The 72089-nt window shown below is 35.0% G+C and overlaps 5 protein-coding genes and 1 long non-coding RNA gene across 7 annotated transcripts in view; 3 read left to right on the top strand and 3 right to left on the bottom strand.

The window, feature by feature from the left end:
• LOC147544808 (putative 6-phosphogluconolactonase 4, chloroplastic) overlaps positions 1-1693 on the bottom strand; it is a 2488-nt gene extending 795 nt beyond the window's left edge. Inside the window, exons 1-2 of the mRNA XM_086633196.1 lie at positions 1426-1693; positions 1002-1137 (exon numbers count right to left, since the gene is read on the bottom strand). Of these exons, the coding sequence (XP_086489322.1) occupies positions 1002-1137; positions 1426-1598 (309 nt within the window). The 5' untranslated portion in view covers positions 1599-1693. The remainder of the gene's footprint in view (positions 1-1001; positions 1138-1425) is intronic.
• Positions 1694-7015: 5322 nt separating this feature from the next.
• On the bottom strand, positions 7016-10444 carry LOC147544807 (6-phosphogluconolactonase 3, chloroplastic-like). The gene is made up of 3 exons (XM_086633194.1): positions 9809-10444; positions 7836-7971; positions 7016-7683 (listed from the first exon to the last, which is right to left on the bottom strand). The coding sequence occupies exons 1-3, from the start codon at positions 10222-10224 to the stop codon at positions 7219-7221; spliced, it is 1017 nt and encodes a 338-aa protein (XP_086489320.1). The 5' UTR covers positions 10225-10444; the 3' UTR covers positions 7016-7218.
• A 27402-nt stretch (positions 10445-37846) lies between these two features.
• On the top strand, positions 37847-43217 carry LOC147544806 (embryogenesis-associated protein EMB8-like). The gene is made up of 8 exons (XM_086633646.1): positions 37847-38417; positions 40262-40390; positions 40761-40892; positions 41076-41218; positions 41765-41862; positions 41947-42041; positions 42391-42444; positions 42825-43217. Exons 1-8 carry the CDS (start codon positions 37947-37949, stop codon positions 43020-43022), a joined length of 1320 nt encoding a protein of 439 aa, XP_086489772.1. The 5' UTR covers positions 37847-37946; the 3' UTR covers positions 43023-43217.
• A 222-nt stretch (positions 43218-43439) lies between these two features.
• Positions 43440-45589, top strand: LOC147544805 (ubiquitin-ribosomal protein eL40 fusion protein). The gene is made up of 5 exons (XM_086633647.1): positions 43440-43642; positions 43729-43815; positions 43905-44007; positions 45234-45300; positions 45395-45589. The coding sequence occupies exons 1-5, from the start codon at positions 43540-43542 to the stop codon at positions 45419-45421; spliced, it is 387 nt and encodes a 128-aa protein (XP_086489773.1). The 5' UTR covers positions 43440-43539; the 3' UTR covers positions 45422-45589.
• A 6871-nt stretch (positions 45590-52460) lies between these two features.
• On the bottom strand, positions 52461-54501 carry LOC147544804 (uncharacterized). Its single transcript, XR_015223637.1, has 2 exons — positions 54117-54501; positions 52461-53033 (listed from the first exon to the last, which is right to left on the bottom strand). It is a non-coding gene; the product is annotated as an uncharacterized LOC147544804 (long non-coding RNA).
• Positions 54502-64998: 10497 nt separating this feature from the next.
• LOC147544803 (pyridoxal reductase, chloroplastic-like) overlaps positions 64999-72089 on the top strand; it is a 12007-nt gene continuing 4916 nt past the window's right edge. Inside the window, exons 1-6 of one of the 2 annotated variants that reach the window (XM_086636098.1) lie at positions 64999-65215; positions 66012-66212; positions 66287-66515; positions 66863-66956; positions 67191-67314; positions 67483-67584. In XM_086636098.1, coding sequence (XP_086492224.1) covers positions 66075-66212; positions 66287-66515; positions 66863-66956; positions 67191-67314; positions 67483-67584 — 687 coding nt within the window. In that variant the 5' untranslated portion in view covers positions 64999-65215; positions 66012-66074. The remainder of the gene's footprint in view (positions 65216-66011; positions 66213-66286; positions 66516-66862; positions 66957-67190; positions 67315-67482; positions 67585-72089) is intronic. The other variant, XM_086636099.1, reaches the window with a different exon arrangement.

Below are 72089 nucleotides of genomic sequence, written 5' to 3'. Positions count from 1 at the left end.
GTTATGGATCCGACTTAGACATCCAGGTGAATCTAGACTCATGGGAAAAACTAGGAATTTCTAGACAGGAGCTGGCTTATATAAGCTAGACTCATTGACAGATTCGCATGGGTTGATTAGTATAAACTCGAGACGAGTTTTAGTTATTAGGCCGTGTAAAGGAATCATTTCAGGAAACTACCCTTACTAGAGACTAGAGAGTGCCTGCAAGGACCGAAGCCTTCACCTTCCCTAAGGGAATCAAGCCTCTGACAACTATTAGACGATCTTATGCAATAGTTATCACTGGAAATCTTTAACACCAAACCCTATCCCCCAAAGGGCCCACCGTCAGAGCTATGGTAGTATGTTTTGATACAGGCCCCATCCTCCCTTGCATCAACATCCCCCCTCATTATGCCCCGGTACTAAAGGACATCTAGAGTACCCCTTGGGTGTTTCCGAAGCTGTCTGGTAACTCATTTGGTCGATAACTCCGCCTCAACAAGGGTTATTCGAGAAGGAAAATTATATTTTACCGCCCAACTTATGCATACAAAATCAAATCTACGTCTAGAATGACACAAGAAATGATATCATTTCCCTTATCAAGGTTTTTTTAATACATTGGAACTTCCACTAAAACAGCACTACCAAGACAAAGATAACACATGGAAAATGCTTCTAAATTAGAGTTGCTTAAAGAACTGCATTCGCAACATCTTATATTCTTAAGCCTTAAAGTATCACACAGAACACGGGCTTTCAAGTATATGAGTTGCATCTACCCGAACAGCTGAATAACAAAATCTGTCTTAAGGGCATTTTATCAAACACAAAAACCGGTAGACGGTTTTATCTTATAATGTTTTGATGCATTTATTATTTTGTTTATTTGCATCCAATCTCTCCAATTTAAGCAAATTACTAAGAGCATATGAACTTAGATACAAAATTATGCAAATAAGACATGTAAAATGATCAACTAAAGAAACGTCGAAAAGTGGTATAGAAGTTTTCACCTTTGAGAGAAACCCATCATAAGCAAGCTTATAATTACTGTCAGGATGATCCTTTGGAACAACTCTCTCATCAAGCCAGAAAATATGCCATTTGAACCAATCTACTGAATTAACAAATGGTGCTTCCACTAATTTCCTGAAATCCCAATTCAACCAAAACCCATAACTATATAAGATAAACTAAAATAAAATTATTTTTTTTCTTGATTCTCAACCACACCAATTGTCCATTTCTAGTCTGATATAGTGGTAGGGTTTATCAGACTAGCAAAAAGGGGTAAGTAACCCTAATATTCTTAAATATTATCTATCCACCAAATTTTTTACCCATATCAGAAAATGTTCAATTAAAGAAAAGGGTAGGAATTTTTTACTTCAGATTAGCAAATGAACAAGAAACTGTGAAGAAATTTTTTATTTTTACCTGAGACAATTGATGAGATAACCACCAGATAAAACAACAGTAAAAGACCCTTTCTCTTTCACATATTTATCAGATAAATCAGCTGTGTATTTAGCTAAAGCAAGAGATAGAATTTCTTCAGTTTTAAAAATTTCTAACTTACTTTCTTTTCTTTCTCTAACAATATGCGCCATTGATGAAAATTTTGGTCTCCAATTTGATCTGTTTGTGGTTTTTTATAGGAGGCTAAAAGAATAATTTTTCTGGGCAAAAGGGTAATTTGGGAGATAAATACTTTTCCCATTTGTGGCAAGGTTTATATGTTCCTCGTGTATTTCATGGGTATTCGACCAGGAGTGAAATTTTCTGTTAGATTGTAAATAATGTATTAATGCTTTTAACAAAAAAGAAAATAATGGATTAATGACTCCATCCCTAAGAATATTTTGAAATAGGGATTCTTTAGGCATAAAATCTTCTAGTTTTTTACATATAAATATTCAAATCAATAAAACGATTATAACCATTCTATGTTTCCCAATTAAAACTACCTAAAACTGTGTATAGGAGTCACGTCTCAAAAGAGTGATACCACATCAGTAGTTTTAATTAAATAGGTCAAAATAATATTGAAAATAAATAAAAGAAAAAAAAAAGTAGAAAATATTACTAATTATTATTTACGTAGAAAATGTCTAAAGATTAAAATATTTTTTTGACATTTTGTGTAATTAATTTTTTTATCTTTTTTTTTTAAATTTTAAATCTATATAAATTTTTCTTGAGATGTCAGACTTCTATAAAATTTATATATCTTTCTAACAAGATCTGACTTTCGATATTTTTTAAAAATAAAAAATTTCTTCAAACTGAGTTTGCAATATTTCTTCTGCAAACGGAGTTTGTATTTATTATATATTGCAAACATAATTTGAATTTTTGTTTTGCAAACTGAATTGTACAAGTTTAAAACTGCAAACTCAGAAGCTTTGGATCTGATTTTAGGTTTCTTTAAAAATAAGAAGAAAAAAAATCGAATAAGATGAAGATTCGAATAAGACTAAGAAGTAGATCTAAGTAATGAAACGTCTTTAACCAACGTCACCAAGTATAGTACTTCTGGCCAGTTGTTACGGCAAAACCGTTTGGCACTGCCTTTGTGTTCTTCTAAAACCCATACTTTAGATTAATTATACACAGGTAATGCTAAATTAAAATTAGTTAAAAAATCCAGATCTAAAAAACTAAATCTATAAATTTCATTCATGTTTCAATCAAATAAGATAGCTCCAAAATCAAAACATGAAAGAAAAAATAATGGAAGGTTTAAATCTTTTTCTAACCTCTTCTTCCAGAAGAAGTATATTGCGAAGGAATATATAGTGTTAGGGTAAAAAAAACTACCGACATGAGCACTTGGATCAAGAGTTTGTCTACTATGGGGTACGAGTCCCAGAGCTTTCCACCCTTTTCCGCCTGACTCATTAGTCTGGAGAAGCTGGTTTAAGAAGGAGTGATTGTCCTTCTCCAACCCTTACTGTCCAATCTGAGAGTGGACATCTAATGCGTTCCACTTATTGATCAGGGTTCTATGGTCAGTCCAACTAACCGTTGACTAGAGACGGTCGTTAACAACCGCTAGTCTATGACTCAAATGCTAATGTCGGTACTTTACATTGAACCTAATACTAAATATCTCAGAAGTAAATTGTAATGCTAAAATAAAAACATATTGACTGTAGAGGGAACATGTTTTATTCTGCACTTAATGCGCATACTCAAATCGTTGCGTCTTTCCGATGCGAAAATTGTTGAAGTAGTGCCTCGAAATATAAGATTTTTTTCCTACATATTCTCTAGATCACTTTCTCTTTGTTCTCATGGCACTCGTTTTTCTTATGGTGGAACTCTCTATACTTTCCAAAATATTTTTGATATCACATGGACTTAATTTTCCCGATCGTTTGATACAGTTGCCCTCTGACAATCTCATCGGACGAGTTCTTACGATTATTTATTTGATACATTGAAGAGACCTATACTAAGCAGTAGATCCATATTGGAGTGACATATGCTAACACAACTTGTCCTTCTATCAAACGGTGGGTCGTCGGTTTCCTTGACTCTATACTGGCGGGTTCGTCGGTCAGGTTCGTGTTTCGTGGCGCTAAATAGTGGAAGAGCTAGCTTAGGACTTGGCTCCGCTCCGTCTGACAAGTTCTCAAATCTGATAAGTTCTCCATCGAAATGTATACACCCCTGAAACCCAAACATCTTTCACCAATTTCCCTTAAGACGTCCATGTTCAAAAGATTAAAAGGTAAAGTTAGGGTCAATGAAAATGTACGGGCATTAGCATTTGGGTTACAAACTAACGGTTGTTAACGATCGTCTCTAGTTAACTGGGTCAACGATTAGTCTGTGACCCAGACTCTATAACTGACAAACTCTTGATTCAAATGTTGATGTCTGTACTTTTCTTTGACTCTAACGCTAAATGCACCTATTAAGAATTCCTTTACTAACAGAAAACTTTCTTGTTTCAAGGCAAATTAGGGCACCTTCTTCAAGGTGAAGTTCCAATAGAGCAAGATGAAATTATTCATATTATTTTAACCCTTATCTACTATTATCATAATATTCTGACAACTTCGAATTAATAGAACGTGATACTAATTTTATGGTTATTATGAATAATTGACCCAAATAAACACTTTCTAATGAAGTTATGAACATCAGTCCGAGGACACATGTTATCTTATTTTATTTTTCTTATTTTGAGCTAAAAAGACATTTTTTTTTTTTGTTGAAACTAAGCTAAAAAGACATTGAAAATGGAAACATTTAATGGGTTACTGTAGGGGTGGTGTAACCCTTGATTCAAACATTTAAATTCTTGGATAGTCATGATGAATGTGGATCACCTCATTTCCTCATTCTGGTCTTCTACTTCCAAAGCATACGGCTTTCTAGATGTATATGATGTTTTCCCGGATAAAATGAAACATTTGATTCATGTAACGGGAGAAAGATTTCCCATTCCTTAGCCGGAAAGATATGTGGCCATGAAAGAAGGTTTAAGTGGAACAGAGTTGACCGGGTGGTAGAGTCATGGAAAGACTTGTTTCTTCCATATTTTTTACCTTAGCTACATGGAACAGTATGCTACTGCTGAAACATGGAAGAACTGAAATCTTGGATCAAAACGCTATGTATGAACTACCTAAACAAGAATTCTTGAACGGCGAACAACCAGAGCCTATCACTCACTACATCAAAAAATTTCCATTACGTTAAAGTTAAAAAAAAATTATTCTGCCCCTTAAGTCAAACATTTGGATTTGATTTAAGAATATCAATTGTTTTAAAGATACAAAGTAATTGTGCATAGTCAGGGTCAGTTCTCAGATTTCAAAGGTTCGAAGCGAATTTTAAGGATGTGGCAACATGCGTTTCACAAATTTTTTTCTTACATCCGAATAGTCTATATTTATTTACACCTAATGTGTGGTTTCAACCTCAAACTTGTGTTCGTAACTATGCATTTAGACTCGGACGATTTTATCGAGGGAATCGGGAATTCACTTAGATACAAAGAAAGCGGTAGGCATAATCTCGGTTTAGTTGTCCAACGAGAATCTTGATGGCCTTGCCAAAGTTAATAGCTTGGTTGGTTTCCTTTTAAGTGAAAAAAAACAAAATTAGAATATGAAAGAAGTAAATAGTTATGATTCACGGAGAAGATGAATTAACAGATTTTCAGCCTTCTTCTTTCTTTCTTTCTTTTTGATGTTGTATTGTGATGGTGATAGTGTTGATGGAGGTATGACGGCGGTGATGGTGGTAGTAATGGTGCTAATGATTGTTTGTGGTAGAGGATGTATGATGGTAGGGGTGTTGTGTGTTTAGTAATCGCGGGGTGGAGTTAGTGGTGCTCGTTTAGTTATAGTGAGGGTGGTGGTAGTAATCGAGGTTTGATGGTCGTATAGAAAAGAGCAGACAAATACCAAAAAGTTAAGTTGTTCAAAATTAAAATTTAGGTTGTCAAACAACACCTAACTAAAATGAGATAAAAAAGAACATATAATTCAAAGAAAATAATGCTTTAAGATTGGATTGAAATCGGGACATTTGGTTTCTTCACCATATTTTCCACCAACTAAGCTGGAATTAACTACAAGTATTAGCCATTTCAATGAGTATAAATGGACAACTAATAGCAATCACAAATTCATTCACAAAGCGACAACCTAAACATTATTAAGCATCTTCAAAACTCGAGCAAACCTATTCAAGGCCAATCCAGGTTCCACGTCTCGAATATAAAGAAATTTCTCAATTCCTCAGCATCAGATTCTCTCACATCCCTCGCAAAGGAAATATGCACGCAGACAATTTATGGTTACAAATTTACTTTGCCTTTTCTCCCTCAAATTTCATATATTTTGTAGGCAGTAACAAATTTAACAAGAAATGGCAATGGCAAGCTATGGACAATTGAAACTAATAGAAAGGGTGAAAGAAACAAAACAAAAAAGAAGACTGAAGATAAAGAAAAGAAAATTCCCACTACTGTCAAATACAAACCCAACTTTAATCCTAAGAGAAAAAGAATTTATTCCACTTCTTATCCTCAGTTCCTCACCCATAAATGCATTGAGCATCTCCTTTACTCACTATTCAGGACCACTGATAGATGCTACACAATTTATCAATTTAACTCGCTACTCAAGAAAAAATGGCCTAACTTTAAATGGTTTTGGTTGAGAAAAGAAAGTGTCGGGTAACTTGTCTCTAGTGTATCGGGACTCAATTAGTAAAAGGATATTGATCCTTTTAGTAACTAGACCTTTTCCGAAATATTCTTAAAATTTCGACCGCTACGACAGAAATATGTCCAATGTTTCGACTACCGTGGCTGAAATATTCATCTTCCCCAACAAAAAGTGTCGGAAATTCAGACAAATAAAAAAAAAAGTAATTGTGACTAAAATTTTCTACTTTTTGAGATAAATTTTCACCATCATTTATCTATTAAGAAATAATTAATGCATTACATAGGAAAGGGATGAGAAGAATTTGAGTGCATAAGAATATAGTGTTTATAGTTCGTGGTTGTGGGTTGTAAAAAATGTTAAAAATAGGATTTTGTGCTAAATATGTGGAGCTAAGGAAGAACATGAAAATAAAAGAAAATCCCAATAATTGTATTATTTTAATTCTTGTTTTTTTACCCTAATAAAAAGTTCAGTCCTTAAAGCAATAACCTTTTTCTAATTGGTAGAGAGATTAAAATCTAAAAAGATGATATTTTGATCATGTGCCGATACCATTTAGTCAAGAAAAAGTTACACTAGTTCCTCCACATGTACATGGTTTTTTTCTCTTGGCATGAGGCCCCACACAACTCCGAGAGTATTTTCACATGACATAACCTAAATAAAGAAGGTTTTGCTGAGCAATGTCTGCCCAACTGAATGCAATGTGCATGAGCCGTTTAGCTCGCATTACCAACTTGCTTTAAGTTCTTTTTCCTCCAAAAACTAGTTCGTCTCTGCTAGTATTATAAGTTGTAAAAAAACACATGATCCCTACTTCATACTATGAAGTATAAGCTTCAAACATTTTAGACTACATAAACTTTAGAAAGTTAAACACAAAAGGGTATCAATTTCAATCAAACCACTCTTCAAACTCAAGATTCATTAGCAAGGATATCAAGCACAAAATCATCTATCAGGAAAGGAAGATGTGATGATAATTTATTAAATGAGAGTCTTATAGAACTTACATGATAATACTTGGACCTGAACTTCAGAGCTTTGAAGCCGCACCTTGATCCAAAAACCATTTCATTTCCTCTTCAGGCGAAACCATTTCTACAGGAAGCAAATTAGAAGTTTTATCCTTCCCTAATGCTTTACCCACTATGTCAGATTTACCAGCTCCAGCCACCACTAGTGCAACATATGCCGATGAGTTTATCACGGGGAAGGTGAAAGTTATTCTCTCTGGAGGAGGTTTTGGGGAATCCTTAATGCTGACAACCCATTTCTGGCTCTCATTGCAAAGCGGATGCCCGGGAAAGAGAGATGCTACGTGACCATCGGGGCCCATCCCCAGTAACATGAGATCGAATTTAGGGAATCCAGTAGTAGTCGATACAGCTAAAGTATTGGTTTTAACCAAATGCTTCAGACAGGTTTCATAATCTTCAGCAGCACCTTCGGCAGGGAGGGCATCATTTATGGAATATACTTGACCAGGAGGAATTGGGACCTGCGATGTTAAGCAGCAGAATTATCAATATCATTTCATTCTTTGGCAGGTGTAGGCGAGTTGATAAAAGGCAAATGAGTACGAAATAATGTATATAGAATTAGTGATACAGTAATCGGGTAGATATAGAAATGGTAAGAAAAAAAATTGACCTTTGAGAGCAACCCATCATAAGCAAGCTTATAATTACTGTCATCATGATCCTTGGGAACGACTCTCTCATCAACCCAGAAAAAGTGCCACTTTGACCAATCGATTGAGTCAACATATGGTGCTTCGGCTAATTTCCTGAAATCGTTATCCAAAATCAACCAAAACCCATAACAGAACCCAACAAAAAAACCTTAGTTGCTTAATCCTTACACTTATTCTTAATAGTAATACCTACCAATAGCTCTAAAAGAAGTTCAACTCATACTTGCAGCATTTTCAATTTAAAAGAGAATGTTAATATAAGCTCTGTTTTCTCTTTTCCGCAATATAGATGGAAGCTATATGTGTCATATATATAAACTACATTTAAGTGTTTCTCCATGTAAAATAGAGCAAACAAGGCCCAGATATATGTCTCATACAATCAAGGCCAATAAGAAAGTGAGCTTAAGATGGCTCAAAACTATCTAGTAGGAAAAAGCATCAGTAAGTTTGATGTATGGGCAAAACACCCAAACACTTCATGATGGAGTGAAGTAGTAGTATATGTATAAGAGTCTACAGAAAGTAAGTTAGGCTCTTGCTCAAGTCAAGCTCTTCTCCATCACTTAGAGAACTAGAGGAAAGAAAGAGAAAAGATTCTACTTCATCTTCAAAAAAGAAAGCTCAAGAGATCAAGAAAGGTGAAATTTAAGGATCAAAAGAAAACATTTCCACCATGGAGAAAGGTACTCAAGAGATAGCTGTCATGAATCCCATTAGTAGCTTACTTACTACATATGGATTGGGATATTTTGTTAAAAACGTGTGTGGGTTTGTTTTCTTAAGCTTAAGCCCTTAATAGTCATTTGTAAATATTTTTTGAAAATAACATTTTAGTTTGTTATTGACTTAGATTATGGGCCAAGTTGGAGAATGTAAGATGGGCTTGTACATTTAAGCGTGCTCCATGTAAAATAGAGCAAGTACAAGGCCCGGATATATGTCCCGTACAATCAAGGCCCATAAGAAACTAAACTTAAGAAGACTCAATTCAATAAGCTATCTAGTAGGAAGAAACATAATCAACTCTGATGTATAGGCTAAACACTCAAAACACTTTATGATGGAATGAAGTAGTAGTATATGTATAGGAGTGTGGAGAAAGTAAGTTAGACTCTCTTTAGCAAGTCAAGTTCTTCTCAGTCACTTAGGGAACTTCAGGAAAGAAAGAGAAAAGAGTCTACTTCATCTTCAACAAAAAAGCTCAAGAGATCAAGAAAAGGGGAAATCTCGACCACGGAGAAAGGTACACATAGAGTAAACTATTTCTTTGTTTATAATCTTGTAACATGCATGAGATGCCAAGATCAATGGGACTAATAGCTTAGTTGGTGGTAACCAACGTACAAATATAACAATCTTTTACCATATATTGTCATACTGATATCTTTATTCTTTACTGTAGTAAATCTAACTGCAATCTTCAACCCCTTACAAGTTACAATACTACAATATAAACAACAAAGTAAAAATATTTGAAGTGCTCTAACTTTTATGTTTCTCAAAAAGATGAAATAATTATTGCATGCTAATTGGCCTTAATCTTATAGCAATATCTCCCACTATATGCAATTTACTTTCGAATTTCAATTCAAGTACAACCCAAACCTACAACATTTTCAACTACAAATTTACAATGAATAACTCATGATATTTAAAGTGCCCTAATTTTGTTTTTCCCTTAGAAAGATGAAATCTTTTACCATATGCTAATTCCTAACTTTGTAGTTTAGGTTGTGCTTGCTTTTTATGAATCTGAAACAGATGCATGAAATTGCCCATGCTTTTACCCATCTCATGGAGTTAGGTTTAATACTAATAAAAACTCAGCTAAATTTAGATTCAAGTTCAATCACAACTTGCAACATTTACAACTAAATTGAAGAACCCTAATTTATGTTTTAAACCCAAAAGGAGAAAAAAATTATACCTTAGAGATTTGATGAGAGAACCACCTGATACAACAACAGTAAAAGCCCCTCTCTCTTTGATAAACTTCTCAGACAGATCAGCAGTGTACTTAGCAAGAGCAACAGAAAGAATTTCTTCAGTTTCAAAGACTTCTGACTTGCTTTCTTTTCTCTCTTTAGAAATATCAGCCATTGATGATGATGATGATGACCTGAATTTCCAATGGAATCTAGTTGTGGGTATTATTTCGTTGGAAGTTAAGAAGGTAAGTTTTTCTGATCTCGACGATGAGGAAGAGCTGAGAGAGTATTTGAAGGAGATTGATGATTGTGGGACTAGAAAGGGTAGATGGAGAGATGATGAATGATTTGGGGACTGGTATTGAAGGGAGAAAGTGCGTAGGTTAGCAGAGTGAGCAGGTGAAGATGAACCCATGCGTATTATTCCCCTTTTTTACGAAATTTTGTTGAGTATCAAATCAGTTTACGAAGAATGCCTTCTTGGGAAGTTTTAATTAGGTCAAGTCTCGAGGTCGAGGACCAGACACCTTGTCATTTGTTTTTTTTTTTTTTTTTATCGCCAATACAAACACTTGTTTTGTCTACTAAAGTTGGAGTTTTCTTGAACAAACTGTTATTCGTCTGAAATAAAATGTTGTTTACCTTTAACAAATTGATGTTTGTCTTGAACAAACTGCTACTTGTTTATTATTTGTTGTCGTTTCTCTTTTCATTCTTTTCTATGTAATCTGTTTGTCTCATTAGGGCAACAATTTGTATCGGACAAACGACAATTTATATCGACCAAACAATGATTTTTATCAAACACATCACAATTCTATCGAAGAAACAGCTGTTTAAAAAACAGCTTTGATTTAAAATATATCACAAATGCATATCAAAACCATCAAATATATATCAAAACAGATTAAACCTACATAAAAAAAATCATCAAATACAGGTCAAAAAAACAGATATAAAAGTGCTAAAACTTAATTAAAGTTAAAAACATATCGAAAAACCTCATCATAACTCAGAACAAACTCCATTAGAAAATGTGAAAGTCATCCGAGTGGGTGGACAAAAATTCTGGCGGAAACTTATCATTTAGGGGCCAAAGTGCGTTGTCATTAGACTACATTATTTTGGTTTTCTCGTCGTATTATTCCACTATTTTTTTTCTTTTTGCCATTAGACCAGACGATGTTGGTCCAAATGGGCAAGAGAGAGAAGATCCAAGCTTACGTCATCAGGGCGATTCTTCTCTCTTCTTTGTCTAGTAACCATAACCTCTCTTTCACCTTCGTCAACCCTTCCCATACCTGATCTGAACCCAATCCCCCTCCATTTGTTGATGCAGAGACATTAATTACACCTCACCTTATAACAATCTTCAACCCTAACCAAATCTAGAAGATAAACAGAGTCACTTGCAGTTTGGAAGTCGAATCGATGAAAATTTGGGGTTCGTCGCAAATCACAACATGAACATCATGCGATCTTGATATGACCATCCACATCTAGCCTCCAACTCTTGGATCTAAGTAGTGAAGCTGACGTACAGCAAAGGAATCCCCTTCATCAAACTCAGGGAAGTTTTTCAAACCACATCTCTTTACTAAATATAAAGTCTTTCTACTATAATCTACGAGGGTGTAACCCGTGCCCATAGGGCACGGATAGTATTTTCAAACGTTATGTGAGATTTGTATTTTTCTCTTTCAGATTGATGGTATAAACTGACAACAAAAATAAATAAAAAGTAGTCGTGTTCTATTACGTCTAACAAAAAAAATAGAATACTTTAATGGTTATAGTCAATACAACAATTAACTCAACACATTAGAAAAATCTAGATTTCAATTTACACAATTCAGTTTTAATAATCCACATAATCACAAAAACTGAGTACCACAAAATACACTCTAATGGAAATTCAAATTGAGAACTACATTTCAAAATAATTTGAAACAAATTAGAATACACGACCCTTTGGAATCTAGTTTGTCGCTTCTACAACCACAACTGTACGATCTTCTGGAAGAGGTTCTTGTGACAAATAAACATTACAAATTAGAATACAGGACCCTTTTGAATCTCGTTTGGCGCTTCCACAACCACAACTGTACGATCTTCTGGAAGAGGTTCTTGTAACAAATCTTTTGTGATTCCTTCCGCTACCATAGTCGTACAATCTTCACTCTTGTAGATATACTTGTGAAGATACGCTCAGACGGATTATGAACCCCTATGAGTACTGCAGGAGGTTCTTTTTGTAATAAATCCATTCAATAATCTCTCGAACAAACCGTAAGTTGAGTTGATGAGTAAAAGAGAACCTAATCACAAACACAAAAATGAGTAATCGATCACAAATTCAGTAAGCCTAGAGTTTGAATCAGTAACACATAGAAATTTGAATAATTTCAAACGACAAAATCAACAAATAGTAAGCTTAGGTCACACAAATTTCTTCAAAGAATATAACCCAGCAAGATGCAAGCTTGAATATATAGATTTCTCCTAGGTTTTACGTAAATCATATTGAATCCTAAGAGGCCAAAAATTCAGTAACAATGTTACAAAAAAAAAATGATAAAACCAACAAAATTACATTAACATTGACATACAAAATTTCACCAAAACTGTAAAGAGAAAGAGGGAAAAACTTAGCAAACTATATAAAGAGAGAAGTGACGACATTAGAGATGTGAAAATGTCTGTAAAAAATAAGAAACTTAACTACACTAATTCTACTTACCACATTGAGTGAATGTGAATCTATCTAATAAGTTCAACCATTTTTATACCTAAGTTCAAGCATATTATGCAATTCGATTCGCATTGAGTGAATGTGAATCTATCTAATAAGAAGTAAAGAAAAAACATTGAGAATTAGCTACTCCAACCATTATAAATACCAAGTTTCGTAGACCAAACTTCATTAACCAAGTCTTGACACTTGATTAACAATTATAAAGAGGGGAATATATACAATCAGTGATCAAAGCCGAAGAAATTACTCACTCGTAGCAGACTAATCTAACGAACAACACCTATAGAAGACCGTTCGAAGTTGGAAGAACCTGTAAATTAACAAAAAATAATTAACATGGTGACATAATAACAAAGGGCATACAAACTATAATAAGCCAAAAAATCCAACTATAATAAGACAAAACATTTTAGCAACCAAAATCACACAGTTCAGATTAACATGGTGAGATAGACAAAACATCAACTAAACACAGACAAATGAAAGAAAATGAAGTAGAAGGAACAAATGAAACAATTAAATATGAACTAAAAGATGACGTATATCTCGGTCTGGAGGCCTTAAATCGAAACCTTATGTTGAGAGAGAAAGAGAAAGAGGTTCTGTTTAAAAGCTCTTAATCAAAGACGTTATGTGTATATGTGGGAGAAAGAGATAGGACTGTGAGCGACAGAGAGGAACAAAGACCCATGGGTGGTGAGAGGAAGCCCAAACTCAATTTTTTGTAAGACTGTGCATGAGAGAGGGTTAGGATGCTCACACCCAGTCTAATCCAAAGATTCCAAACCCATGCTTCACCGAGGGCTGGAACACATGCCCAGGCTGGGCTACTTCGCGCAGGTTGTGAGTCTATTTAGGGGCTGACATGTTCAACCTACACTTAATTATCAGTCCAACGGGCAGGTCAGACTACTTAAAGATACCAGGCACAATGAATCTTACTGTCACATGCCTCATTTGAAAAATACTGAAATCAAATGACAATCATAAACATTGCAGAATAAGGAGACTATAAGTAACAGAACTATGAATCATTAGGTAAAATCTCACCTCAGTAAGTTCTAGCATTCGGCATAAGCATAATTAGTATTGCAAATTGTTGCTTCACGTACTCTGTGTGGCTTGTATTATCTTAAGAGTAAAGAAAAAAAGATTTTTCCTTTCCCCCTCATACCCATATAAACTGTTACTCCGTTAGATCACTCGAGATAAACTTAGGAGCCCATACTTGACCATGGGAGGATGGGGAAACATACGTAGTTTCCAATCTCTCAACTATAAATTTCAAATGCTTTATAAATTTTTTAATATGTAGTTTCAAGTCTCTCAGCTATATCAAAAAAAGGATAGCGTCATAAGTTCAGTTGGGCATATTATCAAACAGTAAGTGTGTGTCAAATATTTGAGTTATTACCAGTAATAGTAGCAGCGAAACCAATTCGAACGATTTTCTTCAACGACTTCTTCCATTGCAACAAACCTATTAAAAAACCAAGAAGTTCCCAATCAGGGGTATCCAATTCATAATCAACTTAACAACCTAAATCTAATGGTAAAGAATTTCATTCGGAGCTAATCTCGAGGCATAAAGAATTTTTTTAATAGAACTAAATTGCGAACATGTTAATGCACCAAACTAAATGCTTATGGTCAAATAAATTTTGAGAAAAAATGAACTGCAACACAATACAAAATATCAACCTAATTAGATAAGCAGAGCACCTAAAAACTTATAAATATCAACTACAATCAGAAAATCAGTCACATAATAAAAACCGTTAAGTTGAATCATTTCAAAAGGAAAAATCAGCACATTGTAAGCTTAAACCACATAGATTTCTTCAAATAAGAAAATCAGGAAGATGAGAGCAAAACTGTAAAGATTTCTCCAAAATTATACTGACTCTAAGAGCCAAGATAATAGTTGAACACCAAATTAATGACTTAAATCATATTGAAGCATAAGAGGCCAAGAATCCAGTAACAATGTAAAGGTGAAAAGACAATAAAATCAAACAAACTGTATAGAGTGGCAAGATATTTACCTAAGAGAGTTGCAATGAAGAACGAAGTAACACAATATGGAAAAAAAAAAGAGGTAATTAGATTAGAAGACCCGTATAAGAAGTAACACTAACCTAGCAAGTTAACCTAAAAGTTTACTTTTTGTTAACCTAAAATTTAACCTTAAAGCTTCAATGTTTACATAACCTAAACCCAAACTATTATCAAATATCATGAAAACTAACATTGCAAGTTACCCTAAAGGCCTAAACAACAAATTTAATCTCGATTTAGCATAACACAAACAATTTTTAAGAAGAAGCACCTGAACGGCTACCCTTAAAATCCTACAGTCAGATCCAGAGACTTGAAACCTGAGAGAGATTGTGCGTGAGAGAGATACCTGCAAGTGGACAAATTGATGTGAGATGAGAAGATGAGAGAGAGCATGAGATGGGAAGGAAACTCAAATCAATTTTTCACGTAAGAGTGTGTGTGTGTGTGTGTGTGTGTGTGCGAGAGAGGCGAACATCAATTTTTCATGTGAATGTGTGTGTGCGAGGCGAACATCGAGTAACAAAGAGAAAGAGGTTCTATCTGGTTATTGTTTACAACAAAATAATAATCACCACTAATAAGTAATAACCAACCAAAAAGTTCTATAGACACAATATCAACCCAAAACCAAAACCGTACATTGAGAGAGAAAAAGAAGTTCTATCTGGAACCTAACCAAAACATGGGAGAGTAAAACTTTTGGAAGCCATACTCGATGAGAGAAGATGTTCAGAAAGAAGCAAAATAGTGGCAAAACCGTACATTGAGAGAGAAAAATTAAATTTGTGTACAGAAGTATATTGGCGAAACCTAGAAATTTGACAGTTAAATTAAGTTCTCCTAAGTTTGACTACCCCGAAAAAACCAAAACGGTGGCAAAACTGCAAAGTTATAGTATTTGAAAACCGAGATAACATATCAAATCATTGGGCAAAATTGCAAAACAGCGGGTACTCCATTATTGATGGTATAAGAAACCTAGACATAAACCCCAATAACATAAATCAGGTTGAAAACCTAAATAACATCTCAATCTAGATAAGATATCAAATCATTTGAATCAACACCCATAACACATAACATAAATCAGATTAGACAGTTATTTAAGAAATCTTCAAAATCCTAGATTTAACATACCTTGAAAGCTTGAAAGAAGGTTAACTATCTCATTCCCAGAAACCCGAATTTAAAAAATCATCAAATTATATGAACCCTAATTTCAGAATTTATAAATTTAAACCCCTAAATCGAAGTCCTCAATCAAACCCCTAATTTCAGAACTTACAAATTTCAACATCAATCACCTGTATGAACCGAGAGAGATAGAGAGAATGGTTTTGTGTCTGAGCGAGAGAGGGACATCAAGAAACAGAAATAGAGAGAGAGCAGATAAAGAGAAAAAGATAGAGAGAGACGTACCTGTGAGAAGAAATGAGCGGGAAGGAGTTTTGGAGATTTTTTTAAAAAAAAAAGAAAGAGATGAGACAGGGAGTCAGAGAATGTCCCGGTTGGGAGGGTATCTTTGAAAGATGCTCTTTGCTTTCTTCTCTTCCGTTGGATGAAAAGTAATTAGATCTAGGCCTTCCAATTCTAAAAAACTCAATCCTCAACCACTTGATATAAATTGGTGAGGATAAATCCTAATCATTGGGAGGAGGGAAAAAGATACCCTCCTCCCTTATTATATAGATTAGTATTTCCATCTCTACTCATGCATAGTCTTTAAATCTATCTCAGAGAGAAGACCACTTCCACCCTTTGCATGTCCATTTTACCGTTGGTGATACACAGTTGGTTCCCGATACTTGGTAATTAGCCTTTTATCTTCAAGTGGCCGAGTTTATAGCTCATCAAATGACGGTTTTTTTCATCCCTCTCCTGTCAACCGATGAACAAAGCCTAGGTTCAACCTTCTCTTCAATCTTAACAGACCACCACTCAAGCCTTAGATCTCCTACTGTCTTTGGTTTCTGCACCAAGAAAGGTTTTCATGCCTGGTGCCTAGTTATGTTTAGCTGTATCTTTCGATTTAACTCGGGGCTCATGAGTCCATATCAATTGTCTTCAAAGAGCTTTAATATTAATATTAACTTACCTTTCGATCCCGAAGGACAATACGGCTCGGATTATTATATCCACCTTCGTCGCCCACCTTTTGTTTATCATCTCTCAGCTCAGCTGTTGTCGATTACTTTTGTGTTTGGTTTTCGAATAGATTTAACTCTCGATCCAGGTTCCTTAACATTTTCACTTCCACCTCTTTTCGCAATTCATTTGCGTTCATTTGTTGGATTGGTTGAGTATTTATACTCATGCTATGAAGGCGATCCCATTTACCAGGTGTCTGACTTGATTCTACTTTGTAGAACTCGAGCGAATATGGTATATTTGTATGGAGAATACTGGTGGGATAACTCGTAATCATCGTTTGGTTCCATCTTGCAGACATCCTCGTTTCTTTTGGGAACTTTGGGTGTCTGTTTAATCCATCTTCAATGTTACCAGAAGTTAGGTCAAGTCCACCGACTCGAGGTCGAGGACCGGACACCTTGTCATTTGTTTTTTTTATCGCCAATACAAACACTTGTTTTGTCCTACTAAAGTTGGGGTTTTCTTGAACACTGTTATTCGCCTGAAATAAAATGTTGTTTACTTTTAATACACTGATGTTTGTCTTGAACAAATTGCTACTTGTTTATTATCTGTTTTCGTTTCTCTTTTCATTTTTTTCTATACATTCTATTTGTCTCATTAGGGCAACAATTTGTATCGGACAAACGACAATTTATATCGACCAAACAATGATTTTTATCAAACACATTACAATTCTATCGAAGAAACAGCTGTTTAAAAAACAGCTTTGATTTAAAATATATCACAAATGCATATCAAAACCATCAAATATATATCAAAACAGATTAAACCTACATAAAAAAATCATCAAATACAGGTCAAAAAAACAGATATAAAAGTGCTAAAACTTAATTAAACTTAAAAACATATCGAAAAACCTCATCATAACTCAGAACAAACTCCATTAGAAAATGTGAAAGTCATCCGAGTGGGTGGAAAAAAATTCTGGCGGAAACTTATCATTTAGGGGCCAAAGTGCGTTGTCATTAGACTACATTATTTTGGTTTTCTCGTCGTATTATTCCACTATTTTTTTTCTTTTTGCCATTAGACCAGACGATGTTGGTCCAAATGGGCAAGAGAGAGAAGATCCAAGCTTACGTCATCAGGGCGATTCTTCTCTCTTCTTTGTCTAGTAACCATAACCCCTCTTTCACCTTCGTCAACCCTTCCCATACCTGATCTGAACCCAATCCCCCTCCATTTGTTGATGCAGAGACATTAATTACACCTCACCTTATAACAATCTTCAACCCTAACCAAATCTAGAAGATAAACAGAGTCACTTGCAGTTTGGAAGTCGAATCGATGAAAATTTGGGGTTCGTCGCAAATCACAACATGAACATCATGCGATCTTGATATGACCATCCACATCTAGCCTCCAACTCTTGGATCTAAGTAGTGAAGCTGACGTACAGCAAAGGAATCCCCTTCATCAAACTCAGGGAAGTTTTTCAAACCACATCTCTTTACTAAATATAAAGTCTTTCTACTATAATCTACGAGGGTGTAACCCGTGCCCATAGGGCACGGATAGTATTTTCAAACGTTATGTGAGATTTGTATTTTTCTCTTTCAGATTGATGGTATAAACTGACAACAAAAATAAATAAAAAGTAGTCGTGTTCTATTACGTCTAACAAAAAAAATAGAATACTTTAATGGTTATAGTCAATACAACAATTAACTCAACACATTAAAAAAATCTAGATTTCAATTTACACAATTCAGTTTTAATAATCCACATAATCACAAAAACTGAGTACCACAAAATACACTCTAATGGAAATTCAAATTGAGAACTACATTTCAAAATAATTTGAAACAAATTAGAATACACGACCCTTTGGAATCTAGTTTGTCGCTTCTACAACCACAACTGTACGATCTTCTGGAAGAGGTTCTTGTGACAAATAAACATTACAAATTAGAATACAGGACCCTTTTGAATCTCGTTTGGCGCTTCCACAACCACAACTGTACGATCTTCTGGAAGAGGTTCTTGTAACAAATCTTTTGTGATTCCTTCCGCTACCATAGTCGTACAATCTTCACTCTTGTAGATATACTTGTGAAGATACGCTCAGACGGATTATGAACCCCTATGAGTACTGCAGGAGGTTCTTTTTGTAATAAATCCATTCAATAATCTCTCGAACAAACCGTAAGTTGAGTTGATGAGTAAAAGAGAACCTAATCACAAACACAAAAATGAGTAATCGATCACAAATTCAGTAAGCCTAGAGTTTGAATCAGTAACACATAGAAATTTGAATAATTTCAAACGACAAAATCAACAAATAGTAAGCTTAGGTCACACAAATTTCTTCAAAGAATATAACCCAGCAAGATGCAAGCTTGAATATATAGATTTCTCCTAGGTTTTACGTAAATCATATTGAATCCTAAGAGGCCAAAAATTCAGTAACAATGTTACAAAAAAAAAAAATGATAAAACCAACAAAATTACATTAACATTGACATACAAAATTTCACCAAAACTGTAAAGAGAAAGATGGAAAAACTTAGCAAACTATATAAAGAGAGAAGTGACGACATTAGAGATGTGAAAATGTCTGTAAAAAATAAGAAACTTAACTACACTAATTCTACTTACCACATTGAGTGAATGTGAATCTATCTAATAAGTTCAACCATTTTTATACCTAAGTTCAAGCATATTATGCAATTCGATTCGCATTGAGTGAATGTGAATCTATCTAATAAGAAGTAAAGAAAAAACATTGAGAATTAGCTACTCCAACCATTATAAATACCAAGTTTCGTAGACCAAACTTCATTAACCAAGTCTTGACACTTGATTAACAATTATAAAGAGGGGAATATATACAATCAGTGATCAAAGCCGAAGAAATTACTCACTCGTAGCAGACTAATCTAACGAACAACACCTATAGAAGATCGTTCGAAGTTGGAAGAACCTGTAAATTAACAAAAAATAATTAACATGGTGACATAATAACAAAGGGCATACAAACTATAATAAGCCAAAAAATCCAACTATAATAAGACAAAACATTTTAGCAACCAAAATCACACAGTTCAGATTAACATGGTGAGATAGACAAAACATCAACTAAACACAGACAAATGAAAGAAAATGAAGTAGAAGGAACAAATGAAACAATTAAATATGAACTAAAAGATGACGTATATCTCGGTCTGGAGGCCTTAAATCGAAACCTTATGTTGAGAGAGAAAGAGAAAGAGGTTCTGTTTAAAAGCTCTTAATCAAAGACGTTATGTGTATATGTGGGAGAAAGAGATAGGACTGTGAGCGACAGAGAGGAACAAAGACCCATGGGTGGTGAGAGGAAGCCCAAACTCAATTTTTTGTAAGACTGTGCATGAGAGAGGGTTAGGATGCTCACACCCAGTCTAATCCAAAGATTCCAAACCCATGCTTCACCGAGGGCTGGAACACATGCCCAGGCTGGGCTACTTCGCGCAGGTTGTGAGTCTATTTAGGGGCTGACATGTTCAACCTACACTTAATTATCAGTCCAACGGGCAGGTCAGACTACTTAAAGATACCAGGCACAATGAATCTTACTGTCACATGCCTCATTTGAAAAATACTGAAATCAAATGACAATCATAAACATTGCAGAATAAGGAGACTATAAGTAACAGAACTATGAATCATTAGGTAAAATCTCACCTCAGTAAGTTCTAGCATTCGGCATAAGCATAATTAGTATTGCAAATTGTTGCTTCACGTACTCTGTGTGGCTTGTATTATCTTAAGAGTAAAGAAAAAAAGATTTTTCCTTTCCCCCTCATACCCATATAAACTGTTACTCCGTTAGATCACTCGAGATAAACTTAGGAGCCCATACTTGACCATGGGAGGATGGGGAAACATACGTAGTTTCCATTCTCTCAACTATAAATTTCAAATGCTTTATAAATTTTTTAATATGTAGTTTCAAGTCTCTCAGCTATATCAAAAAAAGGATAGCGTCATAAGTTCAGTTGGGCATATTATCAAACAGTAAGTGTGTGTCAAATATTTGAGTTATTACCAGTAATAGTAGCAGCGAAACCAATTCGAACGATTTTCTTCAACGACTTCTTCCATTGCAACAAACCTATTAAAAAACCAAGAAGTTCCCAATCAGGGGTATCCAATTCATAATCAACTTAACAACCTAAATCTAATGGTAAAGAATTTCATTCGGAGCTAATCTCGAAGCATAAAGAATTTTTTTAATAGAACTAAATTGCGAACATGTTAATGCACCAAACTAAATGCTTATGGTCAAATAAATTTTGAGAAAAAATGAACTGCAACACAATACAAAATATCAACCTAATTAGATAAGCAGAGCACCTAAAAACTTATAAATATCAACTACAATCAGAAAATCAGTCACATAATAAAAACCGTTAAGTTGAATCATTTCAAAAGGAAAAATCAGCACATTGTAAGCTTAAACCACATAGATTTCTTCAAATAAGAAAATCAGGAAGATGAGAGCAAAACTGTAAAGATTTCTCCAAAATTATACTGACTCTAAGAGCCAAGATAATAGTTGAACACCAAATTAATGACTTAAATCATATTGAAGCATAAGAGGCCAAGAATCCAGTAACAATGTAAAGGTGAAAAGACAATAAAATCAAACAAACTATATAGAGTGGCAAGATATTTACCTAAGAGAGTTGCAATGAAGAACGAAGTAACACTATATGGAAAAAAAAGAGGTAATTAGATTAGAAGACCCGTATAAGAAGTAACACTAACCTAGCAAGTTAACCTAAAAGTTTACTTTTTGTTAACCTAAAATTTAACCTTAAAGCTTCAATGTTTACATAACCTAAACCCAAACTATTATCAAATATCATGAAAACTAACATTGCAAGTTACCCTAAAGGCCTAAACAACAAATTTAATCTCGATTTAGCATAACACAAACAATTTTTAAGAAGAAGCACCTGAACGGCTACCCTTAAAATCCTACAGTCAGATCCAGAGACTTGAAACCTGAGAGAGATTGTGCGTGAGAGAGATACCTGCAAGTGGACAAATTGATGTGAGATGAGAAGATGAGAGAGAGCATGAGATGGGAAGGAAACTCAAATCAATTTTTCACGTAAGAGTGTGTGTGTGTGTGTGTGTGTGTGTGCGAGAGAGGCGAACATCAATTTTTCATGTGAATGTGTGTGTGCGAGGCGAACATCGAGTAACAAAGAGAAAGAGGTTCTATCTGGTTATTGTTTACAACAAAATAATAATCACCACTAATAAGTAATAACCAACCAAAAAGTTCTATAGACACAATATCAACCCAAAACCAAAACCGTACATTGAGAGAGAAAAAGAAGTTCTATCTGGAACCTAACCAAAACATGGGAGAGTAAAACTTTTGGAAGCCATACTCGATGAGAGAAGATGTTCAGAAAGAAGCAAAATAGTGGCAAAACCGTACATTGAGAGAGAAAAATTAAATTTGTGTACAGAAGTATATTGGCGAAACCTAGAAATTTGACAGTTAAATTAAGTTCTCCTAAGTTTGACTACCCCGAAAAAACCAAAACGGTGGCAAAACTGCAAAGTTATAGTATTTGAAAACCGAGATAACATATCAAATCATTGGGCAAAATTGCAAAACAGCGGGTACTCCATTATTGATGGTATAAGAAACCTAGACATAAACCCCAATAACATAAATCAGGTTGAAAACCTAAATAACATCTCAATCTAGATAAGATATCAAATCATTTGAATCAACACCCATAACACATAACATAAATCAGATTAGACAGTTATTTAAGAAATCTTCAAAATCCTAGATTTAACATACCTTGAAAGCTTGAAAGAAGGTTAACTATCTCATTCCCAGAAACCCGAATTTAAAAAATCATCAAATTATATGAACCCTAATTTCAGAATTTATAAATTTAAACCCCTAAATCGAAGTCCTCAATCAAACCCCTAATTTCAGAACTTACAAATTTCAACATCAATCACCTGTATGAACCGAGAGAGATAGAGAGAATGGTTTTGTGTCTGAGCGAGAGAGGGACATCAAGAAACAGAAATAGAGAGAGAGCAGATAAAGAGAAAAAGATAGAGAGAGACGTACCTGTGAGAAGAAATGAGCGGGAAGGAGTTTTGGAGATTTTTTTAAAAAAAAAAGAAAGAGATGAGACAGGGAGTCAGAGAATGTCCCGGTTGGGAGGGTATCTTTGAAAGATGCTCTTTGCTTTCTTCTCTTCCGTTGGATGAAAAGTAATTAGATCTAGGCCTTCCAATTCTAAAAAACTCAATCCTCAACCACTTGATATAAATTGGTGAGGATAAATCCTAATCATTGGGAGGAGGGAAAAAGATACCCTCCTCCCTTATTATATAGATTAGTATTTCCATCTCTACTCATGCATAGTCTTTAAATCTATCTCAGAGAGAAGACCACTTCCACCCTTTGCATGTCCATTTTACCGTTGGTGATACACAGTTGGTTCCCGATACTTGGTAATTAGCCTTTTATCTTCAAGTGGCCGAGTTTATAGCTCATCAAATGACGGTTTTTTTCATCCCTCTCCTGTCAACCGATGAACAAAGCCTAGGTTCAACCTTCTCTTCAATCTTAACAGACCACCACTCAAGCCTTAGATCTCCTACTGTCTTTGGTTTCTGCACCAAGAAAGGTTTTCATGCCTGGTGCCTAGTTATGTTTAGCTGTATCTTTCGATTTAACTCGGGGCTCATGAGTCCATATCAATTGTCTTCAAAGAGCTTTAATATTAATATTAACTTACCTTTCGATCCCGAAGGACAATACGGCTCGGATTATTATATCCACCTTCGTCGCCCACCTTTTGTTTATCATCTCTCAGCTCAGCTGTTGTCGATTACTTTTGTGTTTGGTTTTCGAATAGATTTAACTCTCGATCCAGGTTCCTTAACATTTTCACTTCCACCTCTTTTCGCAATTCATTTGCGTTCATTTGTTGGATTGGTTGAGTATTTATACTCATGCTATGAAGGCGATCCCATTTACTAGGTGTCTGACTTGATTCTACTTTGTAGAACTCGAGCGAATATGGTATATTTGTATGGAGAATACTGGTGGGATAACTCGTAATCATCGTTTGGTTCCATCTTGCAGACATCCTCGTTTCTTTTGGGAACTTTGGGTGTCTGTTTAATCCATCTTCAATGTTACCAGAAGTTAGGTCAAGTCCACCGACTCGAGGTCGAGGACCGGACACCTTGTCATTTGTTTTTTTTATCGCCAATACAAACACTTGTTTTGTCCTACTAAAGTTGGGGTTTTCTTGAACACTGTTATTCGCCTGAAATAAAATGTTGTTTACTTTTAATACACTGATGTTTGTCTTGAACAAATTGCTACTTGTTTATTATCTGTTTTCGTTTCTCTTTTCATTTTTTTCTATACATTCTATTTGTCTCATTAGGGCAACAATTTGTATCGGACAAACGACAATTTATATCGACCAAACAATGATTTTTATCAAACACATCACAATTCTATCGAAGAAACAGCTGTTTAAAAAACAGCTTTGATTTAAAATATATCACAAATGCATATCAAAACCATCAAATATATATCAAAACAGATTAAACCTACATAAAAAAATCATCAAATACAGGTCAAAAAAACAGATATAAAAGTGCTAAAACTTAATTAAACTTAAAAACATATCGAAAAACCTCATCATAACTCAGAACAAACTCCATTAGAAAATGTGAAAGTCATCCGAGTGGGTGGAAAAAAATTCTGGCGGAAACTTATCATTTAGGGGCCAAAGTGCGTTGTCATTAGACTACATTATTTTGGTTTTCTCGTCGTATTATTCCACTATTTTTTTTCTTTTTGCCATTAGACCAGACGATGTTGGTCCAAATGGGCAAGAGAGAGAAGATCCAAGCTTACGTCATCAGGGCGATTCTTCTCTCTTCTTTGTCTAGTAACCATAACCCCTCTTTCACCTTCGTCAACCCTTCCCATACCTGATCTGAACCCAATCCCCCTCCATTTGTTGATGCAGAGACATTAATTACACCTCACCTTATAACAATCTTCAACCCTAACCAAATCTAGAAGATAAACAGAGTCACTTGCAGTTTGGAAGTCGAATCGATGAAAATTTGGGGTTCGTCGCAAATCACAACATGAACATCATGCGATCTTGATATGACCATCCACATCTAGCCTCCAACTCTTGGATCTAAGTAGTGAAGCTGACGTACAGCAAAGGAATCCCCTTCATCAAACTCAGGGAAGTTTTTCAAACCACATCTCTTTACTAAATATAAAGTCTTTCTACTATAATCTACGAGGGTGTAACCCGTGCCCATAGGGCACGGATAGTATTTTCAAACGTTATGTGAGATTTGTATTTTTCTCTTTCAGATTGATGGTATAAACTGACAACAAAAATAAATAAAAAGTAGTCGTGTTCTATTACGTCTAACAAAAAAAATAGAATACTTTAATGGTTATAGTCAATACAACAATTAACTCAACACATTAAAAAAATCTAGATTTCAATTTACACAATTCAGTTTTAATAATCCACATAATCACAAAAACTGAGTACCACAAAATACACTCTAATGGAAATTCAAATTGAGAACTACATTTCAAAATAATTTGAAACAAATTAGAATACACGACCCTTTGGAATCTAGTTTGTCGCTTCTACAACCACAACTGTACGATCTTCTGGAAGAGGTTCTTGTGACAAATAAACATTACAAATTAGAATACAGGACCCTTTTGAATCTCGTTTGGCGCTTCCACAACCACAACTGTACGATCTTCTGGAAGAGGTTCTTGTAACAAATCTTTTGTGATTCCTTCCGCTACCATAGTCGTACAATCTTCACTCTTGTAGATATACTTGTGAAGATACGCTCAGACGGATTATGAACCCCTATGAGTACTGCAGGAGGTTCTTTTTGTAATAAATCCATTCAATAATCTCTCGAACAAACCGTAAGTTGAGTTGATGAGTAAAAGAGAACCTAATCACAAACACAAAAATGAGTAATCGATCACAAATTCAGTAAGCCTAGAGTTTGAATCAGTAACACATAGAAATTTGAATAATTTCAAACGACAAAATCAACAAATAGTAAGCTTAGGTCACACAAATTTCTTCAAAGAATATAACCCAGCAAGATGCAAGCTTGAATATATAGATTTCTCCTAGGTTTTACGTAAATCATATTGAATCCTAAGAGGCCAAAAATTCAGTAACAATGTTACAAAAAAAAAATGATAAAACCAACAAAATTACATTAACATTGACATACAAAATTTCACCAAAACTGTAAAGAGAAAGATGGAAAAACTTAGCAAACTATATAAAGAGAGAAGTGACGACATTAGAGATGTGAAAATGTCTGTAAAAAATAAGAAACTTAACTACACTAATTCTACTTACCACATTGAGTGAATGTGAATCTATCTAATAAGTTCAACCATTTTTATACCTAAGTTCAAGCATATTATGCAATTCGATTCGCATTGAGTGAATGTGAATCTATCTAATAAGAAGTAAAGAAAAAACATTGAGAATTAGCTACTCCAACCATTATAAATACCAAGTTTCGTAGACCAAACTCCATTAACCAAGTCTTGACACTTGATTAACAATTATAAAGAGGGGAATATATACAATCAGTGATCAAAGCCGAAGAAATTACTCACTCGTAGCAGACTAATCTAACGAACAACACCTATAGAAGACCGTTCGAAGTTGGAAGAACCTGTAAATTAACAAAAAATAATTAACATGGTGACATAATAACAAAGGGCATACAAACTATAATAAGCCAAAAAATCCAACTATAATAAGACAAAACATTTTAGCAACCAAAATCACACAGTTCAGATTAACATGGTGAGATAGACAAAACATCAACTAAACACAGACAAATGAAAGAAAATGAAGTAGAAGGAACAAATGAAACAATTAAATATGAACTAAAAGATGACGTATATCTCGGTCTGGAGGCCTTAAATCGAAACCTTATGTTGAGAGAGAAAGAGAAAGAGGTTCTGTTTAAAAGCTCTTAATCAAAGACGTTATGTGTATATGTGGGAGAAAGAGATAGGACTGTGAGCGACAGAGAGGAACAAAGACCCATGGGTGGTGAGAGGAAGCCCAAACTCAATTTTTTGTAAGACTGTGCATGAGAGAGGGTTAGGATGCTCACACCCAGTCTAATCCAAAGATTCCAAACCCATGCTTCACCGAGGGCTGGAACACATGCCCAGGCTGGGCTACTTCGCGCAGGTTGTGAGTCTATTTAGGGGCTGACATGTTCAACCTACACTTAATTATCAGTCCAACGGGCAGGTCAGACTACTTAAAGATACCAGGCACAATGAATCTTACTGTCACATGCCTCATTTGAAAAATACTGAAATCAAATGACAATCATAAACATTGCAGAATAAGGAGACTATAAGTAACAGAACTATGAATCATTAGGTAAAATCTCACCTCAGTAAGTTCTAGCATTCGGCATAAGCATAATTAGTATTGCAAATTGTTGCTTCACGTACTCTGTGTGGCTTGTATTATCTTAAGAGTAAAGAAAAAAAGATTTTTCCTTTCCCCCTCATACCCATATAAACTGTTACTCCGTTAGATCACTCGAGATAAACTTAGGAGCCCATACTTGACCATGGGAGGATGGGGAAACATACGTAGTTTCCAATCTCTCAACTATAAATTTCAAATGCTTTATAAATTTTTTAATATGTAGTTTCAAGTCTCTCAGCTATATCAAAAAAAAGGATAGCGTCATAAGTTCAGTTGGGCATATTATCAAACAGTAAGTGTGTGTCAAATATTTGAGTTATTACCAGTAATAGTAGCAGCGAAACCAATTCGAACGATTTTCTTCAACGACTTCTTCCATTGCAACAAACCTATTAAAAAACCAAGAAGTTCCCAATCAGGGGTATCCAATTCATAATCAACTTAACAACCTAAATCTAATGGTAAAGAATTTCATTCGGAGCTAATCTCGAGGCATAAAGAATTTTTTTAATAGAACTAAATTGCGAACATGTTAATGCACCAAACTAAATGCTTATGGTCAAATAAATTTTGAGAAAAAATGAACTGCAACACAATACAAAATATCAACCTAATTAGATAAGTAGAGCACCTAAAAACTTATAAATATCAACTACAATCAGAAAATCAGTCACATAATAAAAACCGTTAAGTTGAATCATTTCAAAAGGAAAAATCAGCACATTGTAAGCTTAAACCACATAGATTTCTTCAAATAAGAAAATCAGGAAGATGAGAGCAAAACTGTAAAGATTTCTCCAAAATTATACTGACTCTAAGAGCCAAGATAATAGTTGAACACCAAATTAATGACTTAAATCATATTGAAGCATAAGAGGCCAAGAATCCAGTAACAATGTAAAGGTGAAAAGACAATAAAATCAAACAAACTGTATAGAGTGGCAAGATATTTACCTAAGAGAGTTGCAATGAAGAACGAAGTAACACTATATGGAAAAAAAAGAGGTAATTAGATTAGAAGACCCGTATAAGAAGTAACACTAACCTAGCAAGTTAACCTAAAAGTTTACTTTTTGTTAACCTAAAATTTAACCTTAAAGCTTCAATGTTTACATAACCTAAACCCAAACTATTATCAAATATCATGAAAACTAACATTGCAAGTTACCCTAAAGGCCTAAACAACAAATTTAATCTCGATTTAGCATAACACAAACAATTTTTAAGAAGAAGCACCTGAACGGCTACCCTTAAAATCCTACAGTCAGATCCAGAGACTTGAAACCTGAGAGAGATTGTGCGTGAGAGAGATACCTGCAAGTGGACAAATTGATGTGAGATGAGAAGATGAGAGAGAGCATGAGATGGGAAGGAAACTCAAATCAATTTTTCACGTAAGAGTGTGTGTGTGTGTGTGTGTGTGTGTGCGAGAGAGGCGAACATCAATTTTTCATGTGAATGTGTGTGTGCGAGGCGAACATCGAGTAACAAAGAGAAAGAGGTTCTATCTGGTTATTGTTTACAACAAAATAATAATCACCACTAATAAGTAATAACCAACCAAAAAGTTCTATAGACACAATATCAACCCAAAACCAAAACCGTACATTGAGAGAGAAAAAGAAGTTCTATCTGGAACCTAACCAAAACATGGGAGAGTAAAACTTTTGGAAGCCATACTCGATGAGAGAAGATGTTCAGAAAGAAGCAAAATAGTGGCAAAACCGTACATTGAGAGAGAAAAATTAAATTTGTGTACAGAAGTATATTGGCGAAACCTAGAAATTTGACAGTTAAATTAAGTTCTCCTAAGTTTGACTACCCCGAAAAAACCAAAACGGTGGCAAAACTGCAAAGTTATAGTATTTGAAAACCGAGATAACATATCAAATCATTGGGCAAAATTGCAAAACAGCGGGTACTCCATTATTGATGGTATAAGAAACCTAGACATAAACCCCAATAACATAAATCAGGTTGAAAACCTAAATAACATCTCAATCTAGATAAGATATCAAATCATTTGAATCAACACCCATAACACATAACATAAATCAGATTAGACAGTTATTTAAGAAATCTTCAAAATCCTAGATTTAACATACCTTGAAAGCTTGAAAGAAGGTTAACTATCTCATTCCCAGAAACCCGAATTTAAAAAATCATCAAATTATATGAACCCTAATTTTAGAATTTATAAATTTAAACCCCTAAATCGAAGTCCTCAATCAAACCCCTAATTTCAGAACTTACAAATTTCAACATCAATCACCTGTATGAACCGAGAGAGATAGAGAGAATGGTTTTGTGTCTGAGCGAGAGAGGGACATCAAGAAACAGAAATAGAGAGAGAGCAGATAAAGAGAAAAAGATAGAGAGAGACGTACCTGTGAGAAGAAATGAGCGGGAAGGAGTTTTGGAGATTTTTTTAAAAAAAAAGAAAGAGATGAGACAGGGAGTCAGAGAATGTCCCGGTTGGGAGGGTATCTTTGAAAGATGCTCTTTGCTTTCTTCTCTTCCGTTGGATGAAAAGTAATTAGATCTAGGCCTTCCAATTCTAAAAAACTCAATCCTCAACCACTTGATATAAATTGGTGAGGATAAATCCTAATCATTGGGAGGAGGGAAAAAGATACCCTCCTCCCTTATTATATAGATTAGTATTTCCATCTCTACTCATGCATAGTCTTTAAATCTATCTCAGAGAGAAGACCACTTCCACCCTTTGCATGTCCATTTTACCGTTGGTGATACACAGTTGGTTCCCGATACTTGGTAATTAGCCTTTTATCTTCAAGTGGCCGAGTTTATAGCTCATCAAATGACGGTTTTTTTCATCCCTCTCCTGTCAACCGATGAACAAAGCCTAGGTTCAACCTTCTCTTCAATCTTAACAGACCACCACTCAAGCCTTAGATCTCCTACTGTCTTTGGTTTCTGCACCAAGAAAGGTTTTCATGCCTGGTGCCTAGTTATGTTTAGCTGTATCTTTCGATTTAACTCGGGGCTCATGAGTCCATATCAATTGTCTTCAAAGAGCTTTAATATTAATATTAACTTACCTTTCGATCCCGAAGGACAATACGGCTCGGATTATTATATCCACCTTCGTCGCCCACCTTTTGTTTATCATCTCTCAGCTCAGCTGTTGTCGATTACTTTTGTGTTTGGTTTTCGAATAGATTTAACTCTCGATCCAGGTTCCTTAACATTTTCACTTCCACCTCTTTTCGCAATTCATTTGCGTTCATTTGTTGGATTGGTTGAGTATTTATACTCATGCTATGAAGGCGATCCCATTTACCAGGTGTCTGACTTGATTCTACTTTGTAGAACTCGAGCGAATATGGTATATTTGTATGGAGAATACTGGTGGGATAACTCGTAATAATCGTTTGGTTCCATCTTGCAGACATCCTCGTTTCTTTTGGGAACTTTGGGTGTCTGTTTAATCCATCTTCAATGTTACCAGAAGTTAGGTCAAGTCCACCGACTCGAGGTCGAGGACCGGACACCTTGTCATTTGTTTTTTTTATCGCCAATACAAACACTTGTTTTGTCCTACTAAAGTTGGGGTTTTCTTGAACACTGTTATTCGCCTGAAATAAAATGTTGTTTACTTTTAATACACTGATGTTTGTCTTGAACAAATTGCTACTTGTTTATTATCTGTTTTCGTTTCTCTTTTCATTTTTTTCTATACATTCTATTTGTCTCATTAGGGCAACAATTTGTATCGGACAAACGACAATTTATATCGACCAAACAATGATTTTTATCAAACACATCACAATTCTATCGAAGAAACAGCTGTTTAAAAAACAGCTTTGATTTAAAATATATCACAAATGCATATCAAAACCATCAAATATATATCAAAACAGATTAAACCTACATAAAAAAATCATCAAATACAGGTCAAAAAAACAGATATAAAAGTGCTAAAACTTAATTAAACTTAAAAACATATCGAAAAACCTCATTATAACTCAGAACAAACTCCATTAGAAAAATGTGAAAGTCATCCGAGTGGGTGGACAAAAATTCTGGCGGAAACTTATCATTTAGGGGCCAAAGTGCGTTGTCATTAGACTACATTATTTTGGTTTTCTCGTCGTATTATTCCACTATTTTTTTTCTTTTTGCCATTAGACCAGACGATGTTGGTCCAAATGGGCAAGAGAGAGAAGATCCAAGCTTATGTCATCAGGGCGATTCTTCTCTCTTCTTTGTCCAGTAACCCTAACCCCTCTTTCACCTTCGTCAACCCTTCCCATACCTGATCTAATCCAAGCCCCCTCCATTTGTTGATGCAGAGACATTAATTACACCTCACCTTATGAAAATCCTTAACCCTAACCAAATCTAGAAGGTAAATAGGACCAGTTGCAGTTTGGAAGTCAAATTGATAAAAAATTGGGGTTCGACGCAAATCACAACATGACATCATGCGATCTTGATATGATCATCCACATCTGCCTCCAACTCTTGGATCTAAGTAGTGAAGCTGACGTACAACAAAAAAATCCCCTTCATCAAACTCAGGGAAGTTTTTCAAATCACATCTCTTTACTAAATATAAAGTCTTTCTACTATAATCTATTAGTATTTTTATCTCTACTCATGCATAATCTTTAAATCTATCCCAGAGGGAAGACCCGTTCCACCCTTTGCATATCTATTTTACCGCTGGTTATACACAGTTGGTTCCTGATACTTGGTAATTAGCCTTTTATCTTCAAGCGGTCAAGTTTATAGCTCATCAAATGACGGGTTTTTTCATCCTTCTCCTGTCAACCGACGAGCAAACCCTAGGTTCAACCTTCTCTTCAATCTTAACAGACCACTACTCAAACCTTAGATCTCCTACCGTCTTTTGTTTCTGCACCAAGAAAGGTTTTCATGCCTGGTGCCTAGTTATGTTTAGCCGGATCTATCGATTGACCTCATGGCTCATGAGTCCATATCAATTGTCTTCAAAGAGCTTTAACATTAATATTAACTTACCTTTCGAACCTGGAGGAAAATACGGCTCGGATTGTTATGTCCACCTTCGTCGCCCACCTTTTGTTTATCATCTCTCAGCTCAGTTGTTGTCGATTACTTTTGTGCTTGGTTTTAGAATAGATTTAACTCTTGATCCAAGTTCCTTAACATTTTTACTTCCATCCCTTTTCGCAATTCATTTGCGTTCATTTGTTGGATTGGCTGGGTATTTATACTCATGCCATGAAGGCGGTCCCATTTACCAGGTGTCTGACCTGATTCTACTTTGTAGAACTCGAGCGGATATGGTCTCTTTGTATGGAGAATACTGGTGGGATAACTCGGAATCATCGTTTGGTTCTATCTTGCAGACATCCTCGTTTCTTCTGGGAACTTTGGGTGTCTGTTTAATCCATCTTCAATGTTAGCGGAAGTTAGGTACAAGTTTTATCTTTCAATCAACCAGAAGGACTCTCAAGATCAAATTTCATATCATTCTTAAGATGAGTTGTCTGACCTGCAAGCTACAAAATGAAGAATGCTCCACATATCAAAGTTATATTATGCAATTCCTCAGCTCTGTAATTTTGTATTTCTACACTGTTTATTGTATTTTGTTTTTCTACTTTGTTTATTGTAATAGACTCTAAAGTTAATGCATTTTCTTTAAAAAAAAATTGGATCTCTGAGCAATAAATCTTATAAGCCTCTATTTCTATATCTAAACTTGTCACAAGACCAATTTAGATCGATAATTTTAGTGTTATTTTATTTGTATTTTTTTTTTTTTGACATCATTTGAGAATTTTTATGGGCTAAGAGAAGATGTTCTTTTACGGTTCTATTTGGGTTTCTGGTTGATATTAATAAATCTTGGCTATAGTTGAACTTTAATAATTTGATTAATTTTGAGAAAGTGTTTGTAAAATGGTTAATTAAGGTCAAACAGTTATGTGGTAAAACAAACCCAGTGGATTCAAATCGATTTTGATTCACAAGTCAGTTGAACCTTATCGCCACTACTGTATACAATTAAAATTAGTAGACTCAAAGGGGGGGGGGGGCAATAAACGAAGTGGTCAAAGCAAATCTACCACAATTAAATGGGGGAACACACCATTAACATTTATGTGGACGATGGAGGTTGTTGGCTTAAGTTAGGGTAAGAAAAAATTAGCCGCAGTGATCAAATTACATCAAACCTACCAAACTTTGTCCCGACCGAACCAAATCACATTTTGGAACCTCCTAAACTGACCGATCATATGTCATATATTACTATAACATGATTTATAATATTTTGAGTTGATGAGTTACAATGACAAAAATTAGGAAGTAAATGCGTCTGAAGTCTTGGCCATTAGAAATACGTAGTGAGGATAGAGCGGGCGAAATTACTAAGAACTCCAGTCATCTTTGGGCTCACGGGAAGAATTGCTAAAATAGTCATAGTCAACAAAAATACTTTTGCATACATGAAAATATGTAGTTGCAAAACTATTTTGAGCGCTTATTAGCATTTCTTTAGCAAACATAATCAACCTTTTTTATCTAAATTATATGACTTATTTTTGCAATTCATTAATTTGGATTCTTTCATCTCATCGCATAATAGAAGAATACTAAGCAGTCATTTGATTCGTATTACTTACTCACTTTCGTCAAATTCTCGAAAACCAGACGTAATATCCAACCTCTGAAAAGGTAACACCGTTTTGTCCTATGAGACAAACACTCCATTGTTGGTACAAGTAACATGGTGTGATTATCTTAAAGATTACTCAACTCGGTGATTCTTTCATCTCTTTTTCTAATATTAATGCTCATTTTGTTTTATTAACTTCTAGTTTTAAAATAGAATTAAAAATTTGTGTATAAAACATAAATAAATTTCTGGTTTTAAAACAGAACTGTATGTAAAATAAACTTAAGAGTCTGTATTTAAAACAAAAATAAAAAGCAAGTCGACTATCTCTAAATTTTCATATTGAACTTTGATTAGTTTATCACTGTTTTAGATAAACAGGTAGACGTTGATTCAATGAGCTCGGCCTCATACCTACCCGTATGAGCTCGAGCTCTTGAGACCGTTGGATTTCAAGATCTCCTCCAACGTGTGAGAAGACTTGCTATAAATTCTCCTTAAATTATGGACAATTAAATTCAATGTACATTTAACTTTTACAATCAATTTATTTACATAACTGCCATCTAGAGACTAGACATAACAAGTCATCCTCTACCTGTTTTATTAGGTCAATTGCCATTGTAATTCAACGTACCAAGGATGTTTTCATTTTTTTACCAGTCATTTTTGGAGAGACATATATGTTGGGAGGAGATATTGAAACTTATTATTAAATACATTTTATATTTTTCACTTAATTTTATATTAAAATAATTTATATGATCAATCTTCGATTAATTTTCGTCTATGAACTATTTGATTATGATATGACATTCTTACGTTTTTCTATCACCAATTTATTTGTCTTTTTTCGTAATTATGTTTTAATTTTCGAAAAAATAGTTGTCTATAATATAAATTTTTTTTTTTAATTTGTCAACACGTCTCGAACCTTTGACCTCCTCTAAAGTGGAAGACTAAGGTGTCGTTTGGCAACACTAAAATAAGTTACTTTTTTACTTATTTAAGTAGAAAAGTCAATAAGTTAGTTTGGTACGCAAAAATTACCGACTTCATTTAAGTTAAAATTTGACTTTTTCTTGAAGTTAAAATTTTTAGCTTCTGACTTCAAAGTAAAGTAACTTTTCTTTGAGACATGCATGAATTTTACTTGACGAATTATTTTTTTGTCTATCTCCACTCCACTACCCAACTAAACTTCTACCATACATTCTACCCTCACCACCACCACAAGACGCATTGCACCTCCCCCACCACCCTACCTCAACTACCACCACCACCACCTTCGTACCACCACCACCACACCTCGACAATAACCACTTTGTAGCTCCACCACTACCACCATCACCGTACCTTCATCGCCACCACCACCACCACCGTACTATCACAGCCACCGCCACCACCACCATCATACCTCCATCGTTACCACCTGCATACCTTATCCATCACCGTACCACCTCCACCATAACCAGGGGCGGAACCAGGATTTCAAAACCGGGAGGGCAGACTCTTTACCTAAAGTTAGTAAAAAATTACTTTAGGAAATTACTACATTACCTATCTTATACTTTAGATGTATCCACATTTACAAAGAATAATATGAAGAAGGTAATACCTGGTGAGAATAAAAATTTGATCTTCTCCTTCGTCATATATCCGCATTTACGAAAGTACGACACTTGTTCAATTTGGAACCTGCTAAAAGAAGCTATAAATAAAAATTACAATTACGTTACTCGAGTAATTAGAGTAAGAAGTATACAATAATACAAACATTAAGTTCACTATTCACCATTCATACAATACACACGAAAATACAAAATAGTATTCGAAATTAGATTGATCTTCTTCGTCCAACTTTTTGAGTCCTTGAAGTTATTTGGCTGCATTTGGTGATTATTAGGGTTAATGATGGATCAAAAATTTAAAATTATTTAAGGTTTACTCAAACAAAATTGATATAAAAACTGTTAATTCCATTAGTTGACTATGAATTTGTTATGAATGATTTATAGTTTTATAACTAGGGACCAAAGAATTGATACAAAAATTATTTACTAAATTGTTAATTCAATTGGTTGATTATGAATGATTTAGGGTTTTATATGTACTTATTTGGGATTGAAGCAGAAATTTTCAATTTTGTGGACTATCGTTAACTTAATTCATAAAGGAAGAGCAAACTACATCAAACAACAAACCCTATCATATCATTATCAAAAGAGAAAAAATATTCAGTAGAATAAATAACATAAGCAAAACCCTAAGGTATCATTAGCAAAACCTAACATATCATTGTTAAAGGAAGAAAAAAAATGTGTTAATTTGAAGTTTGAGTGTATTAAGATTAACAACCATCCTTCTTGAGTTGCCGGTTTAATCCCTTCATCTTCTCTTTGATTGGTAGTTATCTCCTAACTGGTAAATAGGAAGGCGATCCCTCAGAGTCGGTTTACCCACGGGACAATTTTTCTACAGCATGTGAAGTTACGTAATTACCCATACCCTAATAAGAAAATTACAAATTCCAGGCCGGGCAGCTGCCCGGCCTGGTCTCCAAGTGGGTCCGCCCCTGACCATAACTCTGTCACTATCACTCATATACATTATCCACCACCACCACCACCACCACCACCACCACCGTATCTCCACCATCACCACCACCGTACTTCCGCCACCGTCATACTTCCGCTACCATCGCCACCATCATACCTCCACCACCACTACCACCAATATTACTACTACTTCGCATACACGAGTAATTGTGGAAATCATAAATAAATTCAATTGAAACAAGTATCTCTATGAAAAAGAAAAAGAAAATTATCAAAAGTAAATTGAGTTACCAAACTAACTTTTTGACTTTTTTTACTTAAAAGTAACATTTTTTCCAAATATACTTTTGAAATTTTTTTACTTTTTTAAAGCAAAAGAACTTCTACTACAAGCAAAAGTACTTCTACTTTTGGTTGCCAAACGACACCTAAATCTTTTACCACTCTAATTAAGAGTTATTGATTAGGAAAAACTTGTTGTTATCTAGTAAGGTTGGGGGCAGAGAATAAAAGTAAAAATTATTTGGATGAAATCATCCAACAGGACCACAAAAGATTGATAGTCTACACTTGGGAGGAAAAATAATTTTTAATGGTTGATTATGTAACTAAATTAATTTTAATGGGCGGGAGATATACAAGATTTTATTTGAATGGCAGTTGTGTAATTAAACTAACTTTCATGTCTAAGATATATTAGCTCTAATTAACCATAAAAGAAGGAGCAATTGTAGGAAGGCGTTTTAGCCCTTGATAGTGTATCAACGGCTGCAAAGTTCGAGGTCATACGTCTGGGTATGAGCTCAAGCTCATTAAATCAACCCCCAATATTTCGAAAAGTAACATGGAGAAAACAAGTCGTTTAACTCACTAGGTTTAAGTGGCTGACCTGATTTTCATCCTATTAGAGCATCTACAATGCAACACTCAAATCGAAAAATTCAAAGTCCACCTATGATTTTTTGAGAATGCAACACTCAAAATGATGTGGCACCATTTAATGTTGAGATATTTCAACAAGAAACTTGATATTTGAGATTTCTTTTGAGGATCTCAATTGACCACTCAATATTAAAAGAAAATCCACCCATATAAGAAATGACACCTTATTATTTTCTGAGAATTTCTTTTGAGCGTTTCATTGAAGATGTCTTTTAGATTGAAGATCTCAATATTGACATCCAGGAAAGAAAAACTCAATTGAACTTTGACATGTAAGACCGTTTGACTTTTTTTATAGTTTTGCATTGGAGAGGCTCTTAGAACCTCAACCAACCCATTTTACTAGCTTGTCCTCTTCAACCCAATCCACATTTGACCCTTTAGATCAACCCTACCCAAATCCCCATGAGTTGCACGCCTCAAACTCCATTATTCAGTAGGACATGGTCATGGTGGCATATCCTTTTCTTCCCATTTGATTTTAAGCCCACACAAAAAGGAAAATAAATGACCAGAACCATCATCTCCAATTTCATCAATCTCACCTCCAGCCACCACCACTGTCACCACCACCATGACCACCTTCTCCGCCGCCGTCACCACCCTCCATACACCTTATCTCTAACTAAAATTAGACCTCACACATCCACCCACGTCAGCAAAACACATAACCCAATCATGTCCAATCTTAAAGTCAACGATTCAACTTCTTCCTCGGTTGAAATAATCGGTGGAGAAGCTACTGACATTTTCCAACCTGTATTGAAAACATTGAAACAACATCCGTATAAACCATTCCCATTAATCGGGTGGAATTGTCATGTTGAGACCATCTCCGCTGCTTTCTTCAGGTCTCTTCCTGGCGTCAGATTCCGGCGAGAGTGTCTAAGAACAAATGATAATGGTGCTGTCGCTCTTGATTGGGTTTCCGGTGACCACCATGAGTTTCCACCCCACTCACCCATCCTCATTTTACTGGTTAGTTCTCTAATATAGTGTTCTTTATTTTTTCAAACTTTCTTTCATTAAAAATACTTATATTTTGTTTTATATTGTTAATTTATGTTTTCAAATTGTGGGTAATTGTGGTTGAAATCCATGGAAAAGGGTCATGTCTTGGAATAAAGAAATAGAAAAATTATGAAAATGGTTACTGTTTTTAACATAATTTTGAATGTGGAAACACTAGTTGTCTAAGGTGGTGTTTTGGTTTTGAATGAAGATCGATTGCTTGCCTACAGGGACGGAACTACAGCTAGGCCTGAGGGGGCCATGGCCCCCCTCGACCTAGCCGTAGTGATATGAGGTACATCTGTAATTCAAAAGGATTATAGTATTAGTACAAGGAATACGTTAAAAATAACAAGGAAGTGTTGAAGTCTCTTTGGTCAGATTGTTTTGTTATAACCTAAGTGACCCGGGTTCAACTCCCTCAAACAACATATAATTTAAATTTTAAGACTTCTTTGTTTGTTTTTTAATTGGGCCCCTCTTGGTCTTTACTCCTGGTTCCGCCCCTGCTTGCCTACTTGACCCGTGCGTGGCCATACGATAAGAGGTGGGCAATGGCCTCCAGACGATCCAGTGGGATCAAATATGGGCGCAACCTAACATTATGGTTTGCCTTTTTTTTTATGTCTGAATTAATTCGAGTGAGATTGCAGAATGTTTATTTTAACCTGACTCGTGATTTTCCGATTCGCCTGAATGAAGATTTTGACTGATTCGCGGTCTACTCGAGCGTGCTTGATCCCCTACTTGAGTAAATGATAATAAGACACGGGGAAAAGAGGTAGGAAATGACCATATTGCCCTCGCACCGATCCTTCTCTCGCTCTCTTGATCAGGATGGTCAAATGGGGTCAACTAATCGGGCATACTAACAGTGGTGTTTGGTTTCTTTCTACTATTAATTGGCTCGAGTCAGATATTAGAATGTTAATTTTTAACTGACTCATGACGTCTGATTCGTTTCATTGACTTTTTTGGCTTATTTTGGATCCATTTGATTACCAGTGGTTGCTGTTAGTGGTACTCTGATATGTTAAAATTTTTGGAATGCACACAGCACATTAGTTAGGCTGGTATTGTCGTAATCTATAAAACTGACTACCCTTATAGAAGTTTCTGATTATGTTGTATAATTCTATTAAATAATTACTTCGAATGTTGGTGGCACTACGAAAATAACTTTGTTTTCCCCAATTCCTCTGATTGCATATGAAATGTTGCCTCCACATCGAAGTATACGACACAAAAGTATGTTGAAAACCAAATGCTTGTCATGCTTTTCAAGTTATTTTGCCGACGATTATGTGGAATAGAAGTATTGGAATTGCAATCAATCAACGTTCACAAGTCGGCCTATGGGAAACTTGTCCATCGAAAGGCAGAGGAATTTAGAAGTTAAGTACTTGATATGTTTTACTTATGATACATTATCATTACAACCTTGCTTTTTCGACTAAATGGAGATGATCGAAGGTATTTAATCCTCTTTTCGGTAAGCAGATCATTTTAAAAAATGAACAAAAGAATCAAACTTCCATCAAATTCCAATCCCCTAAAACGTACAAAATGTAATTTACTCGACCATCTTCTAGTCTGAAGCTATTTACTCGAAGGCTCTGCTGCATCTTTATTTTATATTGGGTGTTTGCCTTTCTTATCTAGCTCATTTCTGAATGAGCGTAGTGCATCTTAGTGTTCGGTCATGGATGATATTGGTTACTCAATTGAGTTAGTTGACCAAATCATTTATAAATATCATAATATTGAATATATGTTTTCTATTTAATGCTACTTGACATGGATATTTGCAGCCAGGTCTAAGTGGGGGAAGCGATGATGCTTATGTTCAACATATGCTTGTTCGAGCTAGAAGAATCAGATGGCGTGTTGTTGTATTCAACAGCCGTGGCTGTGGAGGTAGTCCGGTTACAACACCTCAGGTTTTTTGCTATTTCCTTTTCTAATTTAAATTTCTTACATTAAAGCTTGAGTTTCGACCCGAACTCCATTTTCGCCTTCGGGTGTATATTTCAGCCCTCAATTTTACTAATTCGGCAGTTCACTATTCGCGAATTTGCAAGCTGTTTTGTTAGTTCTCTACATTTTCTGGGTTTCTCATTCACATTTCTGTTTGATTGGAAGAGTTTGGCTTTGTTTCATTCAACAAAATGTACACAAATCATTGATAACTTTTCCTTTTGGTTCCATATTCACAAAACATAAAATCTTAGAAATATTGTATTACTAAAATAAATTAACATTGGTGGATCTAATCCGACGTTTCTCGATTTACTTTATTATGATATGCAGTTATATTCAGCTTCGTTTACAGAAGATATGCGTGAGGTGGTCAAACATGTCAAAACTCGTTACCCGAATGCGAATTTATATGCAATTGGTTGGTCTCTTGGAGCGAATATTCTTGTTCGATATATGGGTGAGGTAGGATTAGTTACAATTTATTTTCGCTGACAATGTTTGTTGAATGAAGTTCTTGAGGCCCTCAAGTTGAGAGATCAATGAAATTTCGAAGAAAAAAAATTGTTTCTGGTTTTAGACTGGCTTTCGGCAAAATATTGTTTTCCTCCTTCCTTTTATTGTTCATTTTCATACTTATTCTCGTAGGAATCCCATAATTGTCTGCTGGCTGGAGCAGTGTCCTTGTGTAATCCTTTCAACTTAGTTGTTGCTGATGAAGATTTCCGTAAGGGATTTAATAAGATTTATGACAAAGCTCTATCAAGGGCTCTCACCAAAATTTTCAAAAAGTAAGTAAGATTATTTGATTCAACTTTAGTTCTATTTGTAATTTCTATTCCTCCTTAACTAGCCATCCATTATTATTTAAACATTAAACTCATACTGAGATTTGCTATTAATAGTAGTTTATTTTGTACTTTGTGAAATCGGGAATTTTCTCCTATTTGTAGGTTAGTCGGTCCTGTGGAACTAGTAGTAGTGAGTAGCTTGGTCGACTTCGGAGACACTGAAAGTATTCGGCCATATACATGTGCATAGAATGAGTGCTATACCTTATATTATATATACAAGAGTTAGTGGAAACTAGTTCGAGTTATCTGGCTCAGAAGGGTAGGTATTGAGGATCGGGGATAGGTCCCTATCCCTCTTTGATCTCGAGCCAATCCCACCCAAAATTGCTAATTACCTGGGGTGGGGGGTGTATACTGTATCATCGGTAGAAGAGTAAAGGGTAAATGACCAAAAAAACAACCAGAGCTTTACGAAATTGCCAATGTACACACTCGATTGGTAGATATTATCTCTCATTTTTCTTTGTGGGTTTCATATTACAGGCATGCTCCTCTATTTGAAGAAATTGGAGGAGAATATGATATAAAAATGGCTGCTAATGCCAGGACTGTTAAGGAGTTTGATCAAGGGCTAACAAGAGGTATGTATACAATAACACACATAAGTTAGTTCATTACAGTTACAGGTGAATTTATAGCCATATGATAAGAGATTTTTCTTGCAGTGTCATTCGGTTTCAAATCAGCCGATGATTACTATTCCAATTCAAGTAGCTCAGACTCCATCAAAAATGTTCGCAAACCTTTGTTGTGCATCCAGGTAACAATATTTAGAAAATCGTTGTTTAGCTTCGAGGAGGTTTTCATTCGGAATCAGCCATTAATTACTCTAAACCGTAACTTATAATTTATATTGTTTAACCCCTGTTTGTGTGAGACGAACTCTAAGACCGCCTCAAGGTATATATTGTGAATCACGTGTCATGCCTTTGATGACTTTTAGAACATGGCCGGGTAATATGGTTATGTCATTACCGTTATAACATTGGCTTTGATTTTTGAACTTCTTTCTCCTAATATGGTACTCAAGAGATGAAACATAGTAAGACAGTGCTATATTCAAATCTAAGGATGTACTAACATTTTCATGCTCTTCATGATATGTGCAGGCAGCAAATGATCCAATTGCACCTTCCAGAGGGATTCCCCGTCAAGATATCAAGGTACATTTACTGTTATTTAACTTAAAAAAAATCTGATATCAGAGTATCCAACACAAGCTAAAGAAATGTACTAAAACAAGATTAGTCATGTATGTGGAGTTGAAACATATAATTTTGCTTGATATGATTTTCATTAGACAAGCCGAAACGATTCAAGAAACCACGGAGTGGTTGGTATCTCATCTCATTCCTGTTCGGGGTATCTACCTCGCGGACGACAATTCAAGACCTCTTGTGGTCATTGGTGCCTTATTTACCCAGTCTTTTGTCCACGCACCTTGCATATCCGTCAGGTGTTGGGCTGCATATAACCATTAACCATACATAAATAAAAGTTGACATAATATTTCATCGTACAACTGCGCTTCTGTTTATTGCAGGAAAACCCCAACTGTTTGTTGATAGTAACACCAAAAGGTGGACATTTAGGATGGGTAGCAGGAAGTGAAGCACCTTTTGGAGCTCCATGGACAGACCCTATTGTGATGGAATTCTTACAACATCTTGAAAGAGGAAAACCGGACCTCCCTCCATCTGCTGCTTCACCGTCCGAAGGGTTCCATAAGCTTGAAGTATAGCTTAACCAACTTGTATATGAGCTCTCTAATTTGTTACTACAAATAAGTATAGAGTTTGGAGTTATACATCTATATTCTTTATTAAAACATAAGATTGTGTAAAGGTGGTAATGATACTTGAATTTATTGTTTTGTTAAAACTCCAAATTTCGAGGCCCAGGCTCTCTGAAATGTATTTTCAAATTTTCTTTTCAACTTCGTTTTTTCTATGCCTAAATTGTTCGGAGTTTTTGGCCATTTCCTTCTTGGTTTTTCTTTTCTTATAAGTATTGAATTTTTTTGTATTTTGTGAGAGTAGTCGAGAGGACGACCTATTAACCAAAAATATATTGTCTAGGTTTCTAGAGGCGTTTAGCAATAAATGGGGCGCCTGTAGAAATTTCCGATTAAATGGGCTTTTAGAATATTTAAATGCGCTTGAAAGCCTTCAAAATAAGCCCTAATGATATAATATATAAACGACTTGCTAGAGATAAAATCTGGTTGGGAGTAGCTGGGAAAATTCAGAAGAGAGAAGATGCAGATCTTTGTGAAAACCCTAACTGGGAAAACCATAACCCTAGAGGTCGAATCAAGTGACACCATCGACAATGTCAAAGCCAAGATCCAAGACAAGGAAGGTAACTACTAGTACTTATCTTCAAAACCCTAGCCCTGATACTTCTTCATTTTCTTCAGAAATTAAGCGAGATTGTTCATTTCTCAGGAATCCCTCCGGATCAGCAGCGATTGATCTTCGCTGGTAAACAGCTTGAAGATGGTCGTACTCTCGCCGATTACAACATTCAGAAAGGTTAGAACTTTTTTTCATCGTTTGTTTTAAATCGTATTTAGATCGTTTAATGATAAAACTTGAAAAACTTTGATGATGATGATGATCAGAATCAACACTTCATCTTGTTTTGAGGCTAAGGGGAGGAATTATCGAACCATCTTTGATGGCTTTGGCTAGAAAGTACAACCAGGACAAGATGATTTGCCGCAAGTAAGTCGAAAAGTTCTTTGCTTTGTTGTTTTTTATGCTTCTTATTACCTGTTTGTTTAAACCCTAATTTTTCCTTCACCCACTAGAACTATTGGACAACTAGTTTAGGCAAACTTAGTGATCAAATACAAATTTAGAATAGGTTTCATTTTTTTCTAGAATCGGAAGGAAGGATTTAAAATACATTTTTACGCCTCAAGGCGGTTTGCTCTCAGAAGGCGAGGCGTTCTCTAGAGGCACGCCTCCATGCATAAAATTGGAAAAAAAAAATTTCTAAAGACAATGACATCAACTATGTAAAAACATGGCATAACAAGTTTTTGTACTTTACTACCATAGTATAAAGTCTGAAGTGTTGCCAAACAACTCCAAAATAACAGTGAAAAGTTTACTTCCATAGCGTAACAAGTCCAATTAGCCTAAAATACGGCTGTCTTTTTCATGACCTAAAATACGTACGCCTCGCCCGTTTTTTCAGACATTGATTGAAAGATTGAGCTGAAATTTAATTGATTCAATTTAGTATAAAGGCTATTTAGTTATTGAGTAAGTCTTTACGCAATTATGGCTCTTTCATTGTGGATGGAGTGATATTGGGGCATATGGATCCCATACTGATCAACTTTATTAGTTGGGTTAAGTTCATGTGCTGCAAATTGTTGTTGTTTCTGGTTGGTGTTTCAAGTTGGGGTATTTAAGAGATGGACTCTGAGCTTCATAAAAGAAGCTTGTTCTGGTTATGATAATCAATGTTATATGAAGCTGTTTTCACCCCAAGTTCGTTTGTAGTATTTCATAACAAACAAAAGCATTTACTTTGCTATAATCGAAAATTATTGACCAAGGCATACACTATTGGCAAGGTTGAAGGTCTTCAGCGTGTTCCAAATATTGTCCTGCATTGGAGAATGTGAGGATTTAATTTCATTACTGCGGAAATCGACTAGAAATGATTTAGCTCTTACAATTAACTTGTCATTTCAGGCTTTTGGGTTTTGGACCATTTGTTTCTTACTGTGACAAATATATCCTAGTTTTCAATTATTGTTTAACGGCAAAAGACTTGAACAAAGTGATGCATTCGAATGTTACCTTCTCATTATTATCAACATTTTCTCTGGATATAATCACTTCTGTATAAGTTTGTTTTTTGTTAGTACATGCAATCTATAACAAAATACCCTTTTATTAGGTTGGCTTATGAATTCGTATGAATATGTGAACAGGTGCTATGCACGTCTACACCCACGTGCCGTGAACTGCAGGAAGAAAAAGTGTGGCCACAGCAACCAGGTAAAGACCTTGTTTCCTTATGTTGCTAGCTATCGTTTTTAAAATGATCCATCACGAAATTCTCAATATCTTCTTTGTTTTGCGTATTCTGCAGTTGAGGCCAAAGAAGAAGATTAAGTAGATCATTTACAAGGTTCTTCAATTTCATGTTTTAGTTCCATCTTGTTTGAACTGTTTTTATCTTAAACTAGTTTTACTTTTCCTTCGACTGCAGTTTATGCAAATTTTGAGTCCTGTTCTTTTTTGTATGCTTGACTATCTTTTTTGGGTAATTGAAAACAATTTGTTATTTTTTTTGGTGGGGAAATTAGTTCCCAGTCCCCGTGAGCTTAGGCCTACCGAAATCGGTAGGGGTTAGGACACAAATTGTGAGAGGTCCCATGTGCAATCCGTGGGCCTACAACATTTTGGCTGGGCCCTTTACCCCCTCCATCGTAGAACCATAAGAGTAGATGCACATAATGTTGAATTAGGGTCTTCATCTCCTCCACTTTATGTTCGTATTTAGCTATTTTACTCGAGATCCCTAACAGTGATCGTATTAGTTTCTAAGTAATGAGCTGTAACATATCAATTGCAAGTGTTGAGGACAAAGTTGCTAATGCAAAATGTTTTGAACTTTTGGAAGTAATTATTGAAGAATGATGGTTTTTTTTACTAAATTATTTGGGTAAGGGAAGATAATTACTTCTTTCCATCTATGTGGGGCAAATCTCTAAACTAGAGAACCAATGTGATTGTAAAGCTATGTTTTTTTGTCGGAAAAAAAAAACTCCTCAAGTTTTGAGATTTGTCTGAAGTTTAGAGGAATCTTAAAAGGGAATTTTACAGGCGACACTTATATTAGTGGCAATTGGATTTTCAGTCTAGACTTGCAAAACAAGTTGACCAAGTATGATCAGACATACTCTCCCTCGTGCAACCTCATCGTTCCTTTTCAAAAAGTCGGTAGCTAGCAACCTCCGTTTTGGGACTTTAACGCAGTCTTATTTTCTCTCTTCCTCCTTATCTTCTCTCTTACTCTACTCTAGCCGGCGAAGGGGGAGGACTCACCCCCCCTTTCGTCGAGGGTGTAGATAGAGAGAAAAGTTAGAGGGTTTAGAGCCCTTCCCCCAGGTCCCACCTCTCCCGGTCCTTAGTTAAGGGCCGACTGAAAGCCCTGACAGACCGTTGGGGTCCCCAACGGTCATGTTGGGCAATCTCAGTTGTTGGATTTGTTCTAACGACTAGTTCTTTTTAGATCTAGCCGTTGGAGCAAATCCAACAGCTGGGATGGGGTTTAACCCATATTGATAGGGGTCGAACCCCATCGATCTCTCATCCCACCATCTCTCTCCCTCATTTAACTTCTATCTCTTTCAATTTTTTCTATCCAATCTTCTTCAATTTCTGTTTAAAATTTTCATTCAATCTTCTTTAATGGATCCCTTGAATGTTAATGAAAATTTTAGCCAAAGGCTTATGGAAATGTTATCTCTTCTTTACTCAGCGGCTCAATTAAAGAATGGTGAAACTTTTGATGATTCTTCACACGTTCCCTCGACGGTAGGTGAAACTTTTGATGATTCCTGTGAGCAAGAAGGCACAACTTCAACCAAGATAACATAACGGATTGCGTATAAACAAGATGAAGATATTTTACTTGCTAATTGTTATTTGAAAGTCACATTTGATGGGGTTGTCAGAAATTGTCAGAAATATAAAGTATTTTGACAAAAAATAACGGATGAATTTAATGCGAGTGCAAAGTATCAAAGCTCACTCAAGAGTTGTAAATCTCGTTTTAGTGAGATAAGCTCCGAATGTCAAAGCTATATCTCTACTTTGAGGATAGTAAATAAAGTTTCAAAAAGCGGGGAGAACGACAGTGACCGAGTAATTCTTCAAACTTTTAATCCCTTTAATTCTATCTTTTGATTTCATAATATAAAGTTAAAATCAATTTTGATTATTTCAGTTACAAAGAGCACTTGAAATTTATCAAAAAAAATCACACCGGATAAGCCTTTAGATTCCATATGTTTACAAAGTTTTGATGTCACATAACAAATGGATGGCAGCATTCCAGGAGAGTCAACATCCGGAAAAAGAGATTCTACTACCATTCCATCGGAGAAAAGACCAATTGGTCGTAAACAAGCTAAAGCAAATCCAAGAATGGGAGAAAATTTCACACATTCTATTGTTAAAAACAAAGAAGTCAATAGTTCTTCGACGGAGGAATATTGGGAAAAGATACGCGAAAAATCTCAAGGAGAGCAACAACAATGGAAGAAGCTATACGGACTCAACAAGAGTCTCTACAATTTGATATATAACATAGGAACCGAAAATGTGGTATGGGCTTAATGAAGGTTGATGCTAGATTGCTAGGTCTCTCGACGAAGATGGTGCACGAATGCGTAGGGCAGCGCGAGAGGCTTGGTTGAACGGTCAACCACAAGACCCAAGAAATCCCTTCTAGAAATCTTTAATTTTTCTATTGTTGTTTAGTCGTATTTAAGTAGATTAAAATTTTAAATCAATTATTAGTTGTAATCAATGTTGTTTAATCGAACTTATTAAGTAAATTGAAAAGGTTCAAATTTAAGGACCCCGAAAGGGGTTGAGGTTGAAGCTGATTTTTACAAGTTGAGTTGGTGGGGCCTGGGGCTGAAAATTTTGGATGAAAAAGTGGATTTTAGGGCCTAAGACAGGCTGAGGTTGGACTTGCTTTTATAAGGAAGTGGAGTATAAGAGTTTAACTATTAATGTAAAGTAATTAATTAATTGTTGTATTAATAAAATTTTAAAAAAATATTTAAGAAAATTTGAGTCGTTGGAGCTAAATCCAATGGTCAGGGGACTACCCCACATGACCGTTCGAACCTCAACGGTCGTGTGGGAAGGCCCTCAGTCGACTGTACTTGACTGAGTTTGTCTTTGGGTTGAGCCTCAGCTCTGTCCCAAGCGTCCCGAGTTGGACCATAGGAGATGGGACCCAAATATGATATTTCGGCCTCAGCTCCTATGGGTTGGACTTTTTCTAATTTTTTTTTGTTAAAAGAATTATGGGTTGGACTTGCTCTTACTACCACATTGCCTCTTTAGTGTTAAAAATGTATTAAGAGGCTATTGTTAAAGGGAAGGGAAAGAAGTATGGTGAACAAAAACTCATGAAGTTTGGGAAGTTTTTAGTCCCACGACGTCTCTTTAAAATAAAAAAGGAGGTTCAGGTTTTTTTGGTAAGGGAAGCGAACGAATTTAGGGGAACTAAAACTTTAGAAATTATTAGTCCTATGTCTTTTTAGAATTAAAAAGAGGTCAGGGTCTTTTATTCAAGGAAAATGTATGAATTAAGGAGAACTAAATTTTGAAATTATTAGTTCCACCACATCTCTTTAGAATTAGAAAGAGTTTGGGGTCGTTTATTTAAGGGAAAGAAATAAATTAAGGAGAATTAAAACTTCTGAAGTTATAAATCCCACATATCTTTTTAGAATGTCTCTTTAGAATTAGAAAGGAAATGGGGATTTTTATTTAAGGGGAGGAAGTAGAATGTAGACCAATTTTTTTTTAACTAGTGACCCATTATCTAATCGTTCGCTTTTGCTTTAGCCCGAGCGGGTTTGCAGGCGGAAACAGGTCGCGGACACTCTAAGTGTCAAATTAGCCTGGCTCGAGGTGTCCGCTGGACCCTAACAGACAATGAAGCTTCGAGCCTGACTGGCCTGAGGCCGTGAAGGAGTTGCCCGAGTCCGACCGGGCCTAGCCTATTGTCACCCCTACCACGCCCTATATGACTGTACAATTTATACTATTATTCATTGGGATATTTTATAGGCAGTGCCCAAAGTTATTAAAGGCCATCTCGTTAAAGGTAATCTCACAAATTGTTAGAGCCTCTAACTTAGAGGCAATGTGGTCTTGAGAGCAATGTCCATCTTTCTTCTTCTCCGGCGAAAAGTGCTCGTCCAGAAATTGTCGGGCGGCGACCTTTGGCTCAAAAACAATCTCCCTCCTCTTCTTTCTTCTTCTTCTTCTTCGTTCTTCTTCCTTCTTCTTCTATCAATAACAATAGAATTATCATCTAAATCTTAATCAATGAATCCAGCATCAACTACTTTGGCAACAGCATAATCTTCTTCATCAGAAACATACCCAGCTTGAAGAACATCAAAAGCTAAAGTCAATCCAATATCTTTCTTTGACATTAAGAAACTCTTAATATATTAAATCTTTGTACTTGTCAACTTTTTCCTTGGGTTTAGAAATAACAGGAGCTTTCATTTATTGAGGAGTACCTTCCATAAACGCATCAAGAGGATCAATTTCTTCTTCATCGCCGACACCACCACCACCATCAATTCTTTGGTTGTTCATCGGGATTTTCACGTTACTCAATGTCACCAAATTCATGATCTTCATAGTTATCATGGGAACCGCCACGGCCTGATGGTGGAGGAACATATAGTCTTTGGGGAGCTCGAGAATGCTCAAAATTGTAGCTTGTCTGTCTGTCGATTCCAAACCCTCATAATCCGAATTTCTAGGGTTTCCAGAGGAGAGGAAAAAGAAGAGATATTTTTTTTGTTTTTCAAATAAAGGTCGCCGGTAGTCGAACTTTGGCCGGAGAAGAAGGAATATCGACATTGCCTCTAATCATATTTGGTCAATTTATTTTGACCAAGTCGTAGATTAAAGACACACTGCCTTTAACAACTTTGGGCATTGCCTATAAATTTTCTCTTATTCATTGATGAAGAGTAATTATGTGAAGTGAAAAAGACTATTCTGCCCATGAATGAAAATGTTAACTATTCCAATGAAATGAGAATCACAAAAGAACCATCTCTTAGAGCATCTCCAATGCAAAACTTAAAAAAAACTCTATTTGGCTTATGTGTTGAGTCTCGATTGAGATTCTCTTTCCTATGTGGCTAACTTGAGTGTCTCTAATTCTACTCCTTCTCCAATGCAACACTCTAAAAAACTCTAGTAGATACACATGTCATACATACATTTAATAGGAAAAAGTGGTTGAGAAAGAAAAGCTTTCTATTGGTTCAAAAATTAAAGTTGATGACTAGGACACTTAAGACTCTCAAAAGAGATCTCAAAAATAGAGTTTCTAGTTGAGACATCTTAAAACTTAATGCTTCCACATCAACTTAAGATCTCAATTGAGTTTTGCATTGGAGAGGTTTTTTCTCAAAAAAAAACTCTAAAGTCCTTGGTGGCACTTAAGACTTTAAGATTGAGTCTTGCATTGGAGATGCTCTTAGGTTTGATATTCCCTCCCTCCAGAACTAGCATTGACACCCCAAAATATGATTTAGGATGCATTCTGGTGTTTAAAATATTGCCATAGAATTTGCTTGTAGTAATCACATCTCATTCTCACGGGGCAATTATGATCTTAGAGTAACATGTCATAACTGAATCCAGTAATTTATTTTTTTATCGTTAAATGTTGGTTGCTTGCGTGATTTAAAATAAAATGGCAATTTTTTTTGTAATTTATAAACGTTGATGAAAGGGACTAAATTTTCAATTTATGAAAAATAGTAAGGGTTTTTTAGTTTACCCCCTCAATACTAATTTGTAATGGAGTTTACTCCCCTTAATAAGTGGTAATTGAGTTTACCCCTTAGACATACTCCTAATACTTTAGTTAACCGGAAACTTCTGCCAAAACTCCCTAAAAATTTGGACTTTTGTTAAAAATGATCAGTCAATTCTTTTTGGTCTTCAGCTCCCAAAATACTTATTTAATTTGTAGCACCTTACGACAGCTTTGCAACAGCTTTGGAGCGCCTTGCAACCAACACCTTTGTAGAAAATATTGGGTTTGTAACCAAACAAAATACAAGAATTGAAGTTTTTAACAAAAAAAAATATGTATAATTTGTGTTTTTAACAAAAAGATATAACTTGTCTTTTTAACTAAAAACATATGCGGATCTCTACGTAAAGTGCAGAGGGCTCCTGGGAACTATACTCAAGATTCTCTAACAATACATTGTGAAATGGCCTTTAGCCTTGTGACAGGAGGGTTGATTGAATGTGTGTGTGCATGACCCCAAGTTCCACTCGTCTATCTTCTTTTAGGTCTATTGTAATGTAATTAGCCCCAATTTATTACTTATTCAAAGTTGAGCTCCCCGTATTTGTTTAATGTTTTAAAATGATCCCTGAAATCATATTTCATTAATCATTACTCAATATTTTCTTTTCTTCAAAAGTATTTTTCCTATCTTTCTCTTCTTATCAAGACAAAATTGGACATAGTTCTATTCTATGATGAACTCCATTTCCTACATTTTATTATTTTTTATACTCATTTATTTTGAAATTTAAAGTTTGAAAATATCGATATCATGAGACGTATAATATAAAAAAAAAATTGTATAAAAAAGTTCTTTTAAATTTTAGGTACTAAGTACTACATATTTTGACGGTAGAAGTTCAAACTTCGTAAATTTAAGTTAGCCTTGCCAGACCTTTAAATCCTGGCTCCGCCCCTAACTAAAAAAGTCTAAAATTGACTCTCCGGACCAATTTCCTGTTGTTAAAAACACTAAAACAATGTTCGACGTGTGAAAAAATAATATGACTGCATATCAAGAATAATGATCGGGTAATGTGATTTAAGTAACGGTAATACCTTTCATTAGTGTTAGGTTTAGTCAAAATATTATTCTTGATTTATTTTGTCCCTAGATTTATTTAATTTAAGATTCATAATTTCTTTATGTCCAATGTGACCATAGTATTTTGACTAAATTAGTAAATTTAAGAGGACAAACATAATTATGAATTATTGAGGGAAGTAAACTCCTTCACCAATTTAAGTGGTGAACACAAAAAACTAAAATATCTCCATTCATGTGAATGTGTGCATTTAAACCAAGAACAGGATTCTCATCAAAAAAAAAAAAAACCAAGAACAGGGAATCACTTGCAGGATAAATATTGCACCATGCTTCAATCAATCTAACTACTCATGTATGATCACTGTGATTCAATCTAACTATTCAACCCAAAGATCCAAATCACACTAAAAGTCATAGAGTTTTAAGAAATCGAGGAGTAATTTAAAAAAAGTTCAGCTTTTAAGTGTGCAAAGTCAATAAAGATACAATTTCCCAAAATCAGGGTTTCCAATGAGAAGGCATAAATAGTCACAAAATTTTCATTGAGTAATAACAACAATGTACAATTAAAACACAATTTCCCACCATTACTTTAATCAACAACTACATCAAGTGAATAATCAGTCTAACTCCTCATTAGTACAGGCACCTATCTATCTTTCTAAACCCTAAGTTCCAGATTCATTTACAAAGAGTAAAAAAAACCCTAGTTTTTCAAGTTTTCAGAGAAGGTCAAACTGACAACTTTGTAACACATAATTCTAACAAGTTTTTTCAAATTTGAATTCAGACATTCTCTTTAGCTTAATGGTTGTATCCTCTGTGCTTTCCATACTGTGGATGCTGACTTTGTTTCAAGTGTGGGTAGGCCTTAGAGTGAGAGGAGAGAGAAAAAAAGGGAGAGAGAGAGAGAGAGTCATATAGAGGCTACCCATCTCTTCAATCACCTATTTTCTTCAATAATCACAGTTACCCATCTCTCATCAATCACCTATTTTCTTTAATAGTCACTATAGCCATCCATCTCTCTTTTCAATCATCATGTTCTCTTTCATTCATTTATTTCATTGTAGTACCAAGCCCTCTCACTCAACTCTCCTAGGTTAGAGAAACAATAAGACATGAAGAATGGGACTGAATAGAGAGAAAGCCATTAATGAAAAGCATGTAATTTCCATCTAAGCTAAAACTTGAACAATTTTGTGAACAAGAAAAGAGAGTAAGTAAAGCAAAAGGAATAAAAACCAGCTTTAGATCCCACTCTAACTTTCACAAATCATCAAGAGAACCAAGAAATTCTAGGGTTTCAGAATGGAGGGTGAAATGGGTTAAGTAAATCAACTTCCCTCTATAAATTTCTTTATGCAAATATACATATGCCCACACACACACACATACATACATTTTTTATTTATATAAACTTAGAAATGTGGATCTAATCTTTTGGGTTGAATAATTTGAAAACAATAGACATTTTTACCTAAAAAAAGAATGTCAAAATCCATAGTGAAGCTTCATTTCAAACAATAATTTAGAAAGACTCTCTCTCTCTCTCTAAAACTCAAACAAGAAAGAACAGCTTTTCATATTGACTCAAAAAGAATAAAAGTTCTCAAAAGGAAAGCAAAAAAAAGCTTCATACCCACTAGCTAGTATAACTAAAAGCAACAAATGAAGATAAGAAGAATAAAGTTAAAAAAAAAAAAAAAACATTATGAATTATTAAGACTAACCCAATTTTAGAAACTTCAAGAATTAACAATTATACTATTAGATCATCAAATTATATCTATATGTAATAATAGTTCATAAAAGTACTGCTAGAGAATTAAAGCATTTCAGATCTCTCTCTATTTCTCTCTCTAGGTTAAAACCCTAAGAGAGAAAGATTGAGAAACATCAAAGTTAGGGCCTAAAACTCAGATCTCATTAGATCTTCAAAACAATCATGATTATAACAAAGATCTAAAAGAAAAGAACATAATAATAATAGTGTAATGATGAAAACCTTTCTTAATTGTTTCAGTCAGAAAACAAAAAGAAAGGAAAAACAGTCAAATTATTTCATCATTACACCAATCTGTTCATCTTACTCTACCAACCTTAACTTCTCTCTCTAAAAACCCTAACTAGAAGAAAAGAAATTCAAGAACATAAAAACAACCCTAAATTGAAACTTACCTTCTGATCTGATGTATAATGAAGTTGAAGAGAAAAACAAAACCCAGGATGATTTTTTAGGTTTTTAATGGAAGCTTTTAATTGGGGGGAATGAAGCCTGGTCCGAAGACACAACAATAGATTAATCTCAAACTGAAACTGTTTCTCTCTCTATAATGGAAACAATCAAGAAATCAATCTTTAGAGTTTGATAGCCTCGAGCCAAACAACATTCCCCTCAAAAAAGATAGCTTCCCCAACCTCTTCATTCTCTACCCTCTCTCTCGCTCTCTGCAATTTCTATCTTTCTCTCTCTAGAATCTCTTAACTTTCTCTCACTAAAACTCTCCCAAAAGTTTCGCCTTTCTTCAAGGGGGGAAACGAGAGAAGAGAGAAGAGATGTGATGATGAAGAGATGATTTGGTGTGTTATAAAAGAGCAGAGCCAAGGGCATTGAAAGGAGAGAGAGAGAGAAGAGAGAGAGAGAGAGAGAGAGTTTTTAGAGAAAGAAGACAAAAAGTAGCAGACCAAACCCTAACAGCTGGTTTCCAGACACAAATATGACTACAGACTCAAATGAATTTATATTCTCTCTCTCAATATTGGCCGTTAGATTATGTCTATTTCAATTAGAAATTGATCTTACCCGTTTATGTAGTACTGAAAAATAACAATTTTGGTAACCCTAGAAAATGTGAGGGGTTTATTGTAAGCCGTTGGATAAAGAAGAATTGGGTGATTAATGATTTAAAGATTCGAAAACAATGAGACAAACAAACTATGAAAATGAGTCAGAGGAGTGGTTGAAGTTATTTAAAGCCCCAATAACGCTTCATTTTATTAAATTACCTAATTAATGATATTTGAGGGACTTTCTTGTTAAAGAATACACCCCAAATTACCTAGGTCAAATCTCTTTTTAGATCCATTAATATTTTGAAAAATATTCCTTTGCTCAATTCAATAGTGTGGTTGAATATCAGATAGAGTATGTGATACATGTACTACAGCCATATGACCGTCTCGTATGAGACGAGGGTGTAAAATGACAATTTGACCCATGTCTCATTAGAGGCGGTTATGTGGAGACCATTTTTTTATTGAAACATATCTCTAAAATTAATAACTCAGAGTATGATGATTATACAGGTGATAGATAGATAAAGGAAATATAAGACTATGTACGATAACACGTGTGTCTTCTTGCCCATTTAGCTAGTAAATCTGCCGGTATATTATTGTTGCGCCCAATGTGATCAAACTTGATAGTATGAAATGTCGAAAAAAGTGTCTTTTGTCGTTCGCATATAAGGAAGAACTTGCCAATGTTGCTCAATTTGATGTCCTTTGAGGTATTTGATGATTCCTTGGTCATCGCTTTCAACTCTGACATATTTGTAATTATGCTCCTTTGCCCATTGAATTGTTGATACTATTGTTTTTACTTCGCTTTCCTCTGAAAATTTGGCTCTAGTTTGAACTGTTCTAGCGGCAACGAATTTTGCCCAGAAGTCACAGTCAATTATGCCTATACCAATAGGTTTGGTCGTGTTAGTAAATGAAACATTAGTCTTGATTTTAATATAAGGATTTCCTGGCGGAGTTCAATGGTTTGATGATGGTACGCCGTGTTTAGCAGTTTTAATGAGGTTTGAGCCAATTATCGGGAATGCCAGTATTTGTTGAATTACTTGAAATGGTGAAGTGATAGTGTGTTCAAAACATCGGTCGCAGCGAGCTTTTTATATATACAGAGAATGGTAGAATAGTGAGTCTGCTTAGTATAACATTCATAGTCGTTGAGATTTTTCCAAGATTGAATTCATTATATAAGTGACGTGATGTTTGTGGTAATAATATTAAAATAGAAGCAAACATTTCTAGCTATTAGACAACGTAGCAGTGCATATTCCATTTTCTTCGTATCATTACTCGATGGGCATTTATAGTGACTATTTATGTATTTACCAATACGACTTCGAACTGGAAGAACATTTGTACAAAATTTCCAAATGAATAGGTTAATTCTGGGAATAGTTTTAATTTTTCAGATGAAGGTCCAAGGGACTTTCGGTAAATTAGGTTGATGTGGTATTATAGATAAGTATTTATGCATAGAGCCCACAGTATATTTACCTGATTTGGTGAGAGTCCAACGCAGAGTGTCCTGACCTATCACTTGAATTCAATAGGTTTAATTAAGTTGCTAATGTGAGCCTCAAAAGCGGAATCCAACAAGTGATTGTTCCATTGTTATTAGTAATAAGTTGCTAATGTCAGTTGTGAGTTTTTGTTATTCGGGATCCAAAAATCATTGCAGATATTGACCACGACCCCCGTATGTACCTCCCAACTAGCTAGGTTCTTGATATTATCAAGGTGTTTGTTAATGGATTTCGAAATCCCGGAGTTGCTTTGTTTTGGTGGGCACGGATTGTTACTTTTGGGAAAATATTAGCTTTAAGCAATTTAGCCCAAAATAAAACTCAAATAAATTTTACGTCCCAAACATACAAAAGAATAAGTTTTTGGTCCTTTATCATTGTTAAACATTATACGTTTTTTATATTGCATTTTTTAAACTTCTTGTAGCATATTAGATTTTGTATAATGCTTACGAAAAATGTCTTAATATTTTATCCCTTTTGTTCACCCCTTCTTTTCATTTTGCAATTTTAAATTTCTTGTTGTATATTTTACTTTGTTCAATGCTTACAGAAAATGTCTTGACGTCTAATTTCTTTGACTTTTGAGGTTTGTTTAATGCAAATTCCTCTTTTCGTTTTGCATTTTCAACTTTCTTGTTTCATATTAGACTTTGTATAGTGTTTACTAAAAATTTCTTTACATGTCATCTCTTTCTCATCTGAGGTTTGTTTAATGCAACCTCCTCTTTTCATTTCGAATTTTTAGACTTCGCATAACATATTAATCTTTGTATGATGCTTACTAAAAATGTACGGACTTAATCTCTTTCTCTTTTGAGGATTGTTTTGTGTAACGCCTTCTTTTCAGTTTTAAACTTCAGGCGAATTTGTATATGCCCTCCTTTTGATTTTGCATTTTATAAACTTCTTGTTTGCACGTTAGACTTTGTACAGTGCTTGCAAAAAGATATTTTGACATTTCATACTCTTGCACCAGAGAAGAAGGATAAATAAAGAAGATGTGAATAGAGAACTTTGGGAATAAGCAAGTTAGTCAACTAACAGTCAATAAAAGAAAACTTTAAAGGGGTAATCTAACTATTCAGCATGAACTAGAAGGCTAGGCAGGAAAACTGGTCATAAAGTTGGGAGTCATTTGAGAAATAACTCAAATAAGTTTGATACATAATAAAATATTTGTGGGGTATTTAGCGATACCCCCTCATCCCTAATGTCTAATTAGGGATGCCCCCTTTTTTAATTAGATATTAGGGATGCCCCCTTTTTTGCACTTAAAAGTACAAAATTATCCTTATCTTTACTATTTTTTTTTTCTTCAATTTCTTATACCTCTTTGATGTTATCCTTACCAACTTATTTTCGTTTCTCATAGTTTTTTTTTTCTTTTATCCATCTTTTTATAATTTACAAACAACATTTATCGAAAAATTAAAATTAATAAATTAAACCAATTCGAAATAAAAATTGTAAATTTAAAGAAAAAAATTTAACTTCACATTTGTTTTCTCACTTAACGTTAAAATTGATATATGTAACTAATTTGAAGAAGACTTCTTGATATCTATCATTCTTTTTATTAATTATAACTCGTATACATTAAAAAATTAGTAAGTTAAATTTTTTTTATTACAATTTACGATTTTTATTTCGAATTGTTGTGATTTATCAATTTTAAATTTTCGATAAATGTTGTTGGGAAATTAGAAAAAGATGGATAAGAGAAAAATAAATATGAGAAACAAAAACTTGTTGGTAAGCATACCACCAAAAATATATAAGAAATTGAAGAAAACAAATGAAGATAAGGGTAATTAAGTACTTTTAAGTATAAAAAAGGGGGCATCCCTAATATCCAATTAAAAAAGGGGGCATCCCTAATTGGACATTAGGGATGAGGGGGTATCGCTAAATACCCCAATATTTGTCGAATGCAAAACATGAAACAATATAAGTATTTATATTCATGTTATAAATAAAAAAAAAAATGAGTAAAAGAATATGACATTAAAGTAATATTATAAAGTGAAACATTAAAATAAATCTTGTATGCAAATTTTTTATAACACTGAGCAAAGTCTAAAATTCTCACAACAAAAACAAATAACGTTCTACATTTTTGGAATTGCTCGTATATAAAATCGTAAACAGCGGAGCTTATACCTTCAATATTAGAGGTTTATTCATCTTCTGCGGTTGATTATCCGATCTCATTTCCTTAATTTCTCATTCATAAACTTCTTCCATCCTAACTTGTCAAACATATTTTTTCTTTCTAAAGTAAAAGTGAAAAATCCATGATCAGTACGGAGTAGTAACTTATGTTACCTCTCATGTTTCAACAAAAAAAAAAACTTATGTTACCTCTCAAAATCATTTATGTTGTTTAGGGTTGTTTCAATGTCACACTAATAAAAACCCAAGCAATCTTAGTTGTCAAGTATAAAATGTGGACTTCTAAAGTGTCTCTTCCTTAAAAGGACATTTAGAGACACTGTAAGAAAAAGTTAGAGTGTCCTCTTGAATGATTTTAAAATAACTTCATTGGTTCATCACAGAGTGCGTTATGCGTAACAGTGTCTTATTGGACATGATGGTGTAAAGGTAGTTCTATAGGGGCACTAGTATCACAAATACATGTGTAAATTGCTGCCGAGATTTATGTAATTTAGCGGTCATTAACAGGCAAATTAGGGGCCTTCGTCTGTAAATTGGGCGCCAATAACACAAATACAAAGCACCTTGAGAATTTCTCTTTTTGTAAAATCTAGGTGACACTAGTGTTAACGTTTGACTGTTCCATTAGAGATCCTCTATTTTGCTCAGGAACTAACATGACACATGATGGAGTGGCCCTTGCAAAAATTTTCTATTGTTCCATCTCTCTATCGGATTTTTAATTCAATAGACTTTCACTAATGATGTTCTAGATTATAGCAAAAAAATGTGAGGATAAAATGGAGGACATTCCAACTCTTTTAAGTTTATTATGGAACGACCAAAGGTTGTTAAAATCGTTTAATATCACGAGAGAAAGGACGAAGTGGTTGCAAAAACTACCCATTTCAGACTGTCATAAAAAATCAAAACTGCTCAATCCACCCTCTTACGTTTTTCTTTACTCTTTACTTTCTTCTCATGAAATATGAATTTTTTTCACATACAGAATGCTAAAGGTAAACTCTTCTGTTTAGGTTATAGTTTAAATTTATTTTTTTCTTCTGTGAAGGCGTTATCGAAAGAAAATTACCGCGTCAATAGTACGCGATGAAAACGTCATAAAAAACAAAGGGAACTCACGGTTGATTGCTTTTGGCGCCCTTTACAGCCAATAAAGAGAATTAAGGGTTCAAAGAGCCCCTATAGCAAACAATCCAGGCGCCTGTAAGATCTCCCAAAAACAAATATCCGACTCTTTTCTGAATTGACATAAACTTTTCCACTGTCACCCGAATGGGGTGTGTTAATTTTGTCAAGTGGTAATTATTACCATATTATTTTCACACGTACATTAAAAACATCTATGTTTTCATTGTACCTCAAATACCCTTATTTGTTACAGATTATTACCAAAATAAACCGTACCTATCTGTTCTTTTTTTTTCTTTTTCAGCAGTTTTATCGGGAGGGTGAAGGTCAAATTAAACATTGAATACGTAATCGTCAGCGGCATTTTTAACCAGTCAAAATCACGTGGGAGTAGGGTCACGCATTTAAGGATCTTGACCGTATGGTAAACAGACTAAAAACTTTGATGCATAATAATATATCATAATTTGATGTGAAATGAGATAAAGAGAGGGATCTTGACTCGTGTCCCGGTACCCGCGCGTGTCTAAAGATTTGTGGACGCTCGACGACTGATCCGGTCAAAACCCGCCCGATCGATCGATCGATGGTTAGTGGATGGACGCGAACAAAGGGCCTAAATGGTGTACCGCCCAAATCCACCCGTTTAGGTTGTTCGTTTATCCATCCGTACCACCCGCAGATAATAAATATGAACCATTAAATATTTAGAGTAAGACGGTAGATTAGATTAAGTTATGACATATAACCCTCAAAAATCAAAAGAAGTCCAACCCTTTTCTTTCCTTTTCTCTTCAACTCTCTTCTAGTCATGTCACTTCTTGTTCTCAATGGCGAAATCCTAACCCTTAATCATAATCGATTCTTCCATCTCTTTTGATTTTTCTCTGAGAAGCTTCTATTTAATTGGCGATCCTTTATCTCGGTGTTTTTAATTTTGTTGTTATTGTCCACTAAGTTAAGGAACTTGATGACTTTTATTTTTGACAATAACGATGTATACCCGGTGCCCACCCGACAGGTGTCCGACATGTTCGGCTAAAAAAACGAACATATACAAACATTTTTATAAAAAAAATAAAAATGTCCGCCCGTTTTGTCCGATTGCCCGTGAATTGCGTCCTTTTCGCCCGAACCAAATGGGTAGTTGTCCGTGAACTGCTCATGCAGACCGTTTCCCATCCCTACCATTTATACCCTCTTCTCTCGCATTTATTTATTTATCATAATATATTTTCTTCTTTTAGGTTCTCATAGTCATTTTTAGTTATTCCATAGTTAACTCCTCTTGTTTTTCTCTCTCTCTTTTGTGTTTCTCCTCTGTTCCTCCTTCAATTGAAATTTTTCTTTTTGTTGCGTTCAATCTCAATGAGAAAGACTACTAGGCCGATTAGCTTGTCGAGAACCTCCTTTGATAAAGGTCCGGTGGAGGAAAAAAGAAGAAGAAAGATACGAGAAAAATAAAGTTGAAATTAATTGCAAAAGAATAAAGTTAGAACACTAATTACATTAATTTTAGTTAAACTAATTGTTAATTAGAAAATCAAAATGTACGCAATATTGGATAGAATGTTGGTCATTTCTCCATGACAAAAACAAATTAACCCAAAAAAAACCCAACACAATTTTAGTTTAAGAAGGTTTACTCCAATGTTCTATATGAAAGTCCCCTAGGAATGTCCAATTGACAGGTAGTCAATTACATCTTGAGGCAATGGGCTAACTCGAATACATCCCAAGTATTTTTCAACATACAATTTTTTTAGTTAATACGAGTCTTCTTACATAAAATTGTCCCACTCTACTCTTGTAGTAAGATGTTGAATTAGGTTACTGGACAATAAGAGCAATCAATGAACCATGATAGGTTCATAATGATTGTTGTATTGATTAATACTGTTCTTCATTTTAGTAAAGCTGTTGTTTTACTTTTTACCTTTCACACGTGAAACTTCTACTCCTAAAAAGTCCTCCTCTGTAACTTAAAAAGATCTAGTCAATCAACGACATAAATATTAGCCGTCCCTTTTGGGTTAAATTCCCTTTCAATGGTTAAAAAGAAACTTTTTTTTTGAGAAAGGTCAAAAAGGATTTCACTCTGTGGTCTCTCTATCAATCTATCGTGTAAAATTCCAATGTTAGACTTCCTGGCCGATTTTAATATGGGTTATTTCTAAAATGACCTCGAATGTTAGACTTCCCGGCCGATTTTAATATTGCATCATCCAAGGACAATTTAATTTCAGACATCAACTCATTGTCTCTCTCTAAAAACTCTCTTTCGTCATCTCTTTCTCTTTTAGATAGAGAAAGAAATGAAGATGAAGCAGATACACGATCAGATCTCATAACATTTGGATATTTTCAACATCCGTAGTGGGAATCTTAGGTAAGTGGAGAATCTGAGTCGTATTGGGTTATGAGAAATGATCTGAGAAGAGAGAGAAAGTTGCCTGGGTTTTTCGATAGAAAGATCTATGATATCCTAGATGGGGCGGTGGTTCCAATTGTCGCATTATTTGCAGGTGTTTGCAACCCCTGTTTGCAGACACAAACCGAGTTTACTAACCCAGTTTGCAGGTGTAAATCGAGTTTACAGGTGCAAATTTAGTTTACAAATCCAGTTTGCAGGTGCAAATTTAGTTTACAAACCCAGTTTGAAGATGCAAACCGAGTTTGGAGGAGTTTGCAGTCCTAGTCTGCAGTTGCAAATCGAGTTGCAAGGAGTTTGTCAACTACCAATGAAATAAAATAATTTGGCCTCGCAGGAAATAGATTTAAGTGGTTACGAAAGAATCCATTAATTGGAAAGGCTAAGTTCAACCAGGAGAAATGTTTCATCGACCTATTAAAGTGGTCTAGAATAGATAAATTTGTACATAATAGGAATATACAAACTTATATATATATAATGATAGTTTGAATCAATTAAAGTAATGTTTTTTTGTTGTTAGTTTTTCTCTTTTATCTAATATCTTTAAAAATGTGCTCCCGTAGAAAATGATTTCTGGCCTCGCCAGTGATAGTAGATCAGTAGCGAGGCCAAAAATTACTTGGGTTGCTAAATTCAACTCAAAACAACCTAGTTATGATATTGTGTTAAGTTTATAGTAATTCAACTTAAAACCAATTGACGGTGAGTTGAGAGAACCTAGACTTATTATATTCTTGGTTGCTAAATCTCCCTTCTCTCATATGAAATTTCTCAGAGGATAAATTTTATGTTTTGGGGGTGAGTTGAGATGACGAGCGACTTAGTATTAAAATTGAGGCCTATGGAGATACGAGCCCTCGGAGGCTCGAGCCTCGCCCTAGCTTAGTAATATCGCATGAAAGATATAAAGTCTATGTACTCGGATATTAGAGTCAGGTCGCACATTCCTTTTAGTTACATTATAGAGTAAAATTTTACTTGTTAACTCGTAATCTATCTAATTAGCATGGTCGTTGTCTTGGAAAATAAGAAAAATTTCCGGAGAATAACATATCAAAGGGTGGAAAATTAAAAAATTTCCCGGAGAATAACTTTTTAACGGTGATGACTGATGAGATGATATAGTCATATGGCACAGAGAAGAGGACGTGAGAACGTCCTTTTCAAGAAAATATGGAGTAACTTTTAATATCATATCCTACTATTTCTTGAAATTTGAATCGTGGCAATCGATTTGTTATGACTTTTATTAGTATCTCTCTCTGTAGAAGGGTCCGCAGTGCATGATGATATGTACAAATATTAAATTGCACAACTTTCAATGATGTTCCTCTGTGCATTGAAATCTGGTTTCGGTGGTGTCTTCTCCATTTGTCAAATATTTAAACGATGCTTTCAGTTACTTTGAGGTCGCTGCCATGGCCATTTAATAGGTATTTGTCATCGTATAGGTGTCCCACCAGTAGAAGGAATAACAAGGGTTGTAAGCCTATGAACGAGATTATACAATTATTTAGAGGTTAGAGCATCTCCAATGCAATACTCAACAAAAACTCAATTAATCCAATGTGTCAAGTATGAGTTGAGTTTCTCTTTCCTAGGTTGCATTATTGAGATACTCAATACAAAATTCATCTCCAATGCAACACTAAAAAAAACTCAACATTTACTTTAGATTTACTTTTGGTTCTTATTTTATTATATAAAATGTTGGTGTGGACCAATTGAGATACAACAATAAATGTTGAGATACTCAAAAGAAAACTCAACAATTGAGTTTTCTTTTGAGTATCTCAATATTTATTGTTGCCACATCACATTGAGACTCTAGTTGAGTGTTGCATTGGAGAGTGTTTTTTGTCAAAAACTCAAGTAATCCTATGTGTCAAATTGAGTTTTGTAAATTGAGTATTGCATTGGAGATGCTCTTAGTGCTCTGGCGAAATAATGAAATTTTTCAGAGTATAAAATACATAATAAAGATTTGGATGGAAATAAAAACAAATAAAAACAAAAATTAAAGTTTTTTAGTTTCATCCAAACATCATACTTCTTCCCTCTTCTTCCTCTCCCACTACCGTCATCAATTCCAGCGTCATCCACTACTAATTCCGACGACATCCCACCATCAATTCCGACGATTTCTTCCCTCTTTTTTCTCTCCTCTCTCTTTCTTTCTCTCTCTCACTCAGTCTCTTCTTCTCTCATCTATGTTCCGGCGAAAGAGAGAGCCCCTTCGCTGGAACCCTCGTCTGGTTCTAATAGACTACGTAGTCTAGTAGAACCGTAGAAGAAACTCCATCTTCGTTTGGATTTCCAAACGAAGAGTTTCGACGAAAGCCCTTCACCCAAAATTTACTGAAAGAAATGAAAAGGCATATAGAGGAATGGAGAAAGAGAGAAGAGAGAGAAAGAGGGAGAGTGAGAGAGAGAAAAAAAAAAGACATAGAGATGAGCGATATGAGAAGATATATCTGCGACATAAAATGAAGGTTCCATTAATGGAACCTCGGAACTAGAGTATCTTTGAAACTCTAGCTCGAAGGTACTTTTTTTTTTCTCTCTCTCTCTCTACTGTGGAGAGAGCAAACATTGTAGAGAGAGAGAGAGAGAGAGAGAGAGAGAGAGAGAGTGAGTGAGTGAGAGAGAGAGAGAGAGAGGATAGTACGTATTGAGAAAGTGAAGAAGATAATGACGGAGAAGAAAGATAATTATGGTGGTGGTGGAGGTGGAAGAGAAAAGGTAATAATTTATATGATCAGTTGCCGACAAGGTGTCCAACAACCCTTCTTCGACGATTGAGAGAAATAAATAGAGCTGAATTTATTAAAGATGGGGTCAAAAGGGAAAGATTTAATCAATTGTTGCAGTTAACTAAGATTGACTAACGCAAAAGCTCAAAAGTGGGCCATACAGGAAGCTAGTCATCTTTAGGGAACCATTTTGGTGAGTTGATCATCTTTAAGGGGGCCAAAAAGGAATTATCCCAAAATCTACTTCCACCCACTTCAATCCGTTAATGCACCAGTCATTCTTCTCCCCCTCACTGTTCATATCAGAAAACAGACACTGAACCCTATTCTAAAAGTATCCTAGGGCAAATATATTAGTTTCCGTAACTTTTGAGGCTTGTTCAATTCTATAAATTATCCAACACCCAAGTCTTTGATTTCTAAGAATTTCAATTCTTTTATCTTTCAGATTCCTTTCAGGTATGACTATCTGATTTTCATTAAATGGTAACTTAGCCCCTTTCCTTTGTCTTTCTAATCCAAACTATAAACTTTTGTGTGAAGTTATAGCATTTAATTTTGTTAGTAATGTGGGGTTTGAAGCTTTAGCTCCTGTTTTGATTTCTCAAGAATTGTTAATTTCTGTTGAGTAATTTAAAAGCAATAGCCTCTACTCTCTTAAATTTCTACGAGTTAAAATGTCAAAACACAAAACATTAGAAAATTGTTTATTGTAATCAATATGATATGAATATTTTTGCTGAAGTATAAACAAATGAGGTAAAGTTTAGTAGTCTTTTAACATTTTTTTCGTTTCCAATTTGCAAAATCAATCTGTTTGGTTTGGAATGATATGGTATTATGAAATTGCAATATGTGTGCTTGTTTTGAGCCGCTTCCTTACTTTTTCGGGTACATTCTTCTAATGCTGTCACTGCCCCTTGTCTTTCGACAGGTTAGATGTTTTAATATGTTAGTAGCTATTTTCGGATATATACTAGTTAGCACAGAATACTCCATTCTTTAGAGTAGCCCATAATCCTATACAACCCAGCCCCTTAGTGTACAAGTTCCTGGTGCGTCCCCTGCTTGTCTTTGTCGTACAATTTCCAGACATTTAGTATTGTGAAGAATGCTGCTTTTATGCGTTATTTTCTTATAATCGTAAAGTTTCATGATCATATCATCCCGCTTTTGTTTCTTTGATGCTTCGTTTGGTTCTTGGTTATTTCTTCCTATGTCAACGGTGGGTACTTAGTTTGTTGTTGAACTTCAGAAAATAGGTTAATGTGCAATCGACATGGCTGCTAAGACTTGAGCTGAAGCATAAAGGAGTATCATGGCTTTCTTGGTCGCTACACCATCTGCATACTTTTGCCGTAATAGTGATACAAATGAAACTAGAAGCTCATCTTCATCATTCAAAGAGATCAACATTCCTCGCTTCGGACCTCCTCTTTTTTGGCCATGGGAGAAGGTATATTACTGGTGCTATTTGGTAAAATTCAGTACTAGAAAGTTGAGGATCTTATCGAGATGTTTCATTGGCAGGTAAAGATGGGCCCATTGACTGTTTCTCCAATGGGGTTTGGGACTTGGGCTTGGGGGAACCAGTTACTATGGGGATATCAGGAAAACATGGATGATGATCTTCAAGCCACCTTCAATATTGCAGTCAATAATGGTATAAATCTCTTTGATACAGCCGATTCCTATGGGACTGGGAAACTAAACGGGCAGAGCGAAAAGCTTCTTGGAAAGTTCATCCAAGAATACCAAGGTCAGAGAGAACTAGTAAATGTCGCTTACTAAGCAATTATTTTCTCGAAATGAATGACATTTAAAGCTACCCCTCCATTTCATTGTTTCCACATGACAATCAAGGTTTACTCTTTTGTCGTCATGATCTCCATGATGACTGCATAGTCGTGTATCGAAACCTAAACTTTCTACTATATCAGAGTTTTGTCACAAGTTAGAGTGTTGGTTTCTTTGTGAACCTTTGGTAGGTTCTTAACTTTCAGAATGAAGTGAATTCGCGTCATGATTATATCCATGTTCGGAAGACAATTCTTGAATAGACTAATCTAATCAATAATTGAAATGGAAGAGATGTATATCAATCAGGGAAAAGCCGGGTACGAGATGATATTGTGATTGCTACAAAATTTGCTCCATATCCTTGGCGCGTTACACCGGGACAGTTCGTAAAAGCTTGCAAGTATGCTTTCTTGACGCATATAGTTGACTTCATTATCCTGTGAATGTTTGTTCTATAGATTCTGACATCTTTTATTTCTCATTTATGATCTCCAATTTATTCGAACCTTTGACCAACTTCAATCAATTCGACAATTTCTTCAAACATTATTCTTTCACCAGCACTATTAATCTGTTCTTGTGTGTTTTTATTTTCGGGTTTTTGCTAAATCGGAGAAGAAAACTCGTGTGACAGGTCATCATTAGATAGAATGCAAATTGAACAGATTGGCATAGGACAATTACACTGGTCAACGGCAAAGTATGCTCCTTTGCAAGAAATGGCTCTCTGGGATGGTCTTGTTGCAATGTATGAGAAGGTTATTGTTTTAACTCACTCGAGCTCATGTACTATTAAAGTCGACGAATGAGATTTTCTTTCTCAGTGAAACTAGCTTGAGAGTGCCTTTCTAATTAACCGTTGGCTCTCAGTTTGATTTTCTACTACTCCATGAGATTAATATAGTTTTAATTTTATGGTGATCCAGGGTTTAGTCCGAGCCGTTGGTGTGAGCAATTACGGACCGAAACAACTTGTTAAGATTCATGAATACCTTAAATTGCGAGGTGTTCCCCTATGCTCAGCTCAGGTACAATCAACCTCTTTAAAGTCAATTTCGACCTATGTTGTGAATGGTGAAAGGCTTGTTTTATATATTGTGATAAAGATTCTGCTTTGATTTACTGCATTTTCGACCATAATCCTCCCTTATGAGTAAAGTCATTGACGACTAGACGTGCTTTATATCTTTCGATGTTACCTTTTGAGTCTTTTGGGTTTCGTAAATTCATTTACTACCAATTGATCTCACCCTAGAGGTAACTCGACAAGATCCTAATGTTAATGTCGTCCATAGACTTCAACTCTCCTTTCATGACCTCAATCCAGTCATCAAATTTTTGAGCTCATTTTGACTTCACTAGGAGAAGTTAAATACTTCAAACCTTAAGTCATAATTGTGCTCATTAAGATAGACAACAAAGTGATAGTGGATCTTCTAAGTGTTTCCTTAATTCAAGGTCGTTAATGTCAACCATAATCTCTCTAGCTACTCCTCTGTTTCTTTTAGAGGTTCTTTATTAACTAGTACGAGAAAAGGTTGTTCACTAAATGTGGGATTAACCAACATGGTTGTATCTGATTAAATACTTTAATTCACAGGCTGAACAATAATTGTATCCAAAAAAAATTTAGTTATTGTCAGTCGTGACTTTAAGACGAATATTTGCATACTCATCTTCAAACACAATCTCTTTATTTTGATTACTCCCACTGTAATTAACATCCTCGACGAACATGAGTTTCTTGATTAAAAAGAAGGGTTGTTTGAGCGATCAAACTGCTTCCAGTAAAGGTATTCCTAATGCGACGAGTCATTATTGAAGCAGACAAGACAATGTTTGTCGATCCACGATACCTAAGGGAATGAACCCCAAATATCTTTGCCTGACTCCACATTCGCCTTTATGGTGTTTGATTATATATCTTTAATCAATTTAAGTACTATAATCCACAATATTAGAATTTAGAGAAACACTAAATGAGTTATTTCAACTGAACAATTAAAACCAAATTTGTCCAAAAGGAAATAGAAATTAGTTCCGTCTGAATGACGGTACATGAAAAGTTTCTTCTAAATTCAAATAACAATCAGTACGTAATTGAACTACAAATAAAAAAACACTGATTGCTTCCAACTGCAAGGTTGTTCTACAACCCACAAAGATGTATCTTTCACCATCAATCGGCTTTCAATAGTGGAGGCAAACCTTTCTTAGCACGCCAAGCGGCGTATTCATAACACATTTTCTTCACGATACCAGTCCTTTTGCAAAAGAAACAGGAATGCCTGGAATCCAAATTTCTCTTGCCTTTGACTTGTGAAGTTATTGTGTTTGCTATACCTTTATCCTTCTTTTGCTTATCCAGCCTTTTTACTCCTGAAGTTGATGCTAGGTGAGCACTTTCTGTCTTTTCCTGGTTAATCTTATCTTCTTCCTGAACACAATGTGCAATGAGCTCGTTCAAGCTCCACTTCTCCTTTTGAGAATTATAGGAGATCTTAAGTGTGTTATACTGAACAGGAAGAGATATGAGGACCAAATGAACAAGTATGTCTTCAGACAATACAAGTCTTAGTTCCCTGAGTTTTGTCACCAGGTTAGACATATTCATAATGTACTCCCGTACGTTCCCCTTACCGTTATACCGCATGGTGACAAGCTTAGATAATGTAGTGCTTGTCTCCACTTTCCGACTCGCTGAAAAGCAATCAGAGAGTTGCTTGAGGAACTCCTTAGCACTCGCCTTAGTCAGTCCACTGCTTATCGAGTCTGGAATTGAGTTTTGCATGATCATCAGGCTCATCCGATCAGATCTCTCCCATTTTTCCATAACAACCTTCTGTCCAGTAGTACTTAAGCTGGACAGAGGCATTGGGCGATCCATCCTAAGAGCAATGTCAAGATCCATGCAACCAAGCACAGTCATCACGTGCTTCTTCCATTTCTTAAAGTTAATGCCGTTAAGCACCGGAATGTTGTTTATGTTGGCAGATATAGATGATACTAAATACAAAAGACAATAAAACACACATGCTCATATTAGAGTTCATTAAAATCATGCATAAAAATTAGCAATTAACCAAATATTGCAATTTGTGGGCCCATTTCAAGATATCAAGTGTAACATTACTACCTAGTCTTTGGACAGAGATAATAACTTACTAGTGATACTCTCTGATATTGATACAAGATCTGCCAAGTGTTGTGCCTTTCTTTGGACCGACACAATACTCGCATGACACCTAAATATATCACATATCTTAGTCATAAGGCAATTTAAGGCTTCCCTTAGACCTGTCAAAGTAACCTTCCTTTGGGCCGATCACTTCACATGGACTAAGACATGTTTATCTACACCAACTATGGTATTTTACCCGACAGAGGTCACTTTGGCGACATGTCAGTTCAATCCCATAATTAATGCAATAACCATCTAAGTTCTTGACAAAAATTAAAATCATAATATTTTGTGCAAGATTAATCAATAGCCTAACCTTATGTTTAATGATTATTGACATATAATCACTTGATCATGTTTCTTGTTACTTATTAAGCATATATCAACATAGATATTATATCCACTAAAGGTTGATAATTCAAAGTACACATATGCATGAAATCATCGTCAAATTACCATAATTAACGATAAACCAAAAATCATATGTGCATTATTTAGTAGTAGAAACATGTTGTGGTGTCTTCAAACACCCAATTAAGGCACTCAACAATAACTCACAATTCATGCATTACAAATAGAACAAGTGCATTGACGTGAGATACATACATTACTCCAAAATGAGTAATTAGAGGTCTACAAGTGGCCAAATATGATGTTGTATGCATCCAAAATTTCTGTTACGAGCACCCAAACTAACTACTAAAGGCACCCAAAACGATTAACACCAAGTGCTACAGGCGCCCCAAAACTATAGGCACCCTACAATTGCTATAGGCACCCTACAATTGCTATAGGCACCCAACCAGTGGAATCGACCTGTCCCACCCTATTGCTATAGGCACCCTGCAAATGCTATAGGCACCCTGATTCCTCTAGGCATCCTCGGTAATTGCTATGGGCGCCCACACTAGAAACTATTATATGTATTGCCCGATATATATGTATGATAACGTTTAATACCTCCAGTATCTAAAGCAATTGTAATGGTATCAAAATTTCTCTAAACAAATTTGATTTAGTGAAAAAACCATGTTAGGAGGAATTAATTGATACCCAATTATCTCTCTAAACAACCGAATAAGAGAGATTATGGAATGGAGAAATTAAAATCTAATCAATATTTCTCTCCAAAATAGTTGAACCCAAAATAGTTGACAGAATCTTGAAAAAAACAAAATAAAATTATACTAACCAATATTTCTCTGTAAAGAACCTAATCGGAGAAATAAAACTTAAAATTGGTTATATATATAATCTACCTAAAATATCCTGTTAACTAATGAAACATTCAACACATAAATGATGGGAGAGGAAATTAAGGAAATAATAACTACTTATATTTTATCTCTCCCAACAAAACCTAAGAACATAATCCAAATATTCAAACAGAGAGATTAGGGGAGAGGAGTAAGGGGAAATAACAGAATTTAAAAGAATATCATCTACCCAAATATCTCTCAACTACCCAAATATTCAAACAGAGAGATTAGGGGAGAAGAGTAGGGGAAATAACTACGATCTCTATTATTCATTCATCCCTAACCAACCGAATCACAGAAGATAGCATACAAGATCTTTATAATTTAAAATAAAGGTAGTTACTGATATTCTTTAAATCTCCCAAATATTTGCAGAAATAAACAAATTTAGGGATAATCTAAAAGCAAAACAGTTTCTTACGAAATATTTTAAACATCACAAACATGTGAACAGAACACATAAAAACCATCTCAAAATTCATACAAATAGTGGCTCTGATACCACTTGATGGAAAATTCATTACTTATGCATATAAATAACAAAACACAAGTAATGAAATTAAACCAAGATCTCTATTTGATGAATTAAAGAGATGTAAAAGGTTTTAGGTACTTACCCGAATCCATAGCTTGAAGATAAATAGATTTCCTTGTCACCCTTAAGATTTGGACAAAATCTTCTAAACCTTGAGAATGGACGTTGTTTCTGATTTCTCAAAAATGGGAGTTGGGAAAAATCACGTCTCTCTATTCTCTGGTTTAGGGATTTGCCCTGAATAATATGGGAACTGCCTAGGTAGTTACTAGCAGTTACCCAAGTAATTATTAAAGAGCCCATTATTCTTTGATAATTACTTTTGAGGGCTCTACACATGACATATTGCTAATACGCTCCCCACACTTCAAACTGATATTTTATGGTCCATAATGTATAAATTAATTAGATCACATTTTGGGACCCTTAAGTGAAATAACATGTATTATGTAATTAATACATATATTAGTCCACATTAGTAATTAGTATTAAAAATACTAACAGTAGTAACTTATGTTACCTCTCATGTTTCAACAAAAAAAAAAACTTATGTTACCT

This window comes from Eschscholzia californica, unplaced genomic scaffold (genome assembly GCF_041429995.1).
Source record: "Eschscholzia californica isolate CP2 unplaced genomic scaffold, dmEscCali1.0.p SCAF_4, whole genome shotgun sequence".
Lineage (NCBI taxonomy): Eukaryota > Viridiplantae > Streptophyta > Magnoliopsida > Ranunculales > Papaveraceae > Eschscholzia > Eschscholzia californica.
This window is presented reverse-complemented; position numbering and strand designations above follow the sequence as displayed.

Excerpts from the sequence above, each read along its gene's own strand:
- LOC147544807 (XM_086633194.1), bottom strand. The coding sequence starts at position 10,224 with ATGGGTTCATCTTCACCTGCTCACTCTGCTAACCTACGCACTTTCTCC. Across the intron at positions 7,972-9,808 it reads TCTCTCATCAAATCTCTAAG|GAAATTAGCCGAAGCACCAT; the intron begins GTATAATTTTTT and ends TAACGATTTCAG. Across the intron at positions 7,684-7,835 it reads ATGATGGGTTGCTCTCAAAG|GTCCCAATTCCTCCTGGTCA; the intron begins GTCAATTTTTTT and ends TTAACATCGCAG.
- LOC147544806 (XM_086633646.1), top strand. The coding sequence starts at position 37,947 with ATGACCAGAACCATCATCTCCAATTTCATCAATCTCACCTCCAGCCAC. Across the intron at positions 41,219-41,764 it reads CTCACCAAAATTTTCAAAAA|GCATGCTCCTCTATTTGAAG; the intron begins GTAAGTAAGATT and ends TTCATATTACAG. Across the intron at positions 42,042-42,390 it reads AACCTTTGTTGTGCATCCAG|GCAGCAAATGATCCAATTGC; the intron begins GTAACAATATTT and ends TGATATGTGCAG.
- LOC147544805 (XM_086633647.1), top strand. The coding sequence starts at position 43,540 with ATGCAGATCTTTGTGAAAACCCTAACTGGGAAAACCATAACCCTAGAG. Across the intron at positions 44,008-45,233 it reads GACAAGATGATTTGCCGCAA|GTGCTATGCACGTCTACACC; the intron begins GTAAGTCGAAAA and ends ATATGTGAACAG. Across the intron at positions 45,301-45,394 it reads AGTGTGGCCACAGCAACCAG|TTGAGGCCAAAGAAGAAGAT; the intron begins GTAAAGACCTTG and ends CGTATTCTGCAG.